The 72089-nt window shown below is 34.0% G+C and overlaps 6 protein-coding genes across 13 annotated transcripts; 3 read left to right on the forward strand and 3 right to left on the reverse strand.

Moving 5' to 3' along the window:
- Positions 1–2284: 2284 nt before the first annotated feature.
- LOC142625187 (UPF0481 protein At3g47200-like) lies at positions 2285–3966 on the forward strand. Its single transcript, XM_075798882.1, has 2 exons — positions 2285–3086; positions 3848–3966. The coding sequence occupies exons 1-2, from the start codon at positions 2285–2287 to the stop codon at positions 3964–3966; spliced, it is 921 nt and encodes a 306-aa protein (XP_075654997.1).
- A 2471-nt stretch (positions 3967–6437) lies between these two features.
- Positions 6438–12182, forward strand: LOC142623719 (chromatin assembly factor 1 subunit FAS2). Its single transcript, XM_075797170.1, has 12 exons — positions 6438–6617; positions 6884–6995; positions 7481–7507; positions 7627–7699; positions 9175–9278; positions 9398–9612; positions 9708–9804; positions 10635–10707; positions 10913–11001; positions 11093–11231; positions 11333–11433; positions 11538–12182. Exons 1-12 carry the CDS (start codon positions 6504–6506, stop codon positions 11876–11878), a joined length of 1485 nt encoding a protein of 494 aa, XP_075653285.1. The 5' UTR covers positions 6438–6503; the 3' UTR covers positions 11879–12182.
- A 2728-nt stretch (positions 12183–14910) lies between these two features.
- On the forward strand, positions 14911–18792 carry LOC142626458 (pentatricopeptide repeat-containing protein At3g26782, mitochondrial-like). 5 transcript variants are annotated; one of them, XM_075800280.1, is made up of 5 exons: positions 14911–16231; positions 16675–16734; positions 16918–17020; positions 17401–17470; positions 18654–18703. In XM_075800280.1, the coding sequence occupies exons 1-3, from the start codon at positions 14995–14997 to the stop codon at positions 16941–16943; spliced, it is 1323 nt and encodes a 440-aa protein (XP_075656395.1). In that variant the 5' UTR covers positions 14911–14994; the 3' UTR covers positions 16944–17020; positions 17401–17470; positions 18654–18703. The 5 variants fall into 5 exon arrangements, with proteins under 5 accessions (XP_075656395.1, XP_075656394.1, XP_075656393.1 ...); XM_075800279.1 differs by having other exon boundaries at positions 16918–17332; positions 18654–18693; XM_075800278.1 differs by lacking the exon at positions 16918–17020 and having other exon boundaries at positions 18654–18792.
- Positions 18433–19503, reverse strand: LOC142626460 (uncharacterized). Its single transcript, XM_075800285.1, has one exon. It carries the CDS (start codon positions 19460–19462, stop codon positions 18650–18652), a length of 813 nt encoding a protein of 270 aa, XP_075656400.1. The 5' UTR covers positions 19463–19503; the 3' UTR covers positions 18433–18649.
- Positions 19504–21444: 1941 nt separating this feature from the next.
- LOC142626459 (protein trichome berefringence-like 7) lies at positions 21445–28352 on the reverse strand. Of its 4 annotated transcripts, none has more exons than XM_075800284.1 (5): positions 28189–28352; positions 26879–27833; positions 23406–23564; positions 22361–22671; positions 21445–21878 (listed from the first exon to the last, which is right to left on the reverse strand). In XM_075800284.1, exons 2-4 carry the CDS (start codon positions 27715–27717, stop codon positions 22377–22379), a joined length of 1293 nt encoding a protein of 430 aa, XP_075656399.1. In that variant the 5' UTR covers positions 27718–27833; positions 28189–28352; the 3' UTR covers positions 21445–21878; positions 22361–22376. The 4 variants fall into 4 exon arrangements, with proteins under 4 accessions (XP_075656399.1, XP_075656398.1, XP_075656397.1 ...); XM_075800283.1 differs by having other exon boundaries at positions 21445–21883; positions 28189–28334; XM_075800282.1 differs by having other exon boundaries at positions 26879–28346.
- Positions 28353–52164: 23812 nt separating this feature from the next.
- Positions 52165–53204, reverse strand: LOC142623441 (uncharacterized). Its single transcript, XM_075796858.1, has one exon. It carries the CDS (start codon positions 53133–53135, stop codon positions 52440–52442), a length of 696 nt encoding a protein of 231 aa, XP_075652973.1. The 5' UTR covers positions 53136–53204; the 3' UTR covers positions 52165–52439.
- Positions 53205–72089: the final 18885 nt, after the last annotated feature.

Consider the following 72089-nt stretch of genomic DNA (forward strand, 5'->3'; position numbering starts at 1 on the left):
TTATCTGCGTCACCTATGTGGTGCGCGTGAAGTCCACAATTGGACGACACTGTCAACAAACCAAGCTTGAAACCTGGTTGAGGCTCTAAACCCAAATATCCCCTTCCAAAACCAACTTAATGCCCCCACTTGGGTCACAAGCCCACGTCACGGAGCCCGGCAAAAATTAATAGAATGTTAATCATCAGTTCAAATTCTACCTACAAAGACATGATCATGCGGTGGGATTACGCATGAGCTGTGTAAGCTTAAACATGATTCTCTCCATTCAAGTCTTTTCCATTTTTTCCTATCAATTCTGTCCAAAAAAAAAAGTCTTTTCCATTTTTTCTATTTCATGGTTAAGTTTTTTATATCTAACAGTGTACATACTATGACATCTTTACTTTTTAAGATTCCTAAAATTAATTTGAATCTACTAAAATAGTGACTTGGGTCTAGCTGACCCCGCAGGTTAAGTGGGTTGACTCTTTTGTGGTAAGGAAAAAAAAAATCTCATATTCTCATGTGCTTCTTTAAAACGAAAACAAAAAAAAAAACAAAAAATATATAATTTCCAACTTTGCTAGTAAATTAAATGAATTTTTTTTTAAAAGAAACTATAATAAGAAACTTCAATGACTCGTTTATTTTATATGCTATCGATTTTATATGGAGCTTTCTTCGGGATTAATATTACATAAAAATTGCTGAAATATTATTCTATAAATTCATCATTTATATAAAAAAATATTAAATATGAAAAAAAATTTATTAATGAAATTTGTGTAATATGTTTTTATTGTTATTTGTTTCTTATAGGATATTATTGTCCTTTTTAACCTCTTTTAAACTTCATCAAATTATCTCACTTAACAAATATGGCCTTATACATAATAGGATCTTTCCATTTCACTAGAAATAATAGAGAAAAGATTTCATAGTTGAGATTTTATTTCTTATATCTAATAGTATATAAACTGTTACATTATTTAAAATTTTAAATGATATGTACTGAAAATACATTTAAATATGTAATCTGAACTATTAAATAGATATATTTTAAAGACATATTCACATATTGTGAGAGACTATACATGTTTTTTGTGAGAGAGGCATTATACCTTCTTCATGAGACACGTACAAAACAAAAAATATCTAAGTATTCCTAACTATGATGAATCTCCAGAGCGAGGAGGATGAAAGGAATGAATATGGAGCTGATTCGCCAATCAAGGAAGTAACATACCTGCGATCCATTCTGCACAATGAGGATCAGCTTATAAACAAAGATGAACCCCAAAAAGTCCCTTGTCCGAAAGTCCCACCACTACTGCGAAAGAAAAAAAGAAGTAAGGAATATTATGATCCCAAGATTGTTTCTTTTGGACCTTACCACCATGGGAAAGCTGAACTCCGAGCAGCAGAAACGATCAAAACAAAAGTCGCGAGAAAGTTTATTTCAGAAAATGGCAAATCCATCGAAGACTTATACATTAAGGTGCATAAACTGAATGAATACGCTAGACGTTGTTACATTCATGGACGGAGCCATGTTTGGACTTGGGGGCAATGGCCCCCCTCCCTTTTAAAAAAAAAAATTATTATTATTATATATATTAGGTACTAATTTTAGCAATTTTGTTTTAGAAAATTACACTTTTGCTCCCTTAAAAATATCATTGATTCTTTTAAGAGTATTGTTATAGTTACAAATTTTTCTATAACATTTTTACAGATGGTTAAGGTAACAAATTCTTATTGATTCGCATTTGGGCTTACCATTTACATTATTAGCAATTTGTAAAAAGGTTTGCAGTTCAAACATTTTCCACATTTTAAAGACCATTAAAAAATATTTATATGTCAAAAATCTAAAAAAGAAATATACAAGTCCAAAAAAATTAGTACAACAACAAAAATTATCAATAGTAAAACTAAAAAAAATAAAAAATTAAGCCTGATCAGCCAATTTTACTTAAAACAAAAAATCTAACCCTTTAAAAAATTTTAAACAACTAGTAACTAAGCGACTAAGTAGCAACAAAGTCGAAGGCCAAAGTTATTGTATACAACCAACAGCAGAGCCGCCCCCCTAACTCTAAGTTCTGGCTCCGTCCCTGGTTACATTGATGGTTCAACGGGCGACTATAGTGAAGAAGCATTTGCATTGATGATGCTTTTGGATGGTTGTTTCATCATAGTTTTGATTGAACATTTTGTATCCCGAAAGCAAAGGGGGAATGAGTTTTCAATAATAAGAAGTCATCTAGGCATCTTGTCACTTCAGTATTTATTTCCAGACATGCTTTTGCTAGAGAACCAAATTCCTTTCAGAGTTTTGGAGGTTTTGATGAGAAATATTTACAACAATGAAAAGGAAGGGCTAACAATGATTAAGTCTTTCCTTAATATTGTGCATTGGGGAAAATTTCAAAATGGAGATACCAGAGACGAAGATATGCAGCCACCGGTTCATCTCCTTGAACTTCTAAAAATACAAATCTCCAAACATCATCCTGAGAAAGGCAAGCGAGCGACGGATATAGATATCACTCGTTATCTTCAATCATTTGGTTCAGTTTGTGATCTTCAAGCTAAGGGGATCAAATTCAAGCCATGTAATACTATTTCTCTTCATTCAGCCAAAAATAAAAAAACAAGATCAATTTCTCTTCGAGATGTTGAATTCAGATCAAACTTATTCTCTGGAGAGCTTAAACTTCCCCCCTTGATCCTTGGTTATGATTCACAAGTATATTATACAAACTTGATAGCCTTTGAAATGTGCGCTACTGGTACGCACCATAATGATTTTACAGTTTCATCTTACATCAGTTTCATGAATTCAATTATTGACAATCCCGAGGATGTGAAAGAGCTACGGTCAAAGCGTATAATTCTCCACACTCTGAGCAGTGACGAGGAGGTGTTTAAAACGTTGAAAGAGATATCCACCACAAACTGGCCGCAGGATTTTTATATTTACCAAGAAGTTAGAGAAGTTATTGAAAAGCACTATAATAGCAAGATAAGGACCTGGATGGCTGTAATAAGTCACAAATATTTTAGCTACCCATGGTCTGCTTTCGGTTTATTAGTTGCAGGTATTGCCATTGTTTTAAGTTTTCTGCAGACCATCTATACCATTTATCCTCAAAAAAATTAAGTGCATGGAATCTATTTGCAGCTACCTTTTAAAGCAGCTAGCGCATCTGAATAGCATACGTACCACTGGCTCGAATATTGGGAAGATTAATTTATTCTACCGCTTTTGTTTATAATTGTTAGCTTATTAATACAAGAGTAATTTTTCTTAGTAATTGTTGGGAATTTAGACTTGGAGATAGCAATAGGATGGGGTAGTGTCCAATCATGGGGTGTCCATCCCCGATTCATTCCCTCTTCCAAAATGGAAAAATACCTATACAAAGCAGGATCAAGCAGGTTAGGTTCTAGGGCAGGATTCAAGAAATCGTTTTAACCATATTGAGATGGTTCAAACATTGATTAGATAAATATGAAACAAAAAGAAAAATGGCGATTGTGTGAGAGTACTACATGAGAATAATAGAAAAATATTTCGGAGATGGTAATAAATGTGTATAATAAAGTACATTATAACTAGGATATACATATAAATAATTAAATTCTAATCCTAGGCTATTGAGAATATGACACATTATTATTTGTGGGAGACCATAAAGCTTGATCCCATCGGGCTTGAGCCGAGGAACATAAAGGCTCAACATAAAGGCCCAGATAGACCGAAAGGAAGAGCCGAGTGAAGAAGTAATTAGTTTGAGGAAGGTGGTCGGAGAAGGTTAGTCAGAGGAAGTAAAGAAATTCTGTTGACTGAACTAATCAGGTATTGATCCAAGGAAGGTAACAAAAACCAACGTGGATAAGAATTGGGAAAAACTTCCTGGTGAAACTACCAGTACTTCAACATTAAATGCACTACAACAACTAGGCAGACTGCATTAATGACCGGATGACACCTAAACAGTGCTACACAACTTGTTATTTGCCCAGCACAGCCTCAAAAGGAAGGGAAGAGAAGGATGTGACAAGTATCTGAGTTGCTGACTTATAATTTTTAATCCGTTTGGCAATTTTTCATTGGTCTTAGAAACACCACATGTGTGCTAAGTTGGAGTTTCAGAAACACTATGTACTTTCTCGTGGTGGTGGGTTTGACATGAGAACATGAAGTTTGCTTGGTTGCTATTAACCAACTTACTCTTGTTCTGGGTTCGACCTGCATTGTTGATTTATTTTATTTATTTCTTGTTTTCTGAATTTGATGGAGATTAGATTTGGTTGCTGGATTTGGAATTGGGGTTTGCTAGAGATTGGTTTGGTTGCTGGGTTTATCTCTTAGATTTGGGAAGAGCTTGAAGAACATGTTCTTGTGGGAAAAATAATGAAAGTAATAATAATAATTAGATTTTAGGTTTTTTTTTTAAATTTATTTCATTTTTTAATTTAAATTTTCTAAGCTGGATTTTTTTATTAATTTAAATGCTAATGTGGCATTAAAAAATGTTAAATATAATAATAATAATTATTTTATTAGCCACGTCAGCATATACCATGCCAACAATGCACTCCGTTTGCCACGTATGCATTTTCTGTTACTGGGTTGATGGTAGAGACCAAAATAAAATCGATTTTCTGATTTTGGGGACTGACCTAGGAGTAAAATCAATTTAAGGATCAAAACGAAAATTGACCCAAAATGTAAGGACCAAAAGTGTATTTCGCCTTAAGAATATTACTTATTGTTAGAAAACATGGAATGTTGGAATGCTTGTCTTGTTTCTAAAGGATATTAAGATATTGTCTTCATTAACTTAACGTGCTTTCTCTCACAACTAGGCCTATCCAGAAGTTGGGTCAGTTCGGTTTTGGACCCAATTCGGAATTGACCTGCCAACATCGGGTGGAAGGCGGAGGGACCCAAAACTGACCGTCGACATCAATCGGTCGAGTTGATTTTCAAGTTCGAGTGGTAGTAGGTTGGTTCAGTCAGTGGTGAAAGTTGGCGAAATCTGCAAACAAAAAAAATCGCTAGAATCTGCTTTGAAATAGTCGGAATATGCAAAAACTTTCCAAAATTTGCTAGGATTTGGCCAGATCTGGCTAAATCTCACCAAATCTGGTTGAGATCTTGCTAGATCTGGTTGAATCTCCTCGGATCTAAGTTGATCTTGCTGGAGTTAGCCGAATTTTGTATGTAGTATTAGTTGGGTTGGGTGGCTCGGGTTTTAGAGAAGAAAACCCGCCATTTGACCCACTGACATCAGTTCTTGGAGGCCGAAATCTGCCACTGACCAACAAGAGCATCGGTTCAAGCTGGAATCGGGTGGGGGTCGGGCTGTTTGGTCGGTTTGGTAAGTGTTGGTCGAGTTTGGACACCCTTACTCCCAACAAATCGGTAACCCCTTCTCTAATATTCTACTTTCAATTAATTAAGTAGAAGTTAGAGATAGTTAGTTTAGTCACATTTCTTTCTTTTGTAATTATTGTTTATTGGGGGGGGGGGGGGGGGGGAGAAGCTAAATAAATTTGGTATTCAAAGTGAAAATAATAACAAGATGCACAAGAATAAAAACAACATAACTCCATAAATTTTAATGGGAAAAGTTAATAGATATCAGGATGTTTGGTTCGCTTGAGATGTACCCTTGATGTGATGTACATTATGGTGATGTGATATTAAAATTTTTGGTTTATTTTATTTTTTCTAATATTACTATAATTTAAAATTACAAAATATATCACATCATCTTCCTAAACAATGTAATGTTGTATTCTTTGTATTGAGATTATATTAATGTAAGATTACAATAATAAAATATTACAGTGTAATGTAATGTCACGACGAATCAAATGCTCTCTAAGAGTATGGTTTAAAAAATATTTTTAAGATTTTTTTTATATAAAAAGAAAGAAATATTTTAATTTTTTGATAATTTTTTTATATTTCACATAAAAGTCATATAAACACTTTTGTAGAATGGTCTAATCAAATACTGTAAGGGCATTTGTTAACAAGAAATTATCAATAGAACAATAATTGATTTAGATCTAAAGTAATGTTAATGTGATGACTTATATGTAGCCTTATAGGTTTGTGCCTTCCCATTAAAGTTACCAAATAATAATGAAAAAAAAAGGAACTCATTATAAATTTAATGAGCCAAATTGATATAAAAAAAAAAAAATGGTGATCAAATAAGAAAATTGTGATGAAATGTGATCTTGGTGGTGGCGGTGGCTTCCCGATAAAATTAGCAAACAATAAATAAATGGATTCAGGGGAAAAGAGTGTGAGTGTACATTTTCCCGCCAAATGAAAGCAGCGCGCCAAATATCTTAAACCCAAAATAAAAAGGAAAAAAGAAAAAGAAAAGCCCGTCTATTATCTTAAATAAATACGAGTAGAATAGTAGTACTCCTTCTCTTTCTCTTTCCCTTTCCCAAAATTCATTTCAGCAAAAGCAAAAAGAAAGAGTCGAATGAAGGGAGGGACAGTACAAATAAACTGGCACGACACGAAGCCAGTCCTAACCCTAGATTTCCACCCTCTTTCCTCCACTTTAGCCACCGGCGGCGCCGATTACGACATCAAGGTCTCTCGCTCTCTCTCTCTCTCTCTCTCTCTTTCTTTTATTATTATTATTCACAACTTTTACATTTTCTTTGAGTGTTATTTTTAGCCAATGTTGCTCACTGTGTTCAAATTATGAATTGCTCAATTGAACGATAAAAACCAACATATATAATTTGTTTTTCTTATTTAATCTGTGAATCGGTAACGAAATGAAGCTGGAGTTCTCAAGTACTCTTGTCAAGTCAAGTCAGACTAAGAATTGTGTGTTTGCTTAATATGTTTCAGCTCTGGTTGATAAATTCAGACGAAACAGAGAAGAAAGGCCCAACAGCTACCTACCAAAATAGCCTTTCTTACCATGGTTCTGCTGTTAATACCCTTCGCTTCTCTCCTTCTGGTAAGGACGCACCAATTCTTTTCAAATTCATACGTTTCGTTAAGATGTGGATGGTTAGCATAATTTCTATTGCAATTCTACCAAACTATGCTATCACGAAAAATACATTGCATCTATGTCGTCTAATTACACTCCCCAGCCAGAATACATTTATCTAAACCTTTAAAACTATAGGAATCTTGCTTCAATTGGATATCGCACATGAGCAGTGTAATGTAAAGCGTGAAATTAGTAGTACACATTAGCAATAAACCCATCTTCAAATTCAATGGATGCTTCATGTTGTTTCTAATATTTTGATTTTTAATTTTTTTGTTATCTGAATTCTTAAATTAATCTTTCGTGCCAAACTTCTTCAAAGTGTTTATAGCAATGAGTCCAGCAGTGGTTTCTACTAGTTAGTTTGTAATTTAGTTATCTGCATTTATAATCTTGGTGATGTTTTTTTAATGCTGGAATTGATATCACTCTTTTATATAATGCAGGAGAACAACTTGCGTCTGGTGCCGATGGTATAATTCAATCACTGCAGCTTTTTTCTTTCTCAGTGCATTATCTATGCTAATTCTATCATTGCTTTAGCAAGGCAAGCTAGGAAATTTTCCTTGAACCGACTTTTCCTTTTTCTCAGGAGGTGAGCTGATCCTATGGAAGTTACACCCTACAGACACAGGTCAAACATGGAAGGTTTTCAAGACTTTATCGTAAGGCTATTCATCTGAGTTTTATTTTTTTTATTGAGCTTTTGCATGCATTCAAATTGGTTATATGTAAAACAAACCAGGTTTTTAAATCTAGATTAGACTGCATATTGACAACCTAAGCCACTTTTTCATTTTTATTTTAATACTGACAAAAAGAATCAGTTAAAGTCCAGATAGGAATCCTGTCCTTGAACCACTCACATTCTTGACATGGGCAGAGCCAGCGGGGTTGAGGGGGACAATTGCCCCTCCCGACTCCAGTCCACCCAATGAAAGTCTCCTACAACACAACAACAACAACAAGCCTTAATCCCAAATATTTGGTGTCGGCTATGGATCCCCAATAAATTAGCTAGGGTTGGCTGCATGTATTTTCAATGAAAGTCTCCTGTAAACCAATATATATATATATATATATATATATATATATATATATATATATATATATATCAATGTTGTGATTCTGCATTTAAAATAAAAATAAAAACAAAAGTGAAATATGTCAAATTTAAAAAAAAAAAATTACAAAATAAAGAAACACTTTTTAGATTGCTTTTAGATTTGTAGTTTCCAATTTTTAACATTGATTTATATTCTCACTTTGCTCTTCAGTATTCAATTGACATGTTCAGATTTCTTATATATAAATTAATCTTTTCAGTTAATATTTTATTATTAATTGTTTTGCTTACCTCATTTAATTGTATCAAATGTATTGTAGTTATTTGAGATTATGGAGAATAGATTTTATTGAGTTCCAAGAATCTTAAATGAACTTGTATAAAGATGATTTTGTTTTTTGTTTTTTTTAACTTCTTGCAAATCCTTGCTTAAGAAGACAGTTTTATTCCCATCTCAATAATTAAATTCTTGTTAAATTGTATATTGTTTTGTTACTTATATCAGTTAACTGTTTTTCAAAGTTATCTCAATCGTTATAGACATCAACACCTCTGAATTGAATCAGTTTCTCCTCAACAAATAAGTTCTTAGGCCAATAAAATCCTACCTAATGGGGTATGGGGATATGGGAGATAGTTGGAGAGGTGACAAAGCCTTATACTTTTCATTACAAAACCAATAAACTTTTCTTTTAATCTTAGCCCCCCTATATTAAAATTTTGGCTCTACCACTGATTCTTGGGATCCAATTTAAAGCTACTTAACCAATCTTATCATATTTCTGAATATATATATATATATATATGTATATATGTATGTATGTATAAATAAATAAAACAAAACAACTTATGTTGAAATAGATGTAAATTTTCAAATGAGGAAGAAAACATCGGTTAGGTTTGGTGGCCCAAGTTGACTGTAATTTGTGTAAGGTTAAGTTGGGCCTGTGGTGTTTGAATTGAACCTTATATCTAGATACCAAATATGAATTCACTTGCATTCTGGATTTGGAAAGTTTGGGTATTATTTTCGGAGATGGATTATATGCTCATTAATGGCTATTTGTGGAATAGATTTCACCGGAAGGATGTTCTGGACTTGCAGTGGTCGGCTGATGGTGCATTTCTGATTTCTGGATCAGTTGATAATTCTTGTATCATATGGGATGTAAACAAAGGTTAGAAAACAATACATAACTTTCAGAATGTTTTGATTAAAAAAAAGTACAGAAAATGTCAGTTAAAATGTTTTGTTTTGTTAATTCGTATACTTTTTGTGAATGATTCTGTTCTTCAGGTTCTGTCCATCAGATTTTGGATTCCCATTTCCATTATGTTCAAGGTGTTGCATGGGATCCATTGGCCAAGTATGCTGCTTCCCTTAGTTCTGATAGAACTTGCCGTATTTATGTTAATAAGCCTCAAACGAAAGCAAAAGTCTTGGAAAAGAAGAATTATGTTTGTCAGCATGTCATTTCCAAGGCAGAACAGCCATCGGTAGATGATTCCAAGGTAATGAAATACTAGGTCATCTCTGTTTTTTATGTATTGTAGACAAGTTGTCACTTGTTATAAGTCTCACAATTTACATATGGTTTCTGATGCAGTCTGTGAAAAACCATCTTTTTCACGATGAAACATTGCCATCTTTCTTCCGAAGACTAGCTTGGTCACCTGATGGATCATTTTTACTTGTGCCTGCAGGTATTGACCCAATTAAATGTCCAATCCAACCTACTGTGGACTTATGTAGACAAGTCCTTTTTCTTTGAATGTTGGTAGTCTTAGAATTCTTGAAAGTAACTTGATGAAATCATCTGGTTGCTTGATGGGATTTTCATTAACACCTTGGAGTCTTCCTATAAATTTCCAATTATTTATCATTTCAAACTGTTTGTATGACAACGTATTTGGTAGATGGTTGTTATCTTACTAAAATTGCAGCCTTTGTTAGTTGTTTTGGTAGCCAAAATGTAATTGTGGTTGTGGTTTCAAGCGTTGACTTATGTGCCTGTGATGTCAAGACTTTTAACCTGAATTAGTAGATGAGGGTTAATCTGCTTGTTAATCATTATTTTATGTATCATCACTATATTTCTTTAGGAAACTTAACTGGTAGGACTGTTAAATCTGATTTATATGGAAAATAAAGGTTTTTTAGCATCTAAAAGCCTACATGGTACCTTCTACTCTGCTAGTACATGGAGCTTGTGAGTGTGTTTGACTTGAACATTGGTATCCAAATTCCAATTATAACGTGGCCTTTAATCCATTTTGCCCAATTATTCCTACATCAATGCCATTGAGTGAGGCAAAGTGGACAGAAGATAAATCATCTTACATTTATATGAATTTTTGTGATTTTTTTTCCTAAATGTTATCTTGTTCTTGTTGTTGTACAAGTAAGAAGCCATGTATTGCCCAATGATTATTTCCTTTTACAATGACTACATCCTTTTCTGATTATACTCTATTTTACTTATTTGATCACTCTTATTAAAACTTTTGCTGGTATTCCACCTTTTTGCTTTTAGGTTCTTGCAAACTTTCGCCTGCATCTGAACCAGTAAATACAGCTTATGTGTTTTCAAGAAAGGATCTTTCAAGGTAAGATATTTTCTCTAGTCTTATTCACTTAGTTCTATAATATTATGTATTGATATTGAGCCTGATATCTCTTAATGCATGGTCAGCTGAATTAATAGCAATCTATGCATTTCAATATGTGATAACTGTTTTAAATAGTAAAATAAGTTTGAAGGAGACATTCTTTTGTCTGGCAGTCATGTTTTCTCAAATTCCTGACATGCAGGCCTGCTTTACAACTCCCAGGTGCCAGTAAACCTGTTGTAGCAGTTCGTTTCTGCCCCATAGGTTTTAGCCTTCGGGGTTCAAATCCAGGTACCCTATTGATGGTCAATCTGTAGTTTCAAAACATGATTGTCGGACAATCTATGATTGTAATTTGAATTGTCTTTGGTAAACTGTGCAGCTGCAATCTTTAAGCTCCCTTATCGCCTCATTTTTGCGGTGGCCACATTGAATTCTTTATACATTTATGACACAGAGAGTGTTCCTCCTATAGCAATCTTGGCTGGTCTTCACTATGCAGCCATAACCGATATTGCATGGTAAATTATACACTAGTTCGCATGCAATATGCTCTTTTGATTATTATATTTAATAATACTTTCTGGGTGGTTTTGAATGGCTATTGTTATTTCTGTTGTAGGTCACCTGATGGTCATTATTTGGCATTATCCTCCCAAGATGGTTACTGTACTTTACTAGAATTTGAGCATGATGAACTGGGATCACCTGTCTCTTTATCAGGTTTGCTGTTCTTTTTTCACTTGGTTTTACTTTTTACTTTATTTTCCTCTTTCGCCTACAACTGTTTTGTTCCTTCCCTAATTTATTGTTTCAATCTGCTCTAGAATATAAGAAAGTAAAGGATGAGAAAAAGAACCCTGTTCAAAAGCCAGAGGATATGTTGATTGATTTGACGACAAATGATAGCGTTGTTGCAGTGGATAGCACAAAACCAAAAGCAGGCAACAATGAAGGAAAACAGGAATCACCAAATAAGAACCCTGTTCAAAAACCAGAGGACATGGTAATTGATGAAACTACAAATGATAGTGTTGTCACAGTGGATAGCACAAAACCAGAAGAAGGAAACAATGAAGGGAAACAGGTACCACCAAGCTCAGCAAGTACTCCCATCTCAACTAAACCAGCTAAGAGGCGTATTACTCCCATCGCAATTGATCCTTGATCCTTGATAAATGCAGTGCTCACCTCTGTAAATTTTAATGTAGCCTAATTTGAAGGTTTCATTTAGAGGCTGTAGATTTATCAATAATTTTCTAATGTAGGATATATGATATATAGGGGAACCAATTAGCTCCTAGTTATAGGTGCTCGAAAAATGATATATATATTTTTCTTTTAATTTTCCCAGGAACCAGAGTTTTTTTTTATAGTAAATTTTGGTGAGAGATCAAGCCAATTTTGTTATGTATTGGCTTCTAATATTGAAAACCTGGTCAGATCAAATCATATTATGATGACCTTTGCTACTTTGGGTTTGTTCATAATTGTTTCACTTCTCTTGTGGTTGCATTATGTTGGGTTTGTACACAATTGTTTCACTTCTCTTGTGGCTGCATTATGGGTATACACGGTAAATGAAGTCTTACATTAAATAATAATAAGAAAAATAATTAATTAATATAACATAATTGACACATACACGTTGGGTTTAGGTTTTTTGAGTTAAAGGGTGTCTCTAATAGCTACTATGAACTCAACTTTCACTCTATATGTATTCTGAATTTATACATCATTATGCAATGCAAAAGAATTTAGGGTAAATTGAATTTTTAATCTCTCAATATTGGGCTTTCTGCAATTTTGGCCATTAGTGTTAAAAAGTTCTAATTAAGCCCTTTAAGTTCAGAAAAAGGAACAATTTTGTCACCTTTTTTTTTTTTTCCCCCACTTCTTGCTGTCTGAACTCTTCGAATGGGGTGTCTTACCATTCTGTTACTAGATATATTCCGAAAATAGATAGATGAGTTTTGTTACATTTAAAAGTTTGATGTCAAAATTGAACCTCTTGATTTGATAGATGAAAATCAAACAGCCCATATATTTAAGGAGCCAAAAATGCAATTTACCCAAGAGTTTATATATAATCATATAATGAAAACCATTAGACTATTTTTTCAGGGGAAAAAAAAACCACTAGACTAGAGTAGTCGACCAATTGAAAACTGATTAAATGAATATAATCATCACTCTCATAAGTATTGTCAACATGTGGAAGAACGTAAATTAAATAAAAAGTGAATACTTTTTATGATAGTTTTTCTCATTTTATTACATAAAAAGTTATTTAAAAAGTTATTTAAACGAATAAACTCCTCACTCTCATGATGTCGTGTGAGCAAATGCGATATATTATTAAATTTATATTAGATTTACATGATTTATAGTTTCTCGACTTCTATATCATCTCTCTCTCTCATTATAATTGTGGGGGGCGAAAAGATCCTGATGAGAATGTGGGCCTTTTGGGCCGTGTTAAGGAAGGCCGACCTGCTACTGGGTTTAGAATTTGTTGGTACTATGGGTCGGCCCATACGCCAAGGGTCCGAGGATCCAGCTGAGCGTGAACTTATCCTCGGACGGACACCGAAGAACTCGGGGTTTCGCAATAAAGATTAGGGGATGACACGGTTAAGACCAATGATTAAAAGGGGTAAACTCTAGAATGCCCCAGAAGCACTGGTGTTGAAGAAATGTCAAAGATAAAGGCTGCTACCTCCACATTAAAGACCCTGCACCTACCACCCTGGCCGCATTGATGGGGAAGTGACACCTGAACAGTGGAAGAGAAACTTCTGGTTACTATTCAAAGGCACTGGGAAAAGAAATATCTAGGTTAAAGGGGAGGTAAAGCAACACGTGTAAAAGGTATTCAAGAGAGTAGTATTTAAGGGGGAATCTAAGACAGAAAGAGGGGATCTCCCTTTTTGAAACCTAAAAGAAAGAGAAAAAGAAGGAGAGAGAAATTGTATAAGAACAGTTCTCGGCTTACGTCCGAGCAGATTGATTCATAGCATTCTTTGTTGTTTTTAAGTGTTTATCATTTTTAGCTTGCTATTTAATCCTCAAACACTTCTAACCTGGGTTTCAAGCCCACACTCTACAAATTACATTGTTTAAGGCTCGTTGGGCCTGAGCCCGTAATTGTTCTTGGGGCCAGGTGCAATTGTGCACTTACAATAATAAATATTAATAAAACTTTTTTCATTGCTAAATTAACTTTTGATTTAAGAATAGTGCCTTTGCATGAGAATTTACTATTAATGAATATATTTTAAAAGTCATTTTTATTTTAATTAAAATGATTTCGACTTGAAGGATTATTACTTTCATGCTTTATTTATGTTGTACTATTTTCTGTTAACCTTATAATATCATGAAAATTTATTTGAAAGTTAGTTTCAAATTTTTAGATATTTTTAAGTCAAATTTGCTAATATTTACAAATTTAATACCTTTATTTTTATTTTTATTAATTATTAAATTAATTATCACATCATTACAGTTCAATTTTGGTCCAAACTTAAAAATCTTGAACATCTCCTTTTAATAATTTTTTGAACAGTTTGGGTCTAAAAATCATGCATACAATATCCCTCTCAATTACATATTCTATACATTCTTAATATGCATTTCAATTTTTATGCCAATCAAATTTTATTTACTATTCGATCCATAAACTCATCTTTTATGAATTATTTTAAATATAAAAACTTGAATTTAAACAATTGATTGGTTAGATGGTTATTGATCTTTGATCATTTTGAAATTTTGTAAGCATAGAGAATATACAAAAATAATGTAATTCAACGCTGAATTTGTCAAAATTAGATCCAATTAAAAAAATGTTGGGTAGACATTTTATATAAAATTTGATCCAAAATTTGATCTTTAAGAAAACATCTTTTAGTTTAAAAAAAATAAAAATTTCAATTTTCAAGAATATAATTAATTTAAAATTATATAAAATATTGAATATTCATTACAAAAAGGCAAACTTATGAAATTATAAAAATAGAATAATAGACAAATAAATTGAGAATATACTTGTATGATTTTATTTTGAAGAAGGAGATAAAGATAAAGATAAATTTTGACATTTTGTGTACTCAAAAAAAAGAAAAAAAAAAAATTCAAAACCATCCCAACATGGCACGAGTTTAGTCCTCCGTGGAAGTCAAAAAGCAGGAAATTACGGAACAAGATCCACACCTGATTATAACTCATTCTCTTCCCTCCAAATCCTCATATGAACGTTGGAGTTTTAAAACTTTGAAAAAAATGTCTTACAATGCTGCTTTTTACTTGTCTTCCCTACTCAGAAACTGTGTCCCACTCTCTGCAATTTCCCAAGCTAAGCAAACCCATGCTCAAATCCTTGGCCTTGGCTTCCTTTCCAACGTGACCCTTCAAACAGATCTCTTACTGTTCTACTCTAAATGTGGGGTTCTTCAAGATGCCCGCCAAGTCTTCGACAAAATGTCTGAAAGAAATATGTACTCGTGGAATATAATGCTCGCTTCTTATGCTCAGAATTCTCTTTTTTTGGATGCTATGAATGTTTTTGATGATTTTCTGAAAATGGGTCTTCGGCCTGATCATTATACAATGCCTCCAGTGTTTAAGTCATGTGTTGGAATAGGAGATGCTTTTTTGGGTAAGATGCTTCATGGTTGGGTGATTAGGCTTGGGTTTGAGGAATATGTTGTTGTGGGAAGTTCGGTTTTGGATTTTTATGTGAAATTTGGTAATTTAGTTGATGCAAAGCGGGTATTTTCTAATATGTTGTCTAGAGATTCTGCGGTTTGGAATTCAATGATTTCAGGATTTGGGAGGGCTGGCTTTTATGTTGATGCTTTGAATTGTTTCAGGAGCATGCTTAGTGAAGGAGTGAATATGGATTCTATGTCGATTCCTAGTATTTTAAATGCTTGCGGACGGGAAGGAGACTTGATGAAAGGAAAGGAAATTCATGGGCAAGTAATTAAGAGTCTCATATTTGATGGAGATGTCGCAATTGGTAATTCATTGATTGATATGTACGCAAAGTGTGGATGCTTGCATGACTCAGAAAAGGTCTTCAGGAACATGCGTGAACTGAATTTGGTAACTTGGACAACATTGATATCTTGCTATGGTGTTCATGGGAAAGGGGAGGATTCTTTGGCTTTGTTTAAGAAAATGAAGGATTGCGGGTTTAAACCAAACTGCGTTACACTAACAGCAATTTTGGCTAGTTGCAGCCACTCAGGTCTCATTGATCAAGGCTGGAAGATTTTTGATTCTATAAGTTTTGAATATGGATTGAAACCCAGTGTAGAGCACTATGCCTGTATGGTGGATCTTTTGGGTCGTTTTGGACATCTAGAGGAAGCACTTGGATTGGTGAAAAACATGAAGTCAGTGGCAACAGCAAGTGTTTGGGGTGCCCTACTTGCTGGTTGTGTGATGCACAAGAATGTTGAAATTGGAGAAGTTGCAGCTCTTCAGCTTTTTGAATTGGAACCTAGAAACTCTGGTAACTATATAGCTTTGTGTAGTATTTATGATTCTCTTAGTGTACGCGATGGTGTTTCAATAATCAGAGCAAAGATGAGGAATTTGGGTTTGGTTAAAACTCCTGGTTATAGCTGGATGGCCATTGCAGGGAAAATGCATAAGTTCTATCAAGGAGACTGCTCTCATCCTCAAACTAGGATGATACATGAAATGTTAGATCAAATAATTAAGACACCTACGTTGCCTGATGATTGTGGAAGCTACCTTTGAGTAAAACCATGGGTTGCTAATTTAATGTCCTTTGCAACATAAATATGGCCACATTTTTTATGGTTCTACGTTATGAGGGTTGGTAATTGAACCATTTTTCTTTAGCACATATAGAACAGATGGAGGATTCATTTTTCTTTATGCAAATGCAACTGTGTCGCACATCAGCATGACTTGTGAATATATGTGCAGAGCTATGGAACATATGCAAAGTGAAAGAGTCAGATGGATCTTGGATGCACTCATTTAAGGGTAAAGTTCTTTATCTTAACATATATGTAATCCTTTGTTTTTTGGGTTTTTGTTTTTTGTATCTACTGTTAAATTAACGATTGTCCCAAAAGTTTAAACTATTGAGATATGGTAAATTTAATCATTTAACCACATATTTCTAACACTTTCCTTCTCATGTGAGCTCAAACTCTCTTTTAATAGGTGAGGTCCAACACGTGGGATTTTAAATGGGAAGTAAAGTGGAGGAGACATAGATCAAACTCAAAACCTCCTGCACTGCTTTCATGTTAAATTAACAAATATGGTAAATTTAATCTTTTGACCCCATACTTCTAAGTTGTAACATAAATTCTAACAAGTTAAATTACCAATTCTTCTAAAAGCTTAACCTATTAGGAGATGTTAAATTTAATTATTTAACCATGTATTCTAATACTACCCCCTCGCGTGTGGGCTCAAACTACCTTTTAATAGGTGAAGCCCAATACATAGAATTTTAAATGGAAGGTAGAGTGGAGAAGTCAATGATCAATCATGTCTAGTGCCAATCAATCATGTCTCCCAAACCTCAAGTGGGAGATTTGTGCATCGGATATAACCTTAAAAAAAGAAAATGGTAAAAAATCTACATTCAAGAATAACAAACAGTATCCAATCTTTCACCATTTGTTTGTTTACTGTCAGGTCTTCTTCTGCCAAGTGTCAACCTTCTTACATTCTGGCAAGCAGCTTGTGTTACTTTGTGCTTCTGAAGGTACACTTTCCATCAATTTGACTAAATGTTTCATTTTAATATTACCTGGTAATTAATAATTGTTAAACAAGACTCTGGCTGAATGGTGTCTACCAACAGAAGTTCTAGAGGAGATCTTTCACTCGCCAAATTTAGCAAATGTTATTGGGTTTTCAAATTATAAGTATTCTTATTAAATTGTGAAATCTTAAATGAGGGGGGTTGTTGACAGGGTAAGTTCGCCATATGGTTCATTTTCTATAGCAATCTATGGTGAAAGACAGTTAACTACAATACACTAGTTTCTGAGGGTTATTATTATTATTTGCATTTCACATTTCTTAGTCCACATGTGAGTTGTTATTGAGGATATCACTAATTGGATGTTCACCAGACTTCTATGAAAATTAAACTATCAAACACTATATATGTTTAGAATTGGAGAGACATTTGAAAGGAGATAATCCTACTGTAGCCTACTTCTATATGAGATGCTGTTTAATCATCCTCTTGCCTTTAGGTCTTCATAATTATTTCACTGGATGAGAAATAGTGATAGGAAGCTTAAACTGCCCCTTGCCTCTTCATCCAAATATACTTTAGCCCATATTTTAAGGATGAGGTTATAATTGGCTACTTCACAACATATTCACTCTTTTTTTTTTTTTTTTGCCCCACGGCCAGGGGGGGGGGGGGGGGTGGTTAAAATTCCAAATTTAATTTCAATTAGCTATGTTAATCTCATAAAAATGATTTGAAATAAAATAATACAATAATATTTAAAGTGACCTCAGTAATGGCTAATATAATTAGTAAGGGTTATATAATTGCAAAAGACAAGTATGATTTAGACCAGATTAACCTACACTGAGTTTGATCGAATGTTAATGCTCACAATGTGCAATAATTGCTCGTGGGGTTGTTAGCGGCTATTATCAAAATTGATAATACACCTGAATTACCTATAAAAAAAATGATACCCCAAAGTAGAACTGAGTTTTTTATATACATATTTTAAATAATTTATTTTTAGAATACAAAGGGCATGTCAAGGTATTCTTCCACAACCTTTACAGTTTTTATTCTCACAAAAAACTAGTATGGGAAAGAACAAGAAATTGTAGTTTGTTTTCTCAGAAAATAGTGGTTGTAAATATAAATTATTTTGTTGCTTGTGACATTTATTTGTGTAGCTTTGAATCAGGCCTTTTGCTCAAGATGATTATGACTGGACACGGAAGAGGATGCTGCCGCTTGAATAGCTTGAGGATGATCCTTTGCAGGATTAATATGTGGACTTTCACTCACCTTCTCATTTTTCTTGATCTCTTCCTCAATATGCAAATCCTCTTCGATTGATAATACCTTGATTTGTTCACCATGTGGGCCTGGTATAATGGCTTCCTGAACCTTTATATGTTCATCAATATTTATAATCTCAGTTTTCTGAACTGTTTTTTTCTTTCTTTTCTTAATGAAGCAACACAGAGCAACTGAAAGGAATGCAAGAAAGAATAGTCCACCAAGTGAGACAAAGACAATTACAATAACAGTAGAATGGTGTCCTGGTGCTGGTGGTGGAGAAATAGGATTGGGCGGTGGTGGTATCACAGTTGGGGAAGGGGGTGAAATGGTGTGGGGAGGTGGTGGATAGAAAGAATGATGGGGTGGTGTTGCTGGTGGTGGAAGTAATGGCCGTGGTGGTGTAATGGGGCCATGGGGTGGGTTACCGTGAGGTGGTGCTGCATTTGGAGGTGAGGGAGGATTATGAGGTGGTGCCACCTTTGGAGGGGATGGAGTACCATGAGGTGGTGCAGCCTTTGGAGGTAATGGAGGGTTAGGAGGTGGTGCCACATTTGGAGTTGGAGGAGATGGAAAATTATGTTTAGGTGGTGGGGCCGCTTTTGGAGAACTATGAGGTGGTAGTACTTTTGGAGGGAATGGAGGATATTGGTGGGGTGGTGGTAGAGGAAAAGATGGGTAAAAATTGTCTTTATTTTCGCTAGGAGCCATTTCAATGTGCAAAAGTTTTCAGAGTTAATTGATAGATTTGTGCAGGTATTGGAAGATGGACAACAAGGCATGTATTCAATGCCTATTTGTAGTTCCTTAGTACGGGTTTGAATTGTTTGATGTTTTGAATACTTCACACTTCAAAGCCTTTAGTAACTTGACTCCCATGCAAAGATTTTGCAGTGTTGTCATTGATTGTATTGAAAAACACTTAATTCTACTTAATTTATTATTATTATTACTATTTTTTTTTTTCATTTTGCTTTCTATCGAAGTCTCTTCTTTACAAATAAAAAAATGTAGGTTGGGTTGATTAGTATTGTTTTCTGCATTGAACGAATCGACATATAAACTTACTAATTTTTTATCACCTGCTGATTATGAGGTGAGGTATTTTAGGAACTTGTTTTTTAAAGCGTACCAGCTTTAAAGGAGGATTTTACCTATTCAACTGCTGCAAGGGATTCCTGACCCTATTTCTGCATTCACATTTAGGTATGTCTAATTTTTTTCTAATCCGTTTCGTTAATCATTTGAAGATCGTATGGTACAATCTGGGCCAAAAAAAGTACGGTACAGGGAATGAATACCCTAATTGAAATATCAGATCTACTAAGGGGCTGTACATTAGGCATTTTGGAACTCTTGAGCAACCGCATCAGTTTCGGCCAAATTTTTCCGTCTATTTTACACTAACAATCTACTTCTTCTATTTTACAAGATCACTTTTACAAAACACCCACATCAGAATATTTATTACACTTTAACTTATTTAAATAATATTTATTATTATTATTATTATTTTATTAATAAATATCTCTTTATTAATTTTTTTTTCCACCCCACAAGTCTCAACCGCGGCTCTTTCTCCCAATTGTCATCTGCCTCTACTTCTCTAGTTCTCCCTAAACTCTTTTCCTCACTCAAATCTCAAACCTAGATCAGCGGCAGTCGGTAGCAACCTCACGGTGGTAGATCGGCAGCAACCTGGCGATGGCAGATTGGTAGCAACCTGGAGGAGCAGATCGGCGGCAGATCAGTGACAGATCGGGGCAGACCCAACGGGTTTTCCAGTGGGTTTTTCATGTGGGTTTCTGTTGGATTTTTCATATGGGTTTTTCGTTGGGTTGGATTTAGTTTTAATTGATTTTGGTTTGGCTTTGGGATGAGTTTTTCTTCGGGTTTGGGTTGATTATGGTTGGCGGTGCTGGGTTGCGGTGGTGGTGTTTGGTGATGTTGAGTTGTGGTGATGTGGGTGGTGGGTCTGTGTGGTTGGCGTTGTGTGGCTGTCGCTATGTGGCTGGCGCTGGTGCTGAGTTGTGGTGATTGAGTTGAAGAGAGAGAGAATCAGGGAAAGAGAGAAATAATATTAAAATAATATATAGAAGATCTACAGTAACTGTGCATATATGCACAATTTTAATGTAGCTTTGTGTATAAATGCACAATTTTAATGTAGCTCTGTGCATAAATGCACAATTTTACACCCACTGATGTGGGTGGTTTTTTGATCAAGATGTGTAAAATCACTTACTTTTTGTATTTTACAAGATAATCATATTAAATTGGTGGTTGAACTAAATGCTTTCTTGAAAAAAGGTAAAGAAGATATTGTTGTAACTTAGGTTTGGCACAAAACCTATTATTAATCCATGACCTGAAAAGTGAAAATATTTTATTTTGGATGGCTCAATTTTCAAGTCTGGTCCTGGTCATTAAAATACTCATACTATTACTAGTCTATGCATAGTAATGGAGGATTCCCTCGAAATTGAAACTTCAGTACGTACAACAACCAACGATCTAACAGTAATTAAATTTAAGACAAGTTAATTTTTCCATTCATCAAAGTCGGGTAAAGGAAAGGAAGAAACAATTAAGTGCACTTCTTTGGTTAAGACTTAAAACATTGTCATTGTATTACACTATTCATTTGTCAAAGAAACAGCACAAATTTAAAAAGAAAAAAGACAAAAGGCAAATATGATGGTCAATTTCAATTCTCATTCTTTCCCCTTCTTTATTTTGTTTGAACAAAGATAGCATTGTAATTAAAACTGTGATTAATGAACAGGAATGGACAATTTGTTACATCTCTGAGACAAAATTTTAGCCCCTTTTTAATACAAAAGAATTTGCAAAAAGAATGAAAAAATTGGTTTCTATGCAAAATTGTATCCTCCGTGTAATTCTAGATTTTCTTTTGAAAACTTGGTGCTATCTTGAAGAGTTGTAGAATAGTTCGGGCGCTGAGCTGCTATAGAATGACAAGTAATAAGGAAATAAACTTCAGCTCAATTCAATGTTACCCAATTTTTCTGGCTTCCAATCTTTGAGAACACGGGTGCTGGTAGTCTGGAGGTTTTGGCAACTTGCTTCATCAAAACTGGTACCAGTAAATCCACTTTTGTCCACTCTGCACTGATTAACAAGAACCAATTGACTATCAAAAAAAAAAAAAAAAAACCAATTGAAACAGTTGCTTTAATGGACCACTTTTTTACCTCAAAAGGGGAGAGAGAGAGAAGGAAAATGCTGTTCTTACTTTTTTAAAATTGTTTTTATTATTCTCTTTTAAAAAAAAAAAAAAAAAACAAAAAATCGAATGTCAGACATGCCCCTCCTATTCCTAGTGCTTCCAACCCCTGTGCCAAGGTACAGGGATGAAACGTATGAGAAATACGTCCTCTTTGAGATGGTTTTTGCCAAGTGCAACAAAAACCAATGTGTGCTGATATGGTCCGTTGAGGCAGTTAAAGCAACAAGATGAAGGAAGATATAATGTGGATTGAGTTTTTCTACGAGCATAAGTCCCAAGGATGAAGCAATTTACATCAATTATGCTGGGATGTACAAGAGCAATAATAGGAAGAAATTCAGAAAGTAATTGGAGCTTACTGTACTCATCCATTAATCAGAAATGAAGCCTATAGTCCGTAAGCAGGTAAGAGAGGACAATTTCGTTCCACACATCAGGTACCCCAGGTAGACACCAGTGGCTACAATCAGGCGTATATGGGCTGTCACTCCAGTTACCCACATGAGCATCACTCCGGAGAGCTGTCATGGAAGTTATGTGCAGAACAGTTACAGGAACTGTCATATTCTTTGCCACCTCCAAAATAGTATCTGAAAATACGTTCTGGTCCCTTCCTCTTGCTTCTGATAGGGGGTGCTGGGTCATATTACAAAACCTACGAGTTTGATCACTGATGCAGAAATAAACCATATCCTTAGTCATGTTGAAGCCAGTTTGTGTCCACCTCAAGAGGAATTCAAAATACAAGGGAAACAATGAAACAGACTAAAAGTAAACAAATATAATGATAACATCAGCCCTTCAAATGTGGTTGGTTGCAACTTGTAACTATTACTAAACTTGAAACAGAATATCAATTCTATAAACCTTTTAGATTGCATTTGGATTTGGGGACTAGAAATTGAAATCAAGGGATTTAAAAAACAACTGCTAGCTTAAATTACCTGTTGTAATTGTAACAACACATAATGGATTAACATTAAGGATTTTATTTGAACAAAAACAGTTGTATTATGAATTTGACATAACGTCTTACACCTAATCATTTCCAATCTACATGTTAACATGGTGTAAATCCATCCGTGAATTTTACAAAATTGAAAAATTTTGTACTTTCCATACTCTATTCAAGTCATTTAAACTAAAAAATGAAATCCAAAACTTTCTCTACTTCCATTCAAATAAACCATTAGAGAATGATTAGCAACTTTAGAGGAAAAAAAAGGATCAACATTGTTATTGTGGGAAGCAATTTCATGAGAATAGGCCAACTGATAAGTTACAACAGGGAAAATTCATTTTTAGTTCTGTAAGCAGAGACAGTTGTTTCCAAGGAATAACTTGAAGTGGAAAACCAAATATGTATGAGAACACAGGATCATATTGCCAATATAGAAGGCATACCTCCAGTGAGATGGCTCAAAACTTCGGAAGAAGACACGCGTTCGATTTGTATTGATGTTTTTCTCAACCCATGATGCCCATGTGCCTAGTGCAGTTCTGTAAGCAGCAGAAATTGGCATCCCAAGCTTTAAAGTGTTTCGAACCTGGAAATAACAGCCACTATCCAGAATACAATTTAGAAGCATTTTATACAGGTGTACTAGAAGATAATAATTTTCGACAAAGACTCAAAAGTTTCCAGTACATTAGAAATTTTGTGGATGGATAAAATGAGAGCACGGCATACAAATTACTAATGCTAAGATAGGGTAACCAATATCCGTACAAATTGCATTCTACAAGGCTTAATAAATAGTTACAATAGCAATTTTGCAAGATGAAACAATAGAGCAACATGTGGTGTGTTTCTTAGTAATTCCCTTTTTTCTTGTTCTATTAATAGGTGAAAATCTAACATAAGCTTTAACTCAATCTACCACATTTATTTGCCACCTGAACAAAGGTTCAGATGCCTCAGCTGGTAAGCAAAATGTCACATATTACAGCCAGAATAAGAAAAATTACGGTGGTCACAAAAAAAAAAAAAAAAAAAAATTTACAACTTTCTTTCATTACAAGGTCCTTGAAAAGTCTATCCCCAGAGTAACATGTTCAGGTGTAATGCTGACAGGAGAGAAATTTGAAATATGAGCACTGGACTTCTATGGAGCTCTTTAACTGACTATGGCTGAATTATGCATGATGTTTCAAAACATGTGGAAGTGCTAGCGAGCATCAATGTTGGAATGTACACCACATCAAATAATTGGGAAATGCAGTCAGCCAAAAAACAAAAGGTTGATGCAGATACAACTATGGTGTCACTAGGAACAAGAAATTCACAATGGATGAGTTTTTTATGTTCTCTTTTTTCTTTTCTTTTATTTTTTTCCCCAGTATACAGATGCTTTTTCAGATAATATTCTTGCTCTTTATATGCATACGCTTATTTTCTTTTCCTTGTGTAAAATTTTTTCATTAGTGATATGTCTATAGGAAACATTCTGTAGTTTATGATCTTCAGAACAGAGACATTTAATTCAAGCAGAACATGTTTGACTTGACTGGATATCTAGTAAGAAGTAATTTAGAATATGTTTGGTTAGATATTGAACAAACTAGTCTTGCTGAAGGAAAAAAATCATAGGGCTGCAGAAGTACATATTAATTTTAATTCATCCAGCCTCGGCTCAGAGTTATAAAAATGCAGTTTTCTCTCCTCAACATTATTTAGGTAACCACTTTTTCTTGCGTTCTTAATTAACAAGAAATTGAAATTAGTCTCAAATTACTATTCCCTATATCTCATGCATACACATTTAAATTTTATAATTTAGAAAAATTTCAGACATTTTAGGAGAATGATTAGAGAAATTTTGTCTGTTTTAAAAAACTATATATGCAGAGAAAGAAATTCAGGTGGAGCTTTTACAATTACAAATATAGGAAACAAACCATAGGGATCACCCTCATGAATAAAAATCTCACTTTGAAAAGTTTTGTTTCCATAATAGCCTTCATATTGGATGGTTAAATTTGACTCTGCAAGGTCACAAGCATCCAATGAATGTGATTCACCCCTGGCCGAAAAAAGTTTTGACTTCCAACTTGTTGGAGAAAGTTACAAAGATCATTTTTTCCCTCAAGCTCTCTATGAGCCCATCCTTGAAACAATTTTCCAATACATTAGTCAAAAAGAGGATCTATTGCAAAAGAGTGGTTATACTCCTATATGCTGATAGGTTTGAGGCTCTGCCAGTGTTTGACAATGAAGCAAAATTGGTTAAGTGAAACATTATTATTCCAGGATAATTTGGGGCATGGCTTTAGTCAGGGGTGAAACATGAGAGGGCTTTGTTGAGTGGATTTCAGATGATGACTTTAGTCAGCAACGAATGTTGAGAAGGTTTTTGGGATAAACATTTTGTTAGGTGGAGTTGAGGTCATTTTAACAATCCTTTTTCATGCACAATTAGCCTAAAAGGATATCCATAATCTGATGTAAACCAGTACAATTATTTTGCTCAATGCGGCTTTCAATCTAGAGAAGGGTGATTCTCAAAACGTCTTGTTGGTGGATCAAAATCCATGCAGAAGTATCATTACTAAGCATAATGTCAATATCTTATTCAGAATCTAATCCATAAGAAATCTAGACTGAAAGATCCTGCAGCTTGATGCTTTGGTACAGAAGAACACTGTTCCATATGGAGAAATCTTCATCATTAGAGAAAAGGCATAATTAATAATCTTTTTTTTTTGTTTTGTTTTGTTTTTTTTGTTGTTGTGTGTGTGGCAGCAGAGGCATCTCAAGGAGTTCTTAAATGGATAAGCAACCATGAATAGGAAAAAGATCCATATGTTGCTATCTTCCCAAATAGTTTTCATTTCATAGGTGTTTGCCTTTTACTAAATAAACACTATCACACACAATGTGCATTTTTGTGCATGTTAAGTCTAATCCGAATTTATAGAATTGGGGTTGATATGGCAGAGGAAGATAGGTATTTATGGCGAGGCAGAGGTCCTTACAGCTAAGAATTTATGGATGGAAACTAATGATTATCTAAAACTAGTTTTGCATAATTATTCCTCAAGTGCCATGTTATAACTATAAATATATTTACTATGGTTGAGAAGAGAAACTAACAATTATTAAACTTCTTTCACATGACTATGAGTTCTCATCAAGTTAGGAGGTAAGGTTACTTTTACCGTTTTTACTTGAGAGAGAGAGAGAGGAATGCACCAATAAAAGAAGGAAGATCACTTATCTTTTTATAGTAGCACTAAAAAGCTACTCTTTCCAATGGTACACTCATCTAGAAAATTAGGAGAGTGTTTCCTTTCCTATTTTTGTACTCATTTTACCATTTTAGATAGTATATATATATATGTATATATATATATATATATGTATGTATGTATGTATGTATGTATGTATATATATATATATATATATATATATGTATGTCTATATATATATATATATATATATATATATTATGTGAACATAGAAAAGGGGATTCAAGTGTAGGAATTTCTATAAGTTGCATCCCATGCCATAAGTTCTCCTACCCATACAAAAACACTATGACCATTAAGATTTGTTCAAATGATTAATGGACTTTGAATACATGGTTTCTGCATTCTGCAATATAACATAAGTGCATAATCCGAATTATAACTAGTACAATGTGATGAAGTTATAATAACACTTTCTATAATTCAAAACTTCGATTTGCATGTTAGATCAATGGAATCAGGGTTGGATTGCAATTCTCCATAAAAAATCATGGATATGAGAACATCTGAATTAACCCAAAGGTGGATTAACCCATGCTTCAATTCTAGTAATCCTATCCAAGCAAGGAATTTCATATAGAAAAGCACAGGTAGCATGGAGATTGATACACAGAATTGAGGGAACTTACGTATCAAAAAGCTTGCCTGGCACCCACCATTGTCCTGTGTTGAATATGAGAACATCTGAATTAACCCAATGGCTGCTAATATTGTCTAACTTGTCCAATTTAAGTGTCGACTTGACCCTCTTTGGCGCATGTCTAGGCATCCCTCCTGGTTGCACCAGGAAAACTGAGCGAAAAAACTCAACAGTAAAGTTGAAGGAACTGAACCGAACACCTAAAAATCTAATCCGTTTTGTAATCTTATTTCCATTTACTTCATAGACACTCTTCTTATCTTCTACCCCTGTCATAAGTAAGCATATCAGTGACTCCCACTGTGTTCTACTCATAGAATCACCAACAAAAACAACTCTTTTGCCTCGAAGCATTCCTAATATGCTTTGCACATCAAGCCTTGGAATAACACAATCCATAGGCTTCCATCTCCATCGCAAATAATCTTTATCATCCCGTCCATTTCCCAAGCAATTGAATCCTTGTTCTACAAAAGGGCATTCTGTAGCATTGTACAATGGATAGCTATCATCCAAAACCCAACTTCCATTAAAAATATTGCAACTACTTAATGAAACATTAGTCTTGGATGCACCATAACTGTAAAAGGCTTGGCTGAGACTTGGGAGCACAAACATATAACCACAACCAATTGCTATGAGGGATGAAATCACAAACCCAATCACCACAAGAATGTGAAACAAGCGTGAAACCCCACTCCACCGACTAACTCTTGGGCTTAAAACACTCAATCCCCTTGGACTTGTAACATTCAAGGCCCTCCGGTTGATTGATGCACTGCGTTTTAAGGATGCAACCCTTTTGAGACTTTTCATCATGTCAATCATCCATTGAAACTATTCACTATCCCAGTCATCCAGAAAACATCAAAACTGCTCCCATGTGATACAAACCATTGGTTCAGGATCCAAAATAGTCCATCTTTCCATATATAGCTTCAATCCTATTATAAAACCAATCCAAGAACCATACAAATCCAATCACTATCACATCAAAATCCAGCAGAAATCAAAACCAACATACAGCCACCTCAAAAAGTCGTCAACTTTAGCAATGTCACTAATAAAACTTCAAAAGCACAAAGAAACAAAAAATAACTGTACAATCTACAAATGCAATCCAAGAAGTCAAGAATTCAAGCTCAGAACCATGGTGTGGTCAAGACCCATAATAGAAATGGGTTAAGAACCAAATGGGCATGCTTCAAATCTCAAGAAAAACAAACCCGGTTGCCTAGAATCTTGGATGAATTAGTGAAGAAAAGAGAGACGCTAACGAAATTAGAAGACAGTAGCTACCTGTGAAGGTGGCATAAAACAAAGATATGGAGAATCCGCCGTTGAATCTTGAGGGGACTTGCAGAGTTGGAGAGATGTAGGCAGAGAGCAGAGAAAGGAGATGCTTTGGAGATTTGGGAGGGTTTTGATTCAGAGGTGGTTGAGAACAGGACGTGTAAAATAACAAAGAAAAACAGAAAGAAGCATGGGGACTATAATATTCAAGTAGTTAGAGACCACTTACCCTCTTCCAAAAGAAAAAAGAAAAAAGAGTAGTTAGACTTAGAGACATTGCACCAAAACAAAAATAATTAGAGACCCTATCAATAATTTCCAATTTTTTTTAATCGAAAAAAAGATGATATAGTTTGTGCCTTTGTAGGAAATTATTAGATCATTGATTTATCTATCATAAAAAAATTACCCATATTAGTCTAGTTTGGGATAGCTTACATTTATTGGCTTATTTAACTTAAAAAATAAATTAAATCCCTTAAAAGAGATAAATTAGATAAACTACGACTAGATTAGTGCCAATTTATTAGTTCAATATATAATTTATTTACTCAAACAAGTGGGTTTAACTCGAGTTTTTGCCATCTAAGTGAAATATTTTTAGGTATTTTGTGTGACAAGTAAAAATTTTCAAGCACAAATCACCAAAATTGGTAGTCGAAGCAACTCTAGTGATTGAACCAACAGTGTCGACCATTAGGCCGCCTACACAGGTTGCCTAGCCAATTGAACTGACGACCCAGCCACCAGATAGGGGAAGAGAGTCATTGTGTATTTTTATAAAATGTTTTATCAAGTTTTTAAAGGTAAAACAATTTATAACATTTATAAAGGATTTTACGGTCAATGGAAAACATTTTCAAGTTTGACCAAATTTTACACTGAAATAAAATTATAAAATGCTGAAAATATTTTCTATAAAACATTTTACTTCAAAACACACACACACACACACACACAATGAAATATACAATTCAAAGATTAACAAGGATATGAAAAGAGTTGATTTGCATGGTACTTTTAACTTGTGCTTAAATAAACTTAAAATCTAGGTTTTTTTTAAAAAAATAAAAAAATAAAATAAAATGGGAATAAGGGAGATTTATCCCAGATGTCTCTCTTGAAAATATCAAAATGTGTTAGTTGAGATACTAGGCATTTGGTAAGGATGGCAAAAAAGACCCGCCCCGCATGACCCCCCGACCCCGGGCTAGTTTGTGTAGAATATATATTAGTACTATCTTGAAAACACTAGTGTCTACTTCTCTTTTAGTACTCTCATAGTTACCATTTCCTTTCATATTTCATCTATATCTTGTCAATATTAGTGTAATATCACTAGTACTAGTAGAACATCTCTAACCAATCTTGAACCCAACTTGCCCTGCTACTGCTCCGTACGAGTTTTTCTCACTTGAAGAGTAGACGGGGCTGGATTGGGGCACCCGTGATCTAAACTCGGCCCTTCCTGTTGTCATTGATAACTCCTGGCAAATCTAGTTTATTGTTATCATAAGTATGTATACAACTTTTTAAAATTAATTTCATCAACTATATTCATATTTCACTTGGTTTATTTTTAAAACATAATAGGCAATTCAAAATAGATCCTTAGTTGGTTGCCCTATAAGTAAATCGGAAAAGATTTTGAAGTGGTATATTTAATGGACTTAGTAACTTGTAGAGAGTTCAAGAAATATGTACCTTTCATCTCAATTATATATATATATATATATATATATATATATATATATATATATATATATATATTATTGTGTGTGTTCCATTTAATTAGCTTAATTGGTAAAATTTCTGATGGTTGAATAAGCGATCTAGGTTTCAATCCCCACCTACACTAAAAATCGATTAATGTCTTGATCTGATAATAAAGAGCTATTACCAGAAGCACATCCCCAGGAGGAGTGACAGGTAGGAAGACACCAACCACTCATCGGAACTGGAAAGCAGTGTAATTCGCATAGCGTAAGACATGCAGATGATGAAAAATAAGATGGACATGATGATGAACGCCATGAGGGGATAGGTATCTGCCAACTTGGACGAGCTAGTTTAGCGGACAGATTCCCCCTTCATGGCGCAGGTAACTTCCGTCCCCCTCCCGGCCAAGTTTCGGATGCCACAAATGGAAGCATATGATGGGTCATGGGACCCGCTTGATCATTTGGAGTTGTTCAAGACCCTTATGCACCAACAAGGGCTTCCAGATGAGATCATGTGTAGGATATTCCCCACTATGCTTAAGGAACCAGCAAGAGTGTGGTTTAACAAACTAGCCCCCAACACTGTCTCTACCTTCAAGGAATTGAGTGGACACTTCGTCACCAACTTTATTAGGGGCTAGTGGTACGAAAGGTCCTCAGTAAGCTTGTTGAACATTAAGCAATGAGAAGATGAAAGTTTAAGATTGTACGTGACTCATTTTAACAAAGAGGCCCTTTTGATTGATGAGGTCGACGACAAATTCTTGGTCATTACATTCACCAACGGGCTCTAGTCGGGAGAATTCCTTTTCTCTATCTACAAGAACGACTCGAAGATGATGGCTGACATGTTGTACAAGGCCACTAAGTACATGAATGCTGAGGATGCCATGATAGCTTGAGGGGGTAGACCGAAGAAAAGGAAAAGACAAGACGATCCCTTTTAGGATAGAGGAAGAAAGTATACCTGGACGAATGACCGAAGGGACGAAAGGAGACCAAAACCTCCACCTAGGAGGACTGTCAACTTCACCCCGCTAAAAACTTCGCTTGACCAAGTCCTCATGCAGATAAGAGACGAGACGACATGACACTGACTTAGCCAAACAAGATGAAGGGTGATCTAAACAAAAGACGAAGGAACAAGTATTGTTGCTTTTATCGGGACTATAGGCACGACACTTCTGAATGCTACAACCTAAAACAACAAATAGAAGCCCTCATCAAGTAAGGGAAACTATAGCGGTTCATTAGGGGTAGAGAGAACCCGCCAGAGACCCTAAGCCCAACCGACGGGAAAATAAGAGACCAAGGGCTTTGCTCGGGGAAATAAGGGTAATCGTAGGAGGAAGTGCGATGGCTGGTTCCTCTAGGAAGTCAAGGAAGACATACTTACGAAAGGTACAGAGCGTCCAGATTTCCGATCAATTGCCTAAAATGACTAAGGTCGACAGCCCAACCATTAGCTTCACAGAAGAGGATGCTCGGCGACTCCACTACCCTCATGACGATGCTTTGGTCATTAGCTTATCGATAGTCGATTTCAATACCTGACGAGTGCTGGTGGACAATGGGAGTTCGGTTGGCATCCTCTACTATCTGGCCTTCTAGCAAATGAGGATTGACAAAAAGCGGCTCTTGCCCTCGGACATGCCGCTAGTAGGATTTGGCAGTACCAAAGTCTTCCTGTTGGGACCATCACCCTACCAGTGACCATTAGCACATACCCTCAACAACTCACTAAGGAGATCAGCTTTTTAGTCGTCAATTGCTCCTCTACCTACAATGTCGTCATTGGGCGACCTATGCTGAATGCATGGAGAGTTGCCACATCTATGTACCATTTGCTAGTGAAGTTCCCAACGGAGTACGAGGTAGGAGAAGCACGTAGGGATCAAATGGCCGCTTGCAAATGCTACATAGCCATGTTAGAAATGAATGATCATTTGCAAACATTGAACATGGAGGAGCCACGAGTCACGGTGGAACCAATAGAAGACCTGGAGGAGATATCCCTAGATGACAACTTCGCAAGGAGGTCGCCCTCTTCATGAAGAATAGTCAAGATATCTTTTCTTGGAACTATGAAGACATGTCAGGGATTAATCCAAGTGTCATGGTTCACAAGCTCAATGTGTCCTCATCTTTCCTTCTAGTTTGGTAGAAGAAGAGAGTCTTTGCCTAAGAGAGAGACAAAGCCATAGCAGAAGAAGTCTACAAGCTGTTGGAAGCGGACTTTATTAGGGAGGTGTATTATCCTGAATGGTTAGCCAATGTAGTGATGGTCAAAAAGGCGAATGGCAATTGGAGGATGTGTGTGGACTCCACCGACCTAAATAGAGCTTGCCCAAAGGACAATTACCCACTCCTGCGTATTGACCTCCTCGTGGACTTGACGACTAGACACCAGCTCTTGAGTTTCATGGATGCTTTCTCCGGCTACAACTAGATCAAGTTGGACGAGTATGACTAAGAGAAGACTTCATTCGTCACAAGTCAAGGGCTTTTTTGCTATAAGGTCATGCCATCCGATTAAAGAATGCGTGAGCGACGTATCAAAGGCTTGTGAATAGGATGTTCGTCTAGTAGATTGGATAGAATGTCGAGATGTCTGTGGACGACATGCTTGTGAAGAGCTCGAAGGAGGATCGTCACTTGGACGATCTTCAAGAGACATTTCAGACCCTAAGCCTCTATGATATGAAACTCAATCCCAGCAAATGTGTGTTCAAAGTTTCGTCAGGAGAATTTCTAGGCTTTATGGTGTCACAACGAGGCGTGGAGGCCAACCTAGACAAAATTCAGGCCATATTGGAGATGACACCCTCCAAAGAACATTAGAGAGGTACAAATCGTGAACGGTGGAGTTACAGCTCTCAATAGGTTCGTCTCTAATAGGCCAAAAATGTATTGACTCCTATGAAAAATTAATTAATTAAGTCAATTCATATGCAATAGCGTGGTAGCACAAACAAATCACTAACTAAGTTAAATACAACAGAAAATAAATTTGACACAGGTGATTTGTTTACGAATGAGGAAAACTACTGAGGTAAAACCCCACCAGGTGAATTTAAGGTCATTACTCCCGAGAATTCACTATTATCAAAATAAGCGGTCACGAGTAAAAAGAATCCTAGTACCTAATACCAACCTACATTTGAACTCTTACCCCAATACCTAATTGGACTTGCAATGTAGTGGCGATCTCTCATTTCAATGCACGAATCTCATTACATGACTAACCAATGATGCACGGATCTTAGTACGTGACTAACACACCAACTTGAGGAAGATGTTGGCTGCAAAGTTCTTTAGTTCATCAACATGAAGATCAAGAAACTTCTTGGTTACAAAACCCTTGGCGCAAAGAGGTAGTAGCTTCTACAAAGAGAAAGATGAACTAAGACAATTTCTGTCTCCAGTCACAATATGCATGTAGAACAACCGCAACAACCCTAAGACGGCCCTTAAAATAATCCTTATATATGTCTAGGGTTGTGAGAAAAGAAACCCTACACAAATACACTTGGATATGCGTGTAATCAGATCTAGAAATTCTGATTTCGTAATTCTCGACAGATACAGTATTTGTCAAGCTGCTGTTGAGCATCAACATTAAACCTCGATAGATAAGCTTCTGTCGAGACATCTGTCGAGCTTTAATGAATAACACTTCTTCACTTGTTTCTTGAATAGACTTGCATGACTTTAACACTTGACTTGAACACCATATTTCTTGAAGTCTTAAACCATCCTAAATCTACCCAATTATAAGTAAAGTGCGTTTTGTCAAAGGATTAGCTAATTACATCAATAATGTCCCTAACAATCTCCCCATTTGGTAATCCGTGACAAAACCACAACAAACAAATGAATCATGAGAGAAGTCTTAAATCACTAAACTCATAATCATTTGTTGAATTACAAAACAAATCTAACCCTAACACAAACTCTTGAAAAACTTTACAAGAAAAGAGTTCATGGCATGGTAGACTTTAACAAACTTTCTTTCTGAAACACTTAAACAACACTCCTCAAGGCATCTTGTGTGAAACAGAAATTAAGAATTGCATACATAAAGAAACATGTGTATAAAGAGAGAAGAAACAACACATGAAGAGATAGGTGAAGAACAACATACATCATATATATATATATATATATATATATATATCAAAAGGTAAGTACAATGTATGTCATAAATGTGGTCACAAGACCAGTATACAAGAGTTAAAAGTAGATAAAGAAAAGAAATACATAATAACCTCACTACATCCCTTAAAAAATGTATAAATTCTCCCCCTCACAAAAATGTCCTATACTAACTCTTTCCCTATGTACAAGAGGAAAGTCTATGATGAGGTCCTCTAAGAGGGACATAAGAAAATGAGTGCGAGGCTCTGTAATGGAGTTATAGTGAGACAGTGGAGTAAGAGTGAATGTCATCACCATGTTAAGGATCGTCGAGCCTTTGGCAAAGCCTGAGCACGGGGTGTTTAGCTTACCACCTCATGTGGAAGGTGTCTCACAAAAGTGAGATAGAAGCTTGTCTCTGGAAATAGTCCTAAAAAGCTCACAATCGGGGTAGTCAGGATGCACTACCCACGGGACATGTAGTATCTCGGAAACAAGCTCCGGGCTTATGAAAACCAAGTCAAATTTTGAACATGTAGTACCTTGGAAACTGCAAATTTTGTTAAAATTCTTCTTTGACCAACTTCTATTGATGATTCTAATAACAATTGCAAAAAGAACATTGTCTATAGAGAGCTATTAATGCTGGTAAACTGATGTTCATATTTGAAAGCTATTTCAAATAAACCAAGTAATTTGCTTAGCTTCTGTGTGTGTGTGTGTTTTTTTCCTTAATTTCCTTTTATGACAGGTGCATGTCCTTCTTATATGCTTTTGCTTAGTACTTATCATTTTGGTCAAGATCCACATCTTTCTTATTAAATATTATACTATTAACTATTGCTGATGCATTGTTTTTTTTACTTCCATTCTTAACTCAATAGAATGTGCTAACTATATAATTCTATTAAAGACATTACTCCAAAAACTAGAAATTGGAAGGTGAAGATTGTTGTTGTTGTTGAAAAGACAATGACACGTATATCACAACAAAGCCCAACCAAATATATAAGACTCATATTGGCTGATAGCTAGGTAAATTAACAATCTACTTTGTAAATTTTATGTAATAGTGCTTATAATAGAGATGCTCATTTTCATCCTCTCACATATCTAACAATTCTACTTATAGAGGGAAATAAAGTGCAGGCTGTTATCTTTAATCAACGTGAGATTGACATGTTTGACCATGTGTTACACATAACAAGGACATACTACATCCATAATGCAATTGTCAAAGCAATTAAACTAGAGCATCGAATTGTTGATAATATTTACCAGTGGATAATCACTCCAACTACATTGATTGAAGACATATTAAATGATGATTCACCAGTTCCTGCACCTTCCTTTAGCTTTGTTCTCTATACTGAGTTCCATAAACATATGGATTACTCTGTACTTGCCCGTGAGAATTGGAATATTAATTTAATTTACTACTAAAAAAATGAATTGCAAGATTCATTCTCATACCTCTTCTTTAGTCTAGTATTAACCAACAATAATATGACATTTATTTATTTTAGATGTTATTGCTGTTGCGATTGATGTGTGCCCGGCTCGATAATTTCAAACTAGAAATGGCCCATCGATGATCCAAGCAATCATTCTAATTGACCAGTTGTAAGATTTAATAATTTTTTCCATCTTCTCCCACAATGGATTTCTTTCTTATTCAATTCTTTATACCTAGCCAATCCAAATTGGCTACTACTTTTATTAATAAAAGACATGTATAAAACAGCACTTTTGAACTCTTCTTTCACATAATAACAACAATGATTACAAATTTTGACTGCTATCAGTTGGTTTATACATTACAGGCTGAAACCAATAATTCTGACTATGTGGGATCAACTCGTTACCAACGAATCAGCTGCCATTGCGCATATGATCACTGCTACATCTGTTATTATGGCAAGTAGATTAAAAGTTGTTTTGCACAATGATAAAGTCCTTTCAAAAAAGAAAAAAATAATTGGCTTAGTAATTGCTGATTACCCTAACATTTTTATCTATCACCGGTTATCTCTCTCAACAAGATCATCAAGTTCCTGCATCATTGATCCACGCATTCCTAAAACAATTGCATTACAAACCTGGTACATTATGCCTCTTTCAAATTCTTTCCAAATTTCCAAATTTTAAAGCATTCATCAAAATGACTTCAATTCATTTTATAAATGCATTAATCTTAACAAACTTTAGGACTCTTGTGCAACAATAATCTACTAAAATAAATAGATTCCTATTTTTCCTTTTTATTTTTTAAGCTCTATACATAACTAAACACCTTGTGTATATCAAACTTTTAAAAATCTCTGACTAATTGAAAATCATCATCTGATTATTTCATATTTTAGATTATATAATGTTGTTCCGACTTCACGTGGCAATTAAAGGCTATGAGGCTTAAATATAAATTAAAGATTGGATAATATAAATTAAACTCACAAATATAGTCAATTCTTGGATGACTCTTTGTAAAGAAATCACACGTATATGGTTCTTGAGCATTAAGATATTTGAAATTTTCTCAACACCTTTAGCTTTAATTGTTCACTATTATGAATATATGATTACAACTTTTTCCTCTATAAAACACAATAGAAATTAATATCACAATTTAAAACATTTTAATCATTGGAACAGTGCTATTCATCTACTACTATAATCCTTGCTATATATATACCATTGTATTTTTACATTTGTAGTATCTTTTTATTTTTGATAGGGCTACTGAAAAGGAAAAGCAGCTAAATGAGATAATTACTGAAAAATACTATCTCACAGCTTCATCAAGCTCCCTGGCACCAATAATAGAAAATATTAACAAGATTGCTTTAATAGCAACTTTGGTTCAAACGGTGATGTCTTTTTTTGCCTCTTATTGTAGTTTCTTTCATCTAGATTATATATATATATATATAAACTGTCAACTAAACAATGAAAATGTGTAACAAAAAATTGATGCAGCGAGCCAATTTCTAGATAAATGCAACAATATTTGCAAAGTTGGACCAACATTTTTGGTACATGGCTTGTAGTAAGTGTCACAAAGCCACTGGTGTTGACTATAATGAAGAAATTTCATGCTTATATTGCAAGGAAAAGGTTGCTGCAAATCCACGGTATGTGCACTGCTAAAAACCCCTTGTAATACTAATGATATGGTTTTAAAAAATCAATTGATCTTAAATTGATCTTTGTATTTAATTATTAATGTCATTGTCCAACTTCCAGATGTCGAGTTGAAGTTAAGTTGGACGATACAACTGGACATTTAATGGCAACTCTATTTGGAGATGTTGTTGAAAAGTTTTTATCATGCTCAGCAATTAAGTTAATGATGGAGACTACATAGGTATTATAACTAATCTTTAAATAAATAGTTTATTCACTTTCACGTACAAACAAGACAGAAAATTTAAAAGCTAAATTTTTTACTTTTTATAACAAAATATAAGAAACTTTGTATTTTTGATCTATGATTTGAACTTTTGGCACTTTATGAGAATAACAAGTTTTATGGACTAAGGGAATGATATGCGATTTGGCCTTTTGGGTTTGTATCAAATTAAGGATTTTTTTGGGGGCTTATAGATTGGAGGAGTTTCTTGGAGAGTTTTTGTCTCCTTTAAGATTTTTGTGGTTCTCTGAATGTAAATTAAGAATTTTGAAGCTTTTCCATTGGTATTTGGTGAATGACAATCTTTTGAACTCTTAGCTATTATTAACACTGTAGAGTTGAAAATTTTAGTTTTCATTAAGAGATGTGCATAATGCCCATATATATTAAGTGTACTTTTTTGGCTATAGGATGGAATAAAAAATATTGAAAGCTTTGCCAAGCTCTCCTTTGATAAGAAGTTTCTCATCCATGTGAGAGTAGTAAAGTTGGACATCCCTATAGAATGGCGCTATAACTTATAAGTTCAAATTCATTGCCATTCATGATCCGCCTCAAGAAAATTCATGAAAATGAAGTTTAAAGTTCTATATAATGTAGGACATGTCTTTTCGGAACTAAGAGCATTCACAGCAGTGGAGCTAAATAGCTATATTGCTATTTTAGCTCCACTCAAACCCCAAAAACCATCCTGCAGCAGTGGAGGCAAAGCTAAAAAAATTTAGCTTTGCGCTACAGTGCTCATGTATCAATACATGAGCACTGTAGCTGAGAGTTATAAAAAAAAAAAGAATTTTTTATTCGGCCTCTCTCTCTCTCTCTCTCTCTCTCTCTCTCTCTCTCTCTCTCTCTCTTTCAGTCACTCTTGCACTAAAGCTTTCAACTCTCATCTCCTCTTTCAACTCTCTCAACTCACTCAAGCTCACCGCCGCCGGCCCGTCACCGACCCACGCCATCCGAAGCTCTCAACTCTCTCAAGCTCACCGTCGCCGAGACCCACGCCGTCCTCTCTCAAGCTCACCGTCGCCGAGACCCACGCCGTCCGAAGCTCTCAACTCTCTCAAGCTCACCGTCGCCGAGACCCACGCCGTCCTCTCTCAAGCTCACCGTCGCCGAGACCCACGCCGTCCGAAGCTCTCAACTCTCTCAAGCTCACCGTCGCCGAGACCCACGCCGTCCTCTCTCAAGCTCACCGTCGCCGAGACCCACGCCGTCCGAAGCTCTCAACACTCTCAAGCTCACCGTCGCCGAGACCCACGCCGTCCTCTCTCAAGCTCACCGTCGCCGAGACCCACGCCGTCCTCTCTCAAGCTCACCGTCGCCGAGACCCACGCCGTCCGAAGCTCTCAACTCTCTCAAGCTCACCGTCGCCGAGACCCACCAGCTGAGACCCACCGTCACCGACCCACCGCCGAGCAACCCTCTCAACCTCAGACCCACTCCGTCCTAAGCTCTCAAACCCACACCGTCACCGACCCTCCAAGCCGCCGATTAGCTCAGACCCACGCCGCCGATCCTTATGAGTTTGATCTGGGTTTTTGGTTGAGCTCACCGCCGATCTTTTATCACCGTGCCTCTCTCTGTCTCTCATTCACTTTCAGAAAGAAAAGTTCAGAGGATTGAAGAAATGAAACAAACAAAGAGGAAAAAAAAAATACGGGTATTTGGGTGAAACCAACAAATAAGATAAATAAGAAAAATAAAATAAAGAATAATAAGAAAATAAAATTAAGTAATGTTTTATAATATTTTTGTAATAAATTTTAAGCGGTAGATTATTACTATTTAATATTGGTGAGAAAAAAATAATTTTTTTGATGGTGGCGGTTGCAGTGGTGGTGGCAGTTGCAATGGCGGTGATGGTAGTGACAGTGGTGATGACAGTGGCTGTGATTGTTGTTTATTGTAGATAATATATTATTCTATTACGTGGCGGCGGTGGCGGCGGTGACAGTGGGCGGCGGTAGTGATTGCGGTGGCGGTGGAAGAGTCGGTGGCGGTGGTGGTAGTGGTAGTGATAGTGGTTGGTTGTGATTGTTATTTATTGTAATGAATATATTATTTTATTGTAGTAGATATATTATTTTATTGTGAAGTTTATATTATTTTATTGTGTTAAAAGTTAAAATAGATCCACTGCTGCAGCATGTTTTGTAAAATGTATAGGTAAAATAGATAAAGTAACTTTTTGTGAAGCTAAAAAGCTAAATTTTTAGCTCCACTGCTGTGGATGCTCTAATGTATCACTTCGTCCTTCAATATAACTAAATGAAGTGGCCAAAACATAACCTCATTTTTGTTACTCCATTATGTGCCTATTATTAGAAATCAACATTTTGGGGTGTTTTTTGCTCATCATATATACTTATGATATGGTCCACATGTATATATTTGAAGTGTGTGCATTATATATATTTATGATATGGTGATTTTCAAAGCACATGTATATATTTGAAGTATGCTAATATATTACGCTGTGATGTATTATATTAGCTATTATAATCTTTGTATTTCTTTCAAATGCGATCAATTTAATGTCTCTTTTGATGGTAAAATACATATGTACTTTAAAAACCAATTAATTTATATTTTGCATTCATGTTAAAAATATAATTTAAATTTAAATTTAATCACTATTTTTTTTACTAAAGCCAGCATGTGCAGCCCTACCTAGTATTAAAAGAAGTAGTAAATCTTTTGATGCTAGGACTAAAAGTATATTAAATCTGTATTTTTTTTTTATGAACAAATTTGATGGTTGAGGTTGAGGGATTTAAACTTTGAACGTTTCCATTAAAAACACCAGAAAGTGTTGGTTGAATTATAAGACTTTAAGCTAGAACATAATAAAATACAGTATCAATAATATATAAACATAGAAAGATATTCAAACTAGATAAAGCCCAATTATATTGGATTATTCTCTTAGCATTTGAATTAGAAGAAATAACCTTAACCAAATTATGCTACTGCTAAATCTCATAGCCAGCTGGTTGATAGCAAGCATTAACATCTTTATCCTAGGTTGTCTTTCAAATCATAGTTTTGAAAATTTCATCAACCATATACATTGTAAAATGAGGGGAAAATGCCCTAACACTTCTTGAAATATCAGGCAGTGGCTATTACATTCCTTAAACTTCTATTTTGACCAATTTACTCCATTAACTTCACACTTCAGCCAAATAGATACTTCTGTTACTCTTCAGTTAAATAAAACTAACATTAAACTCATGTGGCACGCACATAAAATAAAAAACAAAAAACCAAAGCATTCAATGAGAGATAGAAACTTGGGATTCAGGCTTGAGAGAGAGAGTGAGAGAGAGGATCTCTCAATGGTGCCGCATCATCCCTTCCTCCCATTCTCACAGTTCAAGGTCCCGCCCCCAACAACTCCAACAAACCCACGCTTACAATAATTCTGACAATCCTCCACCAAACTACACAATAACTCCAACCCAAACTCCTCTCCTCCAGTGATTGGCAACATAAAATAGCTAGATTAGCGGCTTGATTGAGAGAGATCCTGTCTCTCTCTCCCACTCTAAAAATTGAACCCTTTTTTTTCTCTCTCTCTCTCTGTCTCTCTCTCAATCAGATGCTTTGGTGTTTGTTTTCTTTAACGGCAGGGTGACAGAATTATTTATTTGGCACATGTATAAAGTTTAGGGAGTAAACTAGCAAAAATAAAAGTTTAAGGGGTGTAATGACTACTACTTTATAATTCAAGAGGTGTCAGACATTTTTTCCTAAAATGATAGGTGTAATTCAAGTGCAAGGAAAAAAAGTTTTAAAATCTTTTTTTAAAAAAAGTGTTGAGGTGAATTTGATTGAGATCACGTTCACCCCTAGACCACAGGATTTGGATCCTCACCATGAGGGCGTTCATTTATAGACCATAATTCAAAATAGAGTAAATTTAGAGTCTAAATTTTGCCAAATTATTAATTCTAGATTAGTTTAACATAGGTAAATTTTTACCACATTGAATGGTGACTATTAAATGGACATTTCGCATTTTACTTTGAAAGGCAGAGGATTTGGATCTCAACGACGACGTAGCTCAACAAATTATAAGTTGGTTTTCAATTAGGAATTGGGTCTCTTTTTCTTATTATGACCTATCGGCCACACAGGCTGTTGTTATCAAGTGGGGAAAGGATCATAAGTCATAATTAAAACCCATGTTTGAAGGTAAATGTATATTGATATGAGAAGTGCTACGTCCACAACATTTTTACAACAATTTTACAACAAATCATAGGTGGTTAGTTGTTATAGGTTCAAATTTGAATCTAACACTAAGATTACTTTTTTGTCTCAACAATAACAACCAGTAACAATTTGCCACTTAGGATTTGTTGTAAAAATGTTGTAAAAATGTTGTGGACATATCATTTCTCTATTGATATTTATGTGAAGTTATGAAGACCTTACACTTATAGCTTTCTAAGAGCATCCACAGCAGTGGAGCTAAAAATTTAGCAATTTAGCTCCATCAAAAGTTACTTTATCAATTTTACCTACACACATGCTGCAGCAGTGGATCTATTTTAGCTTTCAACACAATAAAATAATATATCTATCACAATAAAATAATACATCTCACTACAATAAAAATACTACAATAAAAAAGTAATGTGAACGTAAAATAAAAAATTAATTAATTTTTAGCTCTCATGAACAGTGCACATCTATCTATAGATGTGCACTGTAGCAATGAGCTAAAAAAAAATAGATTTAGCTCCACTGCTGCATGCTTCTTTTTGGTGTTTTGGTAGAGCTAAAATAGCTATATAGCTATTTAGCTCCACTGCTGCAAGTGCTCTAACCAAAAAGAAATAGAAAATAAATAAATAAATAAATAAAATTAGGAAGTTGCATACATGCATTATTTCAACTTAATTGTTTTGTCCTATTAATGAAAATTTATAGTAACGTGTCCGTTGTGGGATACAATTAAATGCTGGACCAAATTTTAGAGGTAGGAGAAGAAGGAAGAACATGTTACTTTAACCAATATAAAAGATGATTAGGCATTGTCAGCTATAGTTATATGCTTTTAAACTTTCAAGAATTTTTTTTTTTGAAGTCTGTTTAAGAATAATGATTATGATTAATAATAATGCCGATGATAAGGGTAATATGGCTTGAAGTACAACTTAATCATGCGCTCACCCTGGGTCACCTCTAGCTATGACAATTATTATTATTTTTTAATGCTATGATAACTTTTTTTTTTTTTTTGAGAAAGATGATAACAATATTTTGATGGTAAAGTTACTAATTAATTAATTATTTTGTATAAAAGGAATGGATCCTCACATTTCTCTTCAATTAAGGAGTTAAAATTATGGAAAATTATACTCAAGTCTCAAACTTATTCACAGTATATTCCTTCCGTTAAACCAAAATAAATGACGAAGGGAAAGAAGCCCAAAAGAATGGTCCTCTCTCCCTAGTCCCACGAGTCCACGACCAATCTCTACTCTCTAGCGTCATAATTTCATTTCGGGTTGAAGATACAATTTTCAATGTCTAAAAACAAAGTAAAATATGGTATTGTACAATTTTCAAAATGTTGTGGACATATCATTTCTCTTGTACAATATGGTAAGTATATGGGCAGATATATGTTTCATAAATTCGGCAAAAATATACAAAAACTGAAAAATAACGGTACATGATAGTACGAGGGATTTTAGCCTTTTACCTCTATTTTTAAAAATATTTGGCAATATGCCCCTATTTCCAAACTATTTAGATTTGTACCTCTGTTTTGAAACTCGATTTGTTTAAAATTGAGTTATGCACGATCAAACTTAAAAAAAAAAAAAAAATTTGCATGGAACTCAAGTTTATGGAGCTCGAGTTCCATATAAAACGCCGCTATAAGTCTTATAAAACGTAGCTATAGATTTGGGGTGATCAAACTTAAAAAAAAAAATTTGCATGGAACTCGAGTTCATGGAGCTCGAGTTCCATATAAAACGCTGCTATAGGTCTTATAAAATGCAGCTATAGGTATGGAACTCGAGCTCCATGAACTCAAGTTCCATGCATTTTTTTTTTTTTTAAAGTTTGATCACCCCATACTCGAATTTCTATCAATTGAGTTTTTTGATTGAAACTCGATTTTAATAAAATCGAGTTTCGAAACAGGGGCGCAAACTTAAATAGTTTGAAAACAGGGGCATATTGCTAAATATTTTTAAAAATAGGGGTAAAAGGCTAGAATCCCTTGATAGTACGTATATAATACATTAATTATTAAAAAAAATCGACACTACAAATATGCATTCATTTGAAAATAGCTTAATATAATATAAACATTTTTCTACTATAGTATATTAGAATCATATATAAACTTTTCCTTAAAAAAAAAAAAAATCATATATAAACTATTTCATATAATTTTATTCTATTTCCATTAAGCATATTCATATCATAACTAAATCATGAACAAGCAAAAATATATTTATAAAGAAAATGACAATATATAATAATTATTTTTCTATTTTAAATTTTTTTTTTTTTTACATTGTATAACAATTTTGTAAATTTTTACTATTCCAATCAATCCATGGTACTAGGTGCTAAAAGTCTAAAGCTACAAGCATAATTATTAAATAAAATATTAAAGAAAATGACATAGATGTATATCCAAAATTGTCTAACTTTTGGATACACAGCACAAGTTTTAATATTAAGCTCTTAAGTTTGAGATCCAATACAAGTACATTATCAAGTCTATTTTGATTTAGATGATTGGTCTTAATTACCAATTGATTAAATGCTTTGTAAGACATGAGTTTACTTTCGAAGTCCGTAAATGAGTCTATATAGGCTTACCTTCTTTTTTTTTAAATTTTTTTATCAAGCTCTATTTTTCACAAGCTTGTTTATGTTTTTTTTTTTTTTTTTTTACTTGGGCTTGACTTCTTTATTAAACAAGCTTAAAACTAAGGCTTAAGCTAAACTTATTTATGAATAAACATATTAACCAGCTTTTTATCAAGTTAAGCCACAACTGTTTAACTTGATTTATTTATAGCCCTAATCATGCCTGTGAATATTATGCATTTAAATCGATACCCAATCTCAAAGATTCCTTTTCTTTGGACCAAAGGAGGACACCGAAAGGGAAGAAACATAAGTTCAAAGTTTGCAAGAGTCGAGCTCTACCAGACACACACACACACACACACATGTATGTTCCATTAACCCAAGACACTCAATCCAACCCAAAGCCATTAACATGTAGCCAAAACTTTCTCTAAACCATATATATCTCACTTGATAGCCCAAATTGCCACTAATCAAGAATCTACCTAAAATGGATTCATTGTCGATGGCCAAGCCTTAAGCACTGCCATCAAACTATATTTGATTCAACCCAAGAACTGCCATCAAACACGGATGCTTGACTACGTCACCACCTCGATCTATATGGGCTCTGTCAATGTAATGCCCCCACCACCTCATGGTGGCACTCTTTAAAAGTAATGTCGAGATGGAAAAGTGGAGAGGTGAGCAAGAGAGAAGAGAGAGAAGTGACAATGGGAAAGTGAGAGATTGAGAAAATAATAATAATAATAATAATAATAAGGAAAGGAATATTATTGTTGAGAGCTAGGTTTGTAATATTCTTAAAATTTTAAAATAACTATTTGGGTTTTATTTATTTATTAATTTTTCTCCAATAGAAATTGCTTTTTGACATTTAAGAACAATGGATATTGGCCATGGGAGGGAGTGAGAGAGGCTGTTTTTTTGGATTTTAGGGTGTTTAATTAGCTAGGAACCAGTGTAAGATAGATTCTGTTTGGTTCTAAGATGAATTAATATGGATTAACCTTGAATTATTTTGGATGTATATATATATAATCTTGGTGATGAAGATTATGGGTGGGGTTTTTGAGTGTGGGTATGAGTATGCAGCAAGGAAGTCAATACCGTACCGGAGGCTGTACCGGTTCGGCCACCGGTATGATATATTTCGGATACCGGTCAATACCGGTGTACCGTTTCGGGTTTACTGCTATTTTATATATATATATACACACACACACACACACACACACACACACACACACACACGCCAAAATCTCTAGAACCATGTTTATAAACATATAATATTTCACTTATATTATAGTAAATATAAAAGTTTATTATAAAACATTACCTCAATTCTAACAAATTATTTATAGTTTTAGACTTTAGTATCAAATAAAAGAAAAAAAAAAAACACAATATAAAAAATAGAAAGCTTAGTTGTTCATTGCATACTAAGAAAACAAATAATACTAAGAAGTTAATATAAATAAGTTACCATTATGCCTTTACAAAAATTCAAAAATTACAAAACTTAAAAAAAAAAAAAAAAAAAATTTTTTTTTGTACCGGCCGGTACGCTCGGTACTGGCCGGTATTGCCCGAAATTGGCCGGTATGGCCGGTACGTGGCCGGTACGGCCGGTATTTTTTCCGGTACAATATAGAAGTGTACCAGTATCGGTGCACTGGCCGGTACTGGTACGGTATCGGCCACACTGGTATGCAGTGATTACCGATTAGATCAAGGCCAATATATATATTTATTTATGTCTTCCCTCAAAAATAAAAATGTCAATTAGTTGGATGATTGGCAATTTAGGCCAACTAGGCGATAAATAGGTGATATGTCTAGATGTCTAGGAGCTTATTTGGTACTTAACAGCAAGCTCACTAATGTAGATGAACAGAAAAATCCTTTTGAAAACGGAATTAAATTTTTTATTTTTTATTTTTTTGATGAGAAGACTACAATTTTATTAATTAGCAATAAAAGAAAGTACATGATTGAGTACAGCTTGTTCTAAAATTTGATGTACCAAAAAAAAAAATTAAACTTTAAGGACCATATAATAAAATCAACCCCAAACTTTTAAGGGGCAAAATTGTAATTTACTAATAAAAATTTTGTTTCCCTAACGTGTGGCATCTAAATCTAATGGGTGGGCATGAAAAGGTGAGATCTACAACCTATATGCTCTGTCTTGTTTTCTTCATGCTCTTCTAAGCTATCCATTGTCAAAAAAGCTACAATGATATAAGTAGTTTGGATCAAGTTCTTTCTAACCGTCATTACTAAAGACGACCGTCATTACTAAAGACAACCGTAAGCACATATTAATACTCAGATATAAATTTCTTACTTAAATGACACAAGTGTAACGGACGTACAACCTTTCTAGCCACCAACTCACAGCTTAACCATCTCAAGCTGACCATTACACAGCCATTACAGAACATTGAATGAGAATGGCTATCAAATGAGCATTTAATCCTCCAGCTCAACCATAACTGATGGATAGCGATAAAACGCTCATCCATATTGCAAACCGTCAATGTTAATGACGAGTAAAAGTATGGACGAGCGTAAACGCATTAGTTCCAGACAGCATTTAATGTCCAAATGATAAATGAGCATAGAGCCGTAACTGCCATCCAATTATGTACATTTAATGACCGTTACAGACGTTAAATGGTTGAGGATAAATGGTCATTATTAGGATATAAATCCTTCAGCTGTGGTACAACGTTAGAGAGGCTAGTAGATTGAGCATTTACTCATACAAAGGCTATATAAAACTAGGAGAGACAAGTAAGTGGGGCATGTTGTACACACATACAAATTACTCTATAGATTACAGATTTCTAAAGAGTTTAAGCTAACTTAAGTATCGGAGGGTCCTTGGCAGGCCATAAACCGGTGTCATCATTTGCTTAGTGCTTTCTTTGGTATAGGATCTTCAGGTCATCCATTGTATTGACGAGGTACATACTGATGAACTCCAAGTCGTCCATTGTACTGATGAGGTACATACTAACGAGCTCCAAGTCGTCCATCATACTGACGAGGTGAAATTGTGCTTCATCAGTTTGGCGCCGTCTGTGGAGATGACAAACTATCAATCAATAAGCCATTGAATTCTTTATTGACTAAGTTCCTTAGAATCGATGGACTCTACCACAAGGTCCACAACTACGCCGCCAAACCCGGTAGTGATGGCTTAACAAATTCAAGCACTAACAGCCAATGTGCAAGAATTGAAGAAATAAAATGAAGTCTTGAAGGGGAGAGTGCGTTCAAAGGGAACAAATAAGTCACAGTCATGGCGCAATCGCAATGACAATGATGACGAGGCCCATAGTCCAGGAAATAGTAGAAGACAAACTTCTAAGCGTATCACATTGTCGACTCCTGGCAACGTTCAGATGATGAAAAATGTGAGGAAGGAGTTAGACGAAGTCAAGAATGCCATGAAGGAAAAGACAATGATAAATCTTGATGGCATGATCAAGAGGACAGACTCACCCTTCACTGCCAGCGTTTTAGAGTGCCCCTTGCCTCCCAAATTTCATCTCCCACAGCTGGAGGTTTATGATGGCACTAAGGATCCCCTAGATCACATAGGAGCATTCAAGACAATGTTAAATCTCTAGCAGACCCCAGACGAGGTAATTTGCAGATCATTCCCAACAACCCTTAAAGGAGCAGCAAGGGTGTGGTTTAGCAAGTTACCCACGACATATATCACGAACTTTGAGCAACTAAGTGACTCTTTTGTATGCCATTTCATTGGGGGTCAATGCCATAAGAGGCCCACCTCGTACCTGCTAACTGTGAAGCAATAGGAAGGGGAAACCTTGAGAGAGTATGTAAAACGCTTGAACAAAGCAGTGTTAGAAACTGATGAGGCAAACGATTAGGTGATAATGACGACCTTCCGAGCAGGGTTGAACAATCCTAACCTCGTCTTTTCTCTAAGGAAGATGCCAACTACAATGACAGACCTCTTGTTCAAAGCCCAGAAGTACATGAGCGAAAAGGATGCATTAACGGTGAATGGAGTAGATGGCAAGCGAAGGATGGAAGAAATCGACGAGCTCCAACACAAAAAGAAGGAGAAGAAGGATCGTTCCCCCAGTCAAAAGAATGCCAACAAAAATACGTAGGCTCATACAAGATGGACAAGTATTTCAGAAGAGGAACTTGTTACCTCGAAATACTCAACGGCAAACAGTTACCTTGTCCATGGAATGTAGAGCACTTCAAGAGGTATTATCGCTAGTTAGATGATGTTTTCAATTTTCTTTCATCAAACTATTTTCAAAGCAGGAACGAATAAGGGGGCATTTTTCCCCACATGAATAAATGTCGTTCTCTTGAAAGATTTGAAAGTATTATTTACCATACAAAAGAAAAAAAAATCTCAAGAAGAAAGCTCGTCACTGAAAAGTCCAATGAGTAAAACCAAGTAGACGATAAAAATCTCGATAGGAGTAAAATTGTCATATAAGGTTTAATTTGGACGAGTATAATCATAATGATGATCAAATTCTCAAAGCGAGAGTAAGTCATATAATTAAATTCGCATGATTAAAAATCAACGAGCATGATCATAATGACGATCAAATTCTCAAAGCGAGAGTAAGTCATATGATTAAATTCGCATGGTTGAAAACTGACAAGTACAATCATAATGATGATCAAATTTTCAAAGCACGAGTAAGTCATATAATTAAATTCGCATGGTTAAAACCAACGAGCATGATCATAATGATGATCAAATTCTCATAGCAAGAGTAAGTCATATGATTAAATTCGCATGGTTAAAAGCCGACTAGTACAATCATAATAACGATTAAATTCTCAAAGCGAGAGTAGGTCATACGATTAAATTGGCATGGTTAAAAATCGACGAGCATGATCATAATGACGATCAAATTCTCAAAGTGAGAGTAAGTCATATGATTAAATTCGCATGGTTAAAAACCAACGAGAAGTTTTTCTAAAAGGGAAAACAAAAATCAAGGCACGAGGGAAGCTCAAGAAAACTTTGCACGTGCAACCAATGAAGTGAAGGCACGTGTCAATCACTTGACGAGAAAGTCGCCTCGCATTAAATGTGATGGGACAAGAATCTCGGGACGCAAAAGGGAGATTGAACTGCCAAAAACCTTTCATAATCCTATGCTCGTCCAAACAAAGGATGACAAATGAATAAAGGGGGCAACTGACGAGTAGTGTAAAATGATCGTCCATAAAGTGACCGTCATTACTAAGGACGACTGTCATTACTAAGGATGACTATCATTACTAAAGATGATCGTCATTACTAAGGATGAATGTCATTACTAAGGACGATCGTAAGCACACATTAATGTTCAGATATAAATTCCTCATTTAAATGGCACAAGTGTAACGGACGTACAACCTTTCTAGCCATCAACTCACAGCTATTACAACCATCTCAAACTGACCATTACACAGCCGTTACAAAACATTGAATGAGGATGGCTATTAAATGAGCATTTAAGCCTCCAGCTCAACCATAACTGATGGATAGCAATAAAACACTCGTCTATATTGCAAACCGTCCATGTTAATGATGAGTAAAAGTATGAACGAGCGTAAACGCATTAGTTCCAAAAAGCATTTAATGTCCAAATGATAAATGAGCATAAAACCGTTACTGTCGTTCAATTATGCGCATTTAATGGTCGTTATAGATTTCAAAGGGCTGAGGATAAATGATCATTATTAGGCCATAAATCCTCTAGTTGTGGTATAACGTTAGAGAGGCCAGTAGATTGAGCATTTATTCACACAAAGGTTATATAAAGCCAGGAGAGACAAGTAAATGAGGCATGTTGTACACGCACACAAATCACTCTACAGATTACAAATTTCTAAAGAGTTTAAGCTAAACTTAAGCATCGGAGGGTCCTTGGCAACCCCAAACCGCTATCATTATTTGCTTAGTGCTTTCTTTGGTACATGATCTCCAGGTCGTCTATCGTACTGACGAGCTCCTGGTCGTCCATCATACTGACAAGATGAAATTGTGCTTCATCACTTTCTATATAATCGAGGGAAAATATAAAGAATTTTAAGAAAAGTTTGTACTACAAATTAATGGGTCATGTTTCCATCTTTAGACTTTTATTATTATTTTTTTAATTTTTTTAAATGTCTTACTTTCTATTTTAGTCAATACAAGTAATCTGGAAAATCCTGGCTAAGTCAGTTACTAATGTGAGGGTAAAAGAAGAAGAATTATACTCTCTAGTTTTCTAGAGTTTATATATAATATAATATACGGATTTTCTCAAATTAATCAAGAAGCGAAGTCTCGAAGGCATAGAAGTAGCTAGCTAGGATGCATCACTGTGAGGATAAATCTCACATATCCATGATATATATACCTAAAAATGATATATATATATATATCCACAACTATAGTTTTTTTTTTTTGGTACCTGCCTGCTTCTATGAACTAGATTAACCATTTACGTCTAGTTGGAGACTCAACATATGCCTGGGCAATGCCCTCACAATTATAAGATTTTCTTGAATGTTAATCCTTGGGCTATAGCAAACAGTAGTGAATTTTCAATATGCATTTATAATGCATTTGAATATGGCCAACTTAACCTCGTTACATATAAAACCTCATATATCACATATACAATACATATAACACCCCTCTAGCAACACCTTCAAACTACCATATATAGTGGATTAACATGATTTTAAAGTTCATGACCAGCAAATAGCTACTTATTTGATGAAGGTCTTCGAAACTGTTAGCCAATCAGTCAATGTAGTGCAAACTCATACTTTGAATCATGAAATAACTTCTTGTACTCATCCAGAATAAAAAGAAAATAATTTTGACTAATGGGAACACATCACCTAAAAAATGAAATCTGTATCTGATCAGGGTAACTAGGGCCCTTTTGAATGAAAACTTCTTTTGTATCAATCATATTATATATGCATCTATGCTTAGTTTCATTATTCTCAGTTAACCTTCATGAAAGTTAAAAATCTTTGTAGCTATTTCAACCTCAATATCATTATAGATATATAGGCGTACTAGAGAAAACTTGAGTACTCAAGACAGTCTTGAGACTATCAGCAATCAATTTCCTACGCTGCTGCTCGCCTCAATTCTCCATAGGGGTACCATCTACAAGACTAGGGCGCTCAATCTAGCACAAAAGGTTGTATGCTGCACACAAGAGCTTTGCAACCTTAAACTGCGTAATCTTGCATAAAGAAAGAAATTTTTTTTAAGGTTCAGTAGCATGTGAACCTTAGGGTTTTCACTTTTAAAACTTTTAGGGTTATCTTTCACTAGACCAAAACAATCATTTCGATCTGCAATAATTTTAATTGCAATCCCCCTTTCCTATATCCATCTCATACACACATGCCAAACGCATGTGCACATTCATTATTGCCGACCTATTTGCATATGACACACACACAGAGCAACAGATATATTCATATTTGTATGCTTTTCAGGACAACAAAAATTAAGTCTCAATTCCAAAATTTTAAGACAATTATAAATTAACTAGAGACTAATCAAGATTATATGCATAAACATACACTTAAAATACATACATATAGTGTGTGTCCATCTTCATAAACTTTTCAAAACAACAACAATTTAACCTTAATCTCAAAATTTTAAGACAATTATAAATCATCAATAGACTAGCTAGTCAATATTTGTCATATGATAAACACGCATATATATATATATATATATATATATATAGAGAGAGAGAGAGAGAGAGAGAGAGAGAGAGAGAGAGAAGGGTATAATCATATTCAATTGTATCTAACGTCACTGTTTTATTCCCGGAAGAGAGTCGGCCAAACAAACTTTCCGGCCAACTTTCACACTCCATAGGCCTTATTCTATATTATATAAATGGTTGTACGTAAGTCTAGCTAACTGTTATGATTATTCCACAGCCTTTAGTCAACAATATCCTAACAACTTTTGTTCTCCACATGACCCTAAAATTATATATCACTTTCTGTTTTTACACAAAATCACCATATGCACACTTCCTTATTACAATTAGAACACAATCATTAGCCACTAATCACTAGCTAATTACCTCTTAATGCCAAGCTAGCAGCTAGGTTTCTCCCAGCTGGTTGCTCCCATTGTTTATATAGGTGAATCCTGTAGTTCCAGCTTGAGGGTCCATGGAAGTGGAGCCATGAGGTTTATTGGGTGTAAATGGCCAAACTCCATGGACTAAGTTTCCCATAGGAGCTTCCATGCATTGTGGATTCTGAGTTGATTGTAACAAACGGATTTGTTTCTTCAAGAACTTGACATAGCGAATTGCTTCATCTAACATAGAAGCGGTGTCCATTTTAGTACCGCCTGGGACAAGTCTTTGAAGGATTCGAATTTTCTCGCTTATCCTTTCCCTTCTGTGACGCGCGGCAACGCTCTGAGGGTCATCACTAATCCGAACGTTTCGCCTTTTTGGCTTTCGGATTGTAGCTGGATCAATGTCCACTGGCTGCATAGCTGCAATCTTGTACATCATTTCCTTCATGGCTCCGAGCTCTTCTTCAGGCTCTTCTTCTTCTTCTAGTTCTACTTCCATTTGGCTCCCAATGGGGTCAGAAAATACATTATTTGTAGTGGGAATAATATGGTTGGATGATGATGAGGATGGGAGTTGATGGGTTTGAAGAGAGTGGTTTGGCCAAAAAGAATCAAAGGAAATTTGGTGATGTTGGAGGATGGGTTCTTCTATATCAAGGTCAAGATTCCAACTGTTGTCTATGAGCTTATTATGGTGGTTTATGTTGTCCATGGCGAGAGAGGGTTCTTGGTTCTGACTAATTATATAAGTTATGACACATAAGAGAAACCGTGTGTCTGTAAAATAACCATAAGATGAAGGGTTTGGTGGGTGGTGAAGGAAAAACCTCTTAGGTATCTTTGTACTTTTAAAGAAGCTTAACGAGAGAGAGAGAGAGAGAGAGAGGTTTGGGGCAGCTTGTTAATGAAAGTGTTGAATGTATGATGCAGAAAGGTTTAAGCAAAAGAAAAGAAAAAAAAAAAAGATTGAAAAGAAACCAGATATTGGGGTGGACCCCACCAGCTGGCAGGATCAAATTAAGGGTTAAGATTTTCTTTGTTGTCTGGCAAAGTACTCCAAAAAAGTCTGGGGTCAAGAATTGTACCTAGCTAAGCTTTGTAGATGTTTCACATTCGTAGAGTTTACCCATTAATTATTATTTTTTATATGGTTTGAAAACTTTGTATATCTTCTTAGACCTTGATATGATTACTTTGCTGCTTTTTCATTCAATGTTGGATTCCATGGTGTTTCTTGGGAGACAGTGAATGTTGGTTGGCTTCTTTAAAATTACCACTTTGTATTGGAGACAATTTAGCATATTTATCTCCATCAACGTGTAATGATTATTTAAAAAAAAAATTATGATCTATATGCAAAAGAAGAGAAGCTTTGCAATAGGATTATCTACTTCTTCACGAAATCCATTTTTCCCTAAATTCAACCTAAGAGATCTCCTTTAATTAGAAAGAACTACTTAATATTATATTAACTCACTTCTTGATGTTATTGCTCTTAAATTTTAAATCATCTAAGCACCCCCTCCTACTTTCCACTCACCCTTTAAGGAGGAGAAATAAAATGTTGAAAACCCTACTCTCCTAGGTTTGAGATGATGAAAATCACTATGAGAATCATTTTTAGGCATGGAGATTTCAACAATAACAAATTTTAGTACCAAAATTTTGTGGTCCGTTATGAATCCTTATCAATCTAATCAAAGTCAAATATATAAATTCTTTTTCATTATTCTATTCTATCTAAAATCATATTTTATGTTGCCTTCTTAATTAACATGTCTTCTTTTTAACTACTACTAATTTTATCTTAGGTCTTCCTCTATTTTTTTTTTCCTTCGACTTAAACACTCTTTCTCCCTATGGCATTAACCGCCCTCCTATGTATATAACCATATATCATATCATGTACCAACTCTCCATCATCTTCATCAATATATTGAGAGCCATGCTTATCTTTTAGAAAATTTTCTCATTTCAAATCACATTTCTTCTTACATTTCTGCTTATCAATTTTAACATTCTCATTTCCATTATAGTCATTTATTATGAACATGTTTCTTCTTAATTACTCAGCATTCAACATAGAGCATAGTTGGTCTTAGAACAATATTGTAAAAATTTCTTTAACTTAATAGGTATCTACAATTATACAATACTCCAAAATTGATCTAGTGAACTCATCTATCACTAGTGCAAACATATATGATTTAATACTTATTCTTAATACAAACCTTTAATGATAGGAAACTCACTTATAATGCCTATAGCTTTAATTGAAGGATAAAAATAGGGGTTTGATTTACTAGGAAGATTTTTGGAATTTGAATCCATCAATTACTGTAAACAAATTAATACATTTTTTTTTGTGGCATGTAATTTAATACAGCATCTTATCATGATGTTGTCATGTTAAACTTAATGATCCGTGTTATTGTAGAACAAGGCATAGGAAAGCAAAGTCAAGTCAATTAGAAATCATTAATTATACAAGGTGGATTTGGATAAATCATGCATAATAAAAGAAATATCAATATGCAAGTTGCTTGATAAGTCACTCTCGACCTTCTGTAATTAGAAACTAGTGCACCATCATATAATTAATCGAGGGAGTATTGTGTACTTTAATCTACAGATCTTTGAAAAAAGAAGAAGCTGAATTTACATAATTACCAAAGGCACTTGATTTGAGTTCTGGATTAAAGTGCATTAAACTGGCATAGATTAAACAAAAAAGCTAAACTTGAGCTTCTGGAAGGAACCTTTAGTTAATTGATTGCATAGAGTTTACGCTGCAAAACCTCTAATTGTAGTCACATTAAACATGATGTAAGATTATTATTACGAGAGAGAGAAACTTTTAGCTGTAATAAAAAAAAAAAAATACAAGACTAGCTAAATACGAAGAATTCTTCACGATCATTAATAATTAGTATTAATACTAACTTTTAATTACTGCATATCTGAGATATAAAAGTTGGTGTCTTTTGGATTAACACCTAGACTGAATTAAGCAGTTCAATAACTGAAGCTGAAGAGAATAAGGTTAAATAGCAGAGGATATGAAAGGAGTAATAAGTACAACTGGAACGGAATATAGTTTCTCTTTTGTCTGGAAGTGTGAATAATTGGTTGAGTCTTTCCATGAGGATTGAATGATTTGAAAGTCATTTTCCATAGTAATATATATGCACTACCCCCACTTTATTATTGATTGGATTAGTTTTCCCTTTTTGGATTGGTTTAATTAGTCAATTGTTTGTTAATGCATGACTTACCCAAGAGGAGGAAAAAATGGGATGGAGTGGATTGAAAAAGTTTTTTATTTTTTTAATAATATTTCATCTATTCTTTTGTTTGAAAGTTTGATAGAAAGGAGTAGAATAAGTTTTAGGGAATGCTCATTTCATTCCATTATTTCCTAAGGATTCCTCTCAAAAGTGAATGGAACACTCATTCAGTCATTCTTATAATGAAGTAGAGGTGAAATCCCATTTTTATCTTTATTTTAAGGGTGTAAAAGTGAATGGTATAATAGTAAAAACCATATATTTCTTTCATTTTCATTTGCTCTTTTATAAACTTCCAAGCATAATAGAGAAAATACACTATGCTTTTTTACATTTGATCCTTTTTTTTTTAATGAATTATCCATTCCATTTCATTCCTTTAAAAAAAAAAAATTATTTCTATTTAGCTTTTCTTGATGTGTAAGGAAAGTTGACTCAATTACTTTCTTTTTTCAAAAATAAATTACTTTTTTTTTTGTGTTTTTTGTTTGGAATGGAAGTCTATTCATTTTTAAAGAAGTATTGTATTCATTATCAAAAAAGTGATTAATATTCTTTGTCTCCCAAGGAATAAAATTTGAAAGCTTATATTAGTATATAAAGGGTTTGGTGGGGTAAAAAGATCATTCATATAAGAATAAGAGAAGACTCTTAGAAGAAGAGCAATTTGATATTTCTTTTGGTGTTGAAAATCCATGATGAGAGCTATGTAAGAGAGGTTGAGAATTGTAATCCTTATTAGGTAGTGGACTCTCTCTCTCTCTCTCTCCACATAGGCTATTTGTTGAACCAAGTAAATTCAAGTGTATATGTGTGCTTGTTGATTTCTTTAAGCCTTTACTATTATTTCTTCAAACTAATCCTTGAGTGCTATTGCACAACAAATGGTATCAGGGATTCTAATATTGCACAACAAATGGTATTAGGTTTTATACAAGTTTGTTATTGATCAATATCAGCACCCATGAGGTTGGCTATGCAAACGATGATTATCTTGCTTGAGAAAAGCATACTTGGATTAAGGTGGATTTGTCACAACTAAGAAGGAATATTGATGGAATCTGTAAAGGTGGAGATTTATTGAAATAGTCTTAAATTCCTATTTGGCTCTTCTTGGAGTGAAAGAAAAGTTGACTCAATTTCTTTTTTAGAGTTTTTTCTATGTAAAAAGAAAATCTATTCATTGTTTAAAAAAAAAAAAAAACAGTAACTAATACCCTTGTTCACCAAGGAATATGATTTAAATATGTGTGTGTAGAGGGTCGGGTTCAAGTTACAGGTGTAATTCTAAGTAATATTACATCACCCAATAACTTGTTATTAAATTCATATTTTGAAAATTCAATCGTTGAATTACATGTTCTATGCGTTCTTAACATGCATGCTAATTGGATGTAATTTACCTTTCGATCCATAAACTCATTTTTTATGCATTATTTTAATTTACAAAAACTTGAATTTAAAAAATAAATAGATGGCATGACTATTAATATTTGATCACCTTAAAATTTTGCAAGCACGAAGAATATACGAAGATAATGTAATCTAATAATAGATTTGTCAAAATTCACACCTAATTAAAAAATTTTGAGTGGTATAACATTGCTTAAATTTACATCAAGTGTAACTTGAACTTAACCCATATTCTCTATATGTATGATTATTAACTTATTTGCCTTTGTTATTGTTTGTTCAAATACTTGGGTTCTATTGCACAATAGTGGTATAAGCACTTTTGCTATCACACAATGATCCTCTTCTTCCCTCTTTGATTTTTATTTTCCTTGTCAAAAAACTTATTACTTAACTGACGTTTTTAACGAAAACATCCAAGATTTAAATGCTCTCTTCCTTATTGTTGTAATTATCAAATTATTAAAATAAACTCTTTGGAGAGAAAGAGAGAGGACGAACTCCATGGTATATAACAGTAAATAATTCATTACCCAAATTAAATGAAAACCCACAAGTTCTAAGTTCTGTTTTTATCTTTCTGATTCAGAATGTAGCTTTGTTCATCATGATACTTTTTTTTTTTCTTCTTTGAGGAACCGGTTCGTCATGATACATTTACACCTACCATTCAGAAAGTAAAAACTTGGAAACATCAAATTGCATCACACCATCCAATCTGCATCAGAAGGTGGGCCAAGTCTCTTAGGTCATCTTTTGTTTTCATGTGCAATACACCTAGTCTCTTTGTATCTATGTCATAATTCTTCTTGTTCTCCACTTGCGCATGCACAAAGCAATCATTTTAGGGTTTCACTACTTGTGTATTCCCAAAAACCCATGATGTAACATTACAGTCATGCATGGATATATTAATTGCATGTATGGAACCATATGTCCATGCATGAGTGTGCCAGGTCTGGTGCGCGCGCGTGTTTTTATTATGCACGTTTTATGTCTAATTTGGATCACAGGCAAGCGTAATTACCATGGTGGTACTTCTAATCGACATTATTGGCTAGTCTCTGCAACAAAACTTTCCAATTGAGTCATGAAAACCACAGGCTTTCGAGGAATGGCCTACAGCCATAAATGATATATGCTTACATACATATATTCTTGGAACGAAACCTTTTAAAAATGTGGGTTTAAAAAATTGATTCAATTGTGTGAGTTCATGAACAATGCACATCCCCTAAATTAATTGATGGTCAGGAAAGTATCACAGGGAAATGCAAGAAGTCATTTATTGTACCACATGTTAATGTACATGTACTGTTTGCATATTTCAGCAAGGGCTTATAGTTATGGACTAGCTAGGACCATCCACCATATAATCAATGTAATTATATAGGGGGTATGAAAATCTAATCTACTAGCACACTTTGCAGCAATGGTTGTTGCATTGAAACCCAAAAAAGTGGCTTACTAAGGAATCTACTCAGTCAAGAAATTCAGTTGATTCATCCAGGGATGGCCATACCTATCGGGTAAGGATATCCAATCTTATCTAATCCAAATATTCTGAGTAATACCTAGTTCTTAATGGGTGGAAGCTAATTGGGTAGGGTTTGGATATTACCCAAATTTTTTTTCGTAGGGTTGGATATTACCCATTTACCTAATTAAATCTAACCTAAATCCAACTCAACCAAATTATTATGGATAAACTCCAACCAACCCAACAATCAAAATTGCCAAATTGCCCCTAGAACTTGAAAATGACCAAAATACTCCTAAAATCCTCTAAAGTTGCTAAAATGCACCCTAAACCTAAAAATGACCAAAATACCCCTAAAACCTTAATAATAACCAAAATAACCCCAAAAACTAAAAATTGCCAAAATGCCCCCTAAATCTAAAAAAATGACCAAAATGCCCCAGAAATCTAAAAAATGAACAAAATATTCTGGAAACCTAAAAACTGACCGAAATATCCTCGAAACCTAAAAAAATGACTGAAATATCCCCGAAACCTGAAAATGGCCAAAATACCCTTGAAACCTATAAAATGACAATAATGCCCCTAAAACCTATAAGATGATAAAAATACACCCTAAATCTAAAAATGAACAAAATAGCCTCGAAACCTAAAAAATGACTGAAATACCCCCAAAGCTTAAAAAATAACCGATATACTCCCATAACCTAAAAATGGCCAAATACCCTAAAACCCAAAAAAAAAAAAAAAAAACCAAAATACTCCCAAACCTTAAAATTACCAAAATACCTCTGAAATCTAGAAAATTACTAAAATAGCCCTAAAATATGAAAATTACAAATACTCCTAAAACCTAAAAAATTCCCCCGTAACCTATAAAATGACCGAAATACCCTTAGAATCTATAAAATGACCAAAATAACATTGAAACCTAAAAAATTACCAAAATTACCTCAAAACCTACAAAATGACTAAAATATTCTTAGAACCTTTAATTTGGCGAAAATACCCTCAAAACATCCAAAATATCCCAAACCTCTATTTTGGTAATTTAAAAGGTTCAAGTGCTTTATGGTCATCTTATAGTTTAGGGGTATTTTGGTCACTTTAAAGGCTTCAAGGGTATTTTGGTAATTTTAGATATTTTGAGGGGGTATTTTTTCCATTTTAGAGGTTTATGGCTTTTTTTTATATGTAGGTTTCGGGGGGTATTTTTGGTAATTTTAGAGGTTTGGGGTTATTTTTGTTCATTTTAGAGGTTTTGGGTGTATTTTGGTCAATTTAAATGTTTAGGGGTATTTTAGTCATTTTATGGGTTTTAGGGTATTTGATCATAGGTTTAGGGTGTATTTTTATCATCATATAGGTTTTAGGGGCAAATTTGTCATTTCATAGGTTTCGGGGATATTTTAGTCATTTTATTGGTTTTAGAGAGTATTTAAGTCATTTTTAAGGTTTCGGGGGTATTTAAGTCATTTTCTAGGTTTAAGAGGTATTTTGGTAATTTTTAAGTTTCGAGTATATTTCGATCAATTTTTAGGTTTATGAGGTATTTCGGTCATTTTTTAGGGTTAGGGAGTATTTTGGTAACTTTATGTTTCAAGGGTATTTCAATCAAATTTTAGGTTTTGGGGGTATTTTGGACATTTTATAGGTTTCGTGGGTACTTTGGTCATTTTTTAGGTTTCGGAGGTATTTCGGTAATTTTTAGTGATTTTTGAGCATATTTGGTGATTTCGATGGTATTTTGATCATATATGAGGTTTCATGGATATTTTGCTCATTTGAGAGATTTAGGAATATTTTGGTCATTTTAATGGTTTTTGAGTATAATTGGTTATTTTAGAGATATCAGGGGTATTTTGGTCATTTTAGATGTTTCATGGGTATTTTGCTTATTTTAGAGATTTTGAGGATATTTTGATAATTTTAGTATTTTTTGAACATATTTGGTGATTTTATAGGAATCAGGTTTGTGTAAGGTATGGATATCAATGGGTAAACAAACCAGGTAATAATTGGGTATGAGTACTAATTGGGTAAGATAATCGGGTATACATAGATAAATTAATTGGTTAGGTATAAGTATACCCTACCTATGGCCATCCTTAGATTCGTCAACGAGCCATTGTAAACTAGATCTTACAGAATTCTTAAAAATATATAAATAAATATATGTATAGACATTAATTATAATCAAAGAAAAAAAAAATTGTAAGAACAAATGCATGATAGTACCTGATAAAGACCAAATAAAATATGGACCCAAAAGGTGTGATTTATTTTGAATAGTTTTCCAATCCATCTTATCTCATTTGAGCAATTTGTCCTCTTCGAAAAGAAAATAACTCACCAAGGCATCTAGGCAGAAAAGTTAGAACTTTTAACTGAAAAGATCAAGTGGTGCATTATTTCCGAACACTTCGGTTCAATTCCCACGACCAGAATGTGAGAGAAAACAAGACAAACGTACCAAAAATGGTCCTAATAATTGTATGTACATTGAAAAGGATGGGGTTATGCCTTTATCACAAAGAGAGTCCGTTTTGTCAATAGTTAGTAAATGAGGAAGAACATTTTCACATGAAGAAATTGGATCAGATCTGACATTCAAGCATTAATTCATCTTCACACCCCCCATACAAAAGATAATTAGAAGGGTACCCCGAATTCAACTCCACCCCTGCTTAGAGTTTGAACAATGGTGGCTTGCTTAGAGTAAGGAATTTCAAGTTTCCGATTTTAGAAAAAGAGAAACAAAAGTGAATGTCAATCTTGTTGGGTCTGAAAATGGCACCCAAGAAAGCTTATTTATTGGAACCGGACGTCGTTTCTTTAGGCATAGGAAAGAGCACATGGTTGATGTGTTTTCTTCTTTGTTTTTGTGAAAGCATTGAGATTCTAATTCAATCAAAGGATGTGCATAAGCTTTTTGGCGTAGAACCATTGGACAAATTTGATTTGATTTTTTGGGATTTTGTAGCATGGTAAATTCTTTTCAAGTTTTTCTACTCAATTTGGAGTACTTAATTATACCGTAGTATTTCAATTATAATCAATTTAGTGTTTAGTTGGAAATTAATTAGTTTTGTGAATCAAAATATAATGATATTATTTTATGAGTTGTCACAATTTTGTTAGTTGATTGTAAACTTTTCAATCTAATGCTAATAAAGTAATCATAATCTTACTTGTAATGCAAGTAACTTTAGGATTATTATTCTAATGTTAATCTATATATACACCTTTCATTAGGTCATTAGAGCACCCAAAAAAACAAGGTGATAGTTGTTATTAGCATGGTTGTCAAAATCCCGATCTAGATCTTATGATTTTACAATTTTACGATTCTACCTACTCAAAACGATCCGGATCTTTCAAGGATCTTAGTGATCATTCAGGATCAGTAAGATCGTATGATTTTGACGATCACAATCTTGATTTCTTATAATCTTCTTTAACTTGACCAAAAGCTCAGTTGGACCCAAATGAAAAATAAAATCTCAATAGACTAAGTTTTTTCACTCTAATGTAGAAAGAGTGTCAGGTGGACCCAAATAAAAAATATCCCAATAGAGTGTCACATTTTGAGGTTTTTGGCCTCTTTAAATGATGCTTACAAATGGATGTAGTGATGTATGATAATTATATCAATGAATGTATAATTTATGTGATTATATAACATACCAATGTATATTTTTTTGTTTTTTTCTTAAATAATGTAGGATCTTACGATCCACGATCCAATCCTATGATCCACGATCCCGCCTACCTCTACCTCCCACGATTTTACGTAGGGTCCCGATTTTGACAACCCTAGTTATTAGGGTCGCATATTTTGCTTCTTCCAAAATAGTCGTGCAAGTTATGATGCTTACTTTGCATTGTCCAGCTTGGAAAGTAATATATATATATATATATATATATTATTATTATTCAGACATCTGCAAAGCAGGAAAAGTAAGTTTGTGTCAATGGGTAGCATAAATTTCCTTCTTGACAAAGAACGAAAAGATATTGGTTGATTTTTTTTTTTTTTTTGCGTGATTACTACAAAATATTGCATTATATTAGTATAGCTTAAAGACGTGTACCTACTGACAATTTCATCATCCACCTAGCTAACAAACTAAGATTATAGTTCGAAAATTTCATACATCACTACAAAAAAAAGGTTCTATAGCTGCATTTTTAAAATGCGGCTATAGCTCAGAAAAACATGAATATAGCCTGATTTGGCCTATAGCCGCGTTTTTTTAGGTCTTATTTTCAACCATAGCCTAAACCCCGTAACTATAGGCTTGAGTGGTGCATTATTTCCTAACACTTTGATGATTACTATAGTTATAGTAATTTCCTTTTGGTGTTTTCAGTCATCTCTACCTACTGCTTACTAGCATCAAGTGTGCTAAATGCTAAGGCCCAGTTTGGTATGGCAACTCAAACACATGTTTTCAGTTTTTAAACAACATTACACGTATTTCTACATCTTTTTCACCCATATGTATTTTCACACATGTTTTCAAATAACAAAATACATGTTTTTAAGTGCATGTACCAAACACCCCCTAAATTTTTAGCATTTAACACAAAAAAAAAAAAATCACTTTTATGAGGTGCGTCAGTTATAGCATTTGCAAGTTGCAACAGTAAGATTCTTATAATAGCATTGAATGGAAAGATGTTTGTATAAATATTTGGGTTTTTTTTTTTTAATCAGAATTTTCTCTCTTCTTGACCGTTTGGAATTTGGGATTAATTAATTATTATTCAAACTTTTTTTTTCCCTTTTATCTCTTTACTCAGTTTACTGAACTTTGGGATAAATAAATAAAAAAGTGGTAAAAGAATAGAATATATGATGGAAAATTTATTGTAAAATAGTGTGTTAAAATAGATAAAATTATTAAAATCATAAAAATAATTTTTTGATATGTCAAAATAGCATTTATTTTAGAACTCCTGGTGAATGCAAATATGCTCTTTGAAGGTTTAAGAAAGTAGAAACAAGAAAATAACTACTTTGAGAAAGGAAAATTGAGCTCCAGTGCCAATTAACCGAAAGTTGCATAAAATACATATTTTTACCATTCTTGGGTTTAAAGCCGCCCCATTTGTATTCTGCAGATTCAGCAAGAATATACCACGACTCTTTTTTAATTTAGCAAAAAATTGAATAAAAAAATTTATTTTTTCGGGTCTTTTTTTTTTCTCTCCAAATATTTTATACCAATAAATCATCATCCATGATGAACCAAATCCTAGTATCATTTAAATGAGGAACATTAGGGGTGGGATATTTGAACCCAAGGTATCTTTATTGAAAAAATTAAGATGTGCCAACTAATTGAACTACGAGCTTTTAACGGTAAGTTAATCATACCATATTTTAGATCTTTTGACCATTTTTCTATCCAAATATATAAAGAAACCTAATTCGTATTGAGCTGCAACTAGTCAAGTGTAAATTTTGAAAAACCCAATATTATTTAAAGAAATTAATTTTTTCTAAAAATTTCTAAGCCAACATCATAATTCAACCACAAAGCAAATTGAATACCAAAAAAAAAAAAAAAAAAAAAACCAAAGACTTATGTGGAAAACCTTTCAAGTTGATGAGAAAAGTCACGTGACTAGCTTAAAAAAAAATCCATTATAAAATCAATTGTCTCTTAAGTTTAAGTCCAAAACTACATATCACGAAAATTTGGGAAAAATACAAAAAATATCACCTATTTGGGAATGTATACGAGTTTGAATAAATTTCAACGGGTAGATCTAATGATTCTAAGAGCCATATGAGATCTATGAAGCCTTGAGTTCAAAATTCTTAGCCAACATTTTGGGACCACCTTTATTTCTCATTGAATTATCTCATGTGTGGTAGTGTGGGACGGGTGGACTACCTACAACAACAAAAAATCTCAAATTCTTATTGCATGTCTCTTGGCCAGTAGAAAAATATTGGCAAAGCCAATATAAACTCAAAACCTTCTTACACTTTATAATATTCTTTAATTCAAACAATTAAGCCAAAAATACCATTTTGATCCCTATATTATGGTAGCAGTCAATTTGATCTAATTTTCAACTTTTTGCCCCTACAATTTGGTAATAGTCAAATTGATCTATGCTTTTCAACTTATAGTCAATTTAGTTTATTTTATTTTCGATTTGCTGCAATTCTAGGTCTAAATCTAGGTTTTTCTTTTTTGTTTTTCTTGAGTTGATATATTTGCTTACGGGAGTTAGAGATAAGTAAATTTAATTTGTGTTTTTGTGTTTGATTATCTAGAAAGTGCAAAAAAAATTGTAATTTAATAATAGAGATCAAATTAACTGCTATCAAATATATGGATGAAATAATTTTTTTTTTTCCTTCTAATAATAAACAAGCACTCAACTCACACACTTGATTGAGTCATCAAAACTTTTACAGAATTGTCTAAATATAAGACTAAAATTATACTCCTATTTCGTAGTGAATAAGAAATACCATCTCATCAAAAAAAAAAAAAATACTTATTTAATAATCGGTACCAATTATTATCACATGTGGAAACTGTATATAAAGAACCAAGTCGAATACCAATGAAATATTCATCCAAAAAAAAAAAAAAAAAACCAAGTCGAATACAAATTTGAGGCAATTTCTCCACTTTCTCTAATTTAGGATTTTGTCAAGTCTATATGTGACAATGGCCCAAATGTTTCCGATCCAACTTATGCTCACTCCAAAAAACACATCAATCAATCAAAATCCAAGTATATCCGAATTCAGAAAACCCTACCACAAATTTATAGTACCATAAATATTGATGCCACTTTATATCATGAAATTGACAAACGATGAGACCATTTATAGATCAACAACTAATAAATCCATAACCTTTGCTATGGGCTAGGGTGACAGCAAAAGATACAAAGTAATAAGCATCCAGCAATAAAGGTACCCATAATCGTTTATCAAAAAGTAATAGTAAATTTAGTCTATTTTATTTTCGATTTGTTGCAATTCTGGGTCTAAATCTAGGTTTTTTTTTTTTTTTTCTTGAGTTGATATATATCTGCTCACTGGAGTTAGAGATAAGTAAATTTAATTTGTGTTTTTGTGTTTGATTATCTAGAAAGTACAAGAAAAATTGTGATTTAATAATAGAGGTCAAATTAACTTCTATCAAATATATGGACTAAATAATATTTTTTTTCCTTCTAATAATAAACAAGCACTCAACTCACACACTTGATTGAGTCATCAAAACTTTTACAGAATTGTCTAAATATAAGACCAAAATTATACTCCTATTTCGTAATGAATAAGAAATACCATCTCATAAAAAAAAAAAATTTACTTATTTAATAATCAGTACCAATTATTATCACATGTGGAAACTGTATAGAAAGAACCAAGTCGAATACCAATTAAATATTCATCCGAAAAAAAAACCAAGTCGAATTCAAATTTGAGGTAATTTCTCCACTTTCTCCAATTTAGGATTTTGTCAAGTCTATATGTGACAATGGCCCAAATGTTTCCGATCCAACTAATGCTCACTCCAAAAACACATCAATCAATCAAAATCCAAGTATATCCGAATTCAGAAAACCCTACCACAAATTTATAGTACCGTAAATATTGATGCCACTTTATATCATGAAATTGACAAACGATGAGACCATTTATAGATCAACAACTAATAAATCCATAACCTTTGCTACGGACTAGGGTGACAGCAAAAGATACAAAGTAATAAGCATCCAACAATTAAAGTACCCATAATCGTTTATCAAAAAGTACCCATAATCGTTGTTGCTATGGTGAGAGCAAAAGATAAAGCATCCAACAAATTGAAAAGTACGTACATGGGATGGTGTGTGCAAAACTCATTAATGAATAAATGAAGTATATTATATGGGATAAAGTTTCTCCCCCAATTTCATTTTGAAAAATTTTAAAAAGATAAAAAAATTAATAGTTTTATCGTTAATCAAATATTTAAATTTCAAGTATTTACAGTCTAAATTATGCATAAAAATACATTTATGGATCAAATATTAATTAACATTTAATTTGAACGAAATTTGATATGCATGTTAAGAACACAAAGCATATGCATGCAATTTAACCGTTAAATTTTAAAAAATATAACCATATTTTCAAAAGTTTAGTTTGAAGAGAAACTCTTCAAATTAGACTTTGTCTGATTATATGTGTCAGCAATGATGGCATTCTCAAAATCTCTTCTCTTGAGAGCATTTCAAAATCTAGCATTTCGTAGTAGAAGTGTGAAACCTCCAATGAGATTCACTAATTAAATGGCCTTGAAAAGTAATATAAAAAGTATGGTCATAGACTCATAATATTTTACTTAATATAGAAGCATATTATTAGAAATGCAAATGAATAAAAATAGGTTCTTTATAAAAATTTCTTATAGTAGAATGAAACAGAAAGATATGGGTCTTCACAAGAAACTCCCCATAAATTCGGTATGAAAAGGAGAACAAAGCTTATTTTCATTACTATAATGCATGAACGTTTGGCAGCCTAAATCTTCTTTATCTGACCCTTTGGTGTCATCTTTTCTTTCTGACTTTTTCTTTTCTCCCTCGCAACGAGTAGTAAGCTCTACGCAACTGTTTTATCAGTTTTCTGAAGTGAAAGGCATTAAATAGTTGTTACTTCCATTTTAGGGTAGATGACAATCATGACAGAATGGCTGATGAAGGATTGGACTCAAAAGTTTGGCAAAAGGTCTAATTGAAGTTGTGGGTTGGACTATTAAATAATCCGATTTCAGGCATTAAAAGACCATGTTCATCAATCACAAAAATAGAACTGACTTTGCATTCCTTGATTTTGCTTCTGTTTCTTAAGGATCCATTTTTTTTCCCCGACCTAAAATGTTTTGACAGTGCTGAAATCATTTTTTGGAAAAATATTTTAGTTATTAATGTTTGGTTGTGTTCTTGAAATGGTCTGAAAAATATTTTTCAAACGTAAAATTTGTTTTTTTTCATTTTTTATATGAAAATAATTCATGACCAAATTACCTTCAGAATTTCTAAAATGATCAAAATACGTTCAGAATTTCCAAAAAGATCTAAATAATTTAAAACCTCTAAAATGACCAAAAAAAAAAGTAATATTTTTTAATTGACCAAACTTCATTTGGATCTCCAAAATAAGCAAAATGATTTCAAGGGTAATTTTGGTGGTTTCAAGTATTTTGATGGTTTTATAAATTTCAGCCATTTTGGAATTTTTAGTGATATTTTGTTTATTTTGGTGTTTTTGAGAGTACTTTGGTAATTGTGAAAGTTTCGAGGATATTTTGGTTATTTTTAGGGTTCTAGGAATATTGATCATTTCACGAGTATTTGGGTCATTTTGATGATTTAGGAATATATTGATTATTTAAGGTGTATATGCCTCTTTCATTCCTACATTTTCATCCTATTTCCATTTTGGTCATTACTTTTTTTTTTTTTTTTGTCCCCAAAATTGAAAAAGTGTTATCATTTCTCTATCATTATCTCACTAACAAAAATTACTTATGTGGCACATGGAGAACACAGCTAGCAAATTAGACAATGATGTGGCTAATAAAAAAAAAATCCACATCAGATTTTAATTTTTTTAAAATTAAATTTATCAATTTTAACAAAATTAAAAACCAAAGCACACTTGAATTGAGATCTAAATACATCTTGAACATGAACACACAAGAACAAATTCAAACATAAGAACAAACAAACCAGATCAATTAGTTTTTTGGATTATCAATATTCAAACCAATACACAGTTATCTTTTTGTTTTACAATAAAACAATAGAAGCCAAGAACTAATAAGTGCTTGAGTTCTTAAAATCCAATAGCTCCTCAGTCTAAGTCTTACTCTTTCTCCCATCTCACCTTCTCTCAATTTGCACCCTCCATGAATGAGCTCAAAGAGCTTCCTCCCTCAAAAAAAAAAAAAAAAAAAAAAAAAAAAAAAAATTGAAGAGATAGGGTTAAGGCTTCTACTGGAGATTGGGTCAAGGCTACAAGGTCTAGCTTCTAACCCCCTTTTTTTACTTGGATTCTTGGGTTTGTGGTTTACTTTCTCTCCTTTATTTTTTGTTTATGGCCGAAGCTCCCTACTTATTTTGTTTGGGTTTACTGTATTTTGGTTTGATTTGGTACTTTTGGGTTTTGGGATTTGATGATTTTTCTTGGATTTGAGAAAATTGGGGGTTTTGGTTTGTTTTTCCTGTAGGTATTCCAATTTGGGTTTTGGTGTTTGGATATGTGTTCAAAGAGACAAAGGTTGAGGTAGCCCCTCTGGTGGCTGGGCGACTCTAACTAGGTTCTATTATGGGAACTTAGATGATGATGGTGAGATAAACGAGAGAACCACAGTGATTTTAGTTGTTTGACAGCCAAGAAACTGAAAGAAGAAAAAAAAAAAGCAATTTGATTTTTTTTATTCAATTTTTTGCAAATTCCAATTTCAAATATGGGTTTCTTTTAGTATTGTACGAGCCCATGAAAGGCTAAGCCCACTTAGAATAGTGGAGTTAGGTTTAGAGGGCCCAATGCAATTAATTTATTAGAGTATGGGCTTCCGAGGTCAATTTTAATGCACTTTTATGGTCCAATTGCTAGGTTAATGGAGAAAAAGCTGAATGAATCATATAAAGAGAAACTAAATTTAGGATTAACACTACCTCAGATCTGGCCAAAGAGAAAATGGTAATAAACAATTTCAAGTCTCAAATACAAGATTGTTCTACACAGTTTTTATGTTTTCTTCTAATTCTTCATCGTCCCATTCGGAGGGGTTTCCTTTCCTTATATAGTTAATCAAATTGCATCTTAGCCCTCCACTTGTATAGCCAAAGGCCTTAGTTTGGGTGCTTGTCCCATTAGGGCTTTGCTGGAGGTGGTAGAGTGTGCTGTGAGCTATGAGATTACTATTCAGGGGTCAATCATTCATTAAAGTGGCTAGTTGAGCTGGTACAGTGCATTGAATGCGGAGGTGATGACTACTTTACCTGGATATTCCATTTCTTCTTTACTTGCACGTCTGTACCACCTTCCTCTGTATCCTGTCCTTTGGTGCAAATGGCCTAGTCAATGCCTCCCAAGGTAGGTTTGCTCATCGGGCTCCTTGGGGAGTTGGCCTCCTCATCCTTCCTTCTCGGATTCTCATCAATGGGCTGGGTTAGAAATTAAGTGTAGATGGGTCCTTCCATCCCACGGGCCCTATTGCGTATTCGGATCTTACCCTTCCCATAAGTATAGTAGGTTGATTGTTGTTTTTGGCTGTGAAGAAAATGATGTTGGAGGTTTTGCATTTGAGTTTGGGTTTGTGTTTTGGAGGTTCTTTTGTTCGTGTTCTGGGTTTGTGTTCTTATGTGTTCATGTTTAGGAAGTATTCAAATCTTAATTCAAGTGTATTTTGGTTTTGAATTATGTTTTTCTTTTTTTATTTTGTTAAAGTTCATAAATTATTATTTTTAAATCAAAAGCTGATGTGGATGTTGGCATGGAATTTTTTTATTATTATTTTAGTAGCCACATGGGCATCTAATGTGCTAGCTATATACTCCATGTGCCATGTAAGCTATGTTCATTAGCGAGACGATAGTAGGGACCAAAACGAGTACAATTTTTTCGATCTTGGGGACTAAAAGTGGAAAAATGAAAAATTATAAATAAAAATGGAAATGGGGTGAAAATTTAGGGACGGAAAAAAATGCATTTATGCCATTATTTAAAGGTTTTAAGAGTATTTTGGTTATTTCAGGAGTTTTAAGGTGTTTTGGCCATTTGAGAGGCTTTAGGGGTATTTTGGAGTTTTCAATTGGTATTTGGTCATTCTAGATATTTCAAGAGTATTTTAGTCTTTTTGGAGAATCTAGGTGGGTATTTTGGCCACTTTGGAGTTTCCGGTGCTATTTTGGGCATTCATGGGTATTTTAGATGTTTTAAATTTTGGTAATTTTGTAAGTTCTAATAGTATTTTGATGGGTAAATTGCAAAGTACATCACTAAAGTTTGAAATTTTTTGGATTTTACATCTAGAAGTTTGAGAAAATGGATTTTTACCCTGAAATTTGGTTCCGTTAGCAAAACCCAACTCTCTATTAGTTTTGACTATTAAGTGACATGCTAGCATGTTGATGATTTTTTTTTGGGCCAAATCAGCATCCCAAAATGAAGCAATTCCACTTAAAATAAATAACATTGGGCTTCCAAAACAACATTGTTTTGGGAGGCTAATTTGGCCAAAACTACACATCAGCACTCCAGCGTATCAATTAACACCAAAACTAACGAAGGGTAGGGTTTTGCGAATAGAATAATACTTGAAGTTGTAAAATCCAATTCCTCAAACTTCAATGTGTAAAATATAAATAATCCCAAACTTTAGGGGTGTACTTTGGAATTTACCATATTTTAGTCATTTTGAAGGTTTCAGGAATATTAGTCATTTGGAGTTTCCAACTTATATTTTGGTCATTTTCAGAGGCTTCAAGTGTATTTTCATATTTTATTCATGTTAAAAGGCATTTGGTTGAAGGCGGATGTTTTACATTTTTTGGCATAAAACATTTTACAACCATCATAATTGTATTTTTTTGGTCAACAAAAAACATTTCCATTTTTACTAGGATTTTACATCGTACCAAACACTTGAAAGCACTAAAAATACACATCAACACTCCGGCGTATTAGTTAACAACCAAAACTACAAAGGGTAGAGTTTTGCAAACGGAATAAAACTTTAGGGTGTGAAATTCAAACAATCTCAAACTTTAGAAGTGTACTTTGGAATTTACCCTATTTTAGTCATTGTGAAGGTTTTAGGAATTTTAGTCATTTGGAGTTTCCAACTATACTTTGGTCATTTTTCAAAGGCTTCAAGTGTATTTTCATATTTTAATCATGTTAAAGGCATTTGGTTTGGATAATGTAAAAGGGTTGAAGGAAAAAAAAGTTTTTACATTTTTTTGGGCATAAAACATTTTACAGCCATCATAATTTTTTTTTTTTTATCAACAAAAAACATTTCCATTTTGACTAGGATTTTACATTGTACCAAACACTTGAAAGCACTAAAAATATACATAAGCACTCCAGCGTATCAATTAACAACCAAAACTAACGAAGGGTAGGGTTTTGCGACTGGAATAAAACTTTAGGTTGTAATATCCAATTCCTCAAACTTCACGGTGTGAAATTCATACAAACCCAAACTTTAGGAGTGTACTTTGGAATTTACCCTATTTTAGTCATTTTGAAGGTTTTAGGAATATTAGTCATTTGGAGTTTCCAACTTATATTTTGGTCATTTCTAGAGGCTTCAAGTGTATTTTCATATTTTAGTTATGTTAAAGGCATTTGGTTTGGATAATGTAAAAGGGTTTAAAGGCGGAAAATGTTTTTCATTTGTTTGGGCATAAATCATTTTACAACCATCATAATTGTTTTTTTTTT

Source organism: Castanea sativa, chromosome 2, assembly GCF_040712315.1.
Source record: "Castanea sativa cultivar Marrone di Chiusa Pesio chromosome 2, ASM4071231v1".
Lineage (NCBI taxonomy): Eukaryota > Viridiplantae > Streptophyta > Magnoliopsida > Fagales > Fagaceae > Castanea > Castanea sativa.

What these genes read in the sequence shown, in the direction of transcription:
- LOC142625187 (XM_075798882.1), top strand. Translation starts at nt 2,285, where the DNA reads ATGCTTTTGCTAGAGAACCAAATTCCTTTCAGAGTTTTGGAGGTTTTG. An exon ending in TTTCGGTTTATTAGTTGCAG is followed by an intron (nt 3,087 to 3,847) that starts GTATTGCCATTG and finishes TGAACTAATCAG; the next exon opens with GTATTGATCCAAGGAAGGTA.
- LOC142623719 (XM_075797170.1), top strand. Translation starts at nt 6,504, where the DNA reads ATGAAGGGAGGGACAGTACAAATAAACTGGCACGACACGAAGCCAGTC. An exon ending in ACTTGCGTCTGGTGCCGATG is followed by an intron (nt 7,508 to 7,626) that starts GTATAATTCAAT and finishes CCTTTTTCTCAG; the next exon opens with GAGGTGAGCTGATCCTATGG. An exon ending in TCAAGAAAGGATCTTTCAAG is followed by an intron (nt 10,708 to 10,912) that starts GTAAGATATTTT and finishes CCTGACATGCAG; the next exon opens with GCCTGCTTTACAACTCCCAG.
- LOC142626458 (XM_075800276.1), top strand. Translation starts at nt 14,995, where the DNA reads ATGTCTTACAATGCTGCTTTTTACTTGTCTTCCCTACTCAGAAACTGT.
- LOC142626460 (XM_075800285.1), bottom strand. Translation starts at nt 19,462, where the DNA reads ATGGCTCCTAGCGAAAATAAAGACAATTTTTACCCATCTTTTCCTCTA.
- LOC142626459 (XM_075800284.1), bottom strand. Translation starts at nt 27,717, where the DNA reads ATGATTGACATGATGAAAAGTCTCAAAAGGGTTGCATCCTTAAAACGC. An exon ending in CCAGGCAAGCTTTTTGATAC is followed by an intron (nt 23,565 to 26,878) that starts GTAAGTTCCCTC and finishes TATTCTGGATAG; the next exon opens with TGGCTGTTATTTCCAGGTTC. An exon ending in TTTGAGCCATCTCACTGGAG is followed by an intron (nt 22,672 to 23,405) that starts GTATGCCTTCTA and finishes TTTCTGCATCAG; the next exon opens with TGATCAAACTCGTAGGTTTT.
- LOC142623441 (XM_075796858.1), bottom strand. Translation starts at nt 53,135, where the DNA reads ATGGACAACATAAACCACCATAATAAGCTCATAGACAACAGTTGGAAT.